Source organism: Saccopteryx leptura, chromosome 1 (assembly GCF_036850995.1).
Source record: "Saccopteryx leptura isolate mSacLep1 chromosome 1, mSacLep1_pri_phased_curated, whole genome shotgun sequence".
Lineage (NCBI taxonomy): Eukaryota > Metazoa > Chordata > Mammalia > Chiroptera > Emballonuridae > Saccopteryx > Saccopteryx leptura.
Genome location: NC_089503.1, coordinates 345,594,704 through 345,655,651, shown reverse-complemented (window position 1 = coordinate 345,655,651; position 60,948 = coordinate 345,594,704). Strand labels below are relative to the sequence as shown.

At 38.5% G+C, this 60,948-nt stretch overlaps 1 pseudogene; it reads left to right on the top strand.

The window, feature by feature from the left end:
- The first annotated feature begins 18,824 nt into the window (after window positions 1–18,824).
- Window positions 18,825–33,890, top strand: LOC136388435 (large ribosomal subunit protein uL24-like; annotated as a pseudogene).
- The last annotated feature ends 27,058 nt before the right edge of the window (window positions 33,891–60,948 follow it).

Genomic DNA, 60,948 nt, shown 5'->3' with positions numbered 1-60,948 from the left:
TACCACACAAGATTCAGTTTTTCAGAAAAAAAGGAAGCCAATAAAACTACATTTTTATATTATTGTCACTTGAAATTATATTCAACAGAAATCAAGTTTAATTTTTTTAAAGATTATATTTATGAAAAAATTATACTAATAATCATTAAGCACTTTGGAGTTGGTTTTTTGGGGTTTGTTTTTTTTTTTTGCATTTTTTCCAAAGCTGGAAACAGGGAGGCAATCAGACAGACTCCTGCATGCACCTGACTGGGATCCACCCAGCATGCCTACCAGAGGGCGATGCTCTGCCCATCTGGGGCGTCGCTCTGTTGCATCCAGAGCCATCCTAGCGCCTGAGGCAGAGGCCACAGATCCATCCTCAGCGCCCGGGCCATCTTTGCTCCAATGCAGCCTCAGCTGCGGGAGGGGAAGAGAAAGACAGAGAAGAAGGAGAGGGGGAGGGGTGGAGAAGCAGATGGGCGCTTCTCCTGTGTGCCCTGGCCGGGAATCAAACCTGGGACTCCTGCACGCCAGGCTGACGCTCTACCACTGAGCCAACCGGCTAGGGCTAAGCACTTTGGAATTTTATTTTCAATATTCCTGGGCTTACATTAATATTTTAATGTCACCAGATTTGTTATATTGCTAACTAAATGTTTATTTTCTACAGAATTTTGATTGCCTCGTTTTATGCTATGTAGCAGATACATATAATATTAAATTTTTCCTAGAAATGGCTTACCAACATAATTATTTCTATTTTACATATGGGGAAACTAAAGAGTTTGAACAATTTGTTAGAAGTTTCATAAAATTAGTAGGCAAAGTAATAAGTAGAATTTCCAATTGTAGACAATCCAGAAATTACAATGATTATAATGTAAAAGGAACATACTATAAATAACCATATATTGAAAAGCACACTAGTATAATTATCCTTAGCTAATATTCGCATGTTCATTTAATACCATTCTTAAAAAAAAGAAAAAGTACTGTCATAATTTTATATATTTATTCTAGATATGTGATAAGTAATACAAAATTCAAAAATTTTAAGTCTAAGTAGTTGGTGTCCATATTGCTAGAAAATTTTAAACTTAACAATAATTTCCAGGTAAGTAGTAGGTTATCAGCATACAATAACTTTTAAACAGTATCTAATATGTGAGGTGTCTAAAAGGGAAAACTTGAGTTGGGTGTAAAGAACAATAAAATTAGAGACACAGAGTGTGGTCTGTTATAACAAGTTTAGTCTAATTGTTATTTGCCTTTGCAATATGGAAAACTGATACCTTTTGATTATTGTTCTACTTTTAAAAGAAAAATGTTTTTTGGTCATTTGATAATTTTTTTTTAAAGATTGATTTTAGAGGGAAGAGAGAGAGAGTAAGAGAGGCAAAGAGAAAAGCATGGGGAGGGATGTAAGAATCGGCTTGCAGCCACGGTCTTGCCTGTGCCTTGACTGGGAAAGCCCAGGCCTGTGAGCCAGCGACCTCAGCGTTCCAGGTCAACGCTTTTACCCACTGCACCACCACAGGTCAGGGTCCTCTGGTGAGATTTACAAGTTATTAATTTTGTTAGTAAAGAAAGAAAATTATTGAGATGTGTACTACTGTAGTATTTTTCTTTCATAATTAGTAATTCATTAACAGTATCTCAATTTCATGGAGTTTATTTGAATTTTCAGGGCTTTTGCTATTGTTTTACACAAGAAGAACTAAACCAAAAGTTGGGTTGAGCAAGTTTTTAATAGGTGTTTTCAGATTATGTTACTTTACAATTACATCTTAAAGGAAATTGACTGACAGATGAAATGCCATCTCAGTAGGGAAGCATTGAAGGAAACCATAACTCTATTTGTATTCATATTGTTAGATTTGAAAGGGAGAATAATTGCCTGTACTCAACTGAAAATAATCCACAGAAGATTCTGTTAAGATTAGTGTCTACATTTTAAATTTACAATAACTATGCTAGATAAAGAAAAAGTGTTGTTACTACTTTGGAGTTCTAGCATAATAAAATAGCCATCTATTTCTCCAGTGAAAACAGGAAAATAGCATAGCAGAATTGCAATGGAAAATTTCTAAGTTAGAAACTTTCGTTCATTCATTAAATCTAGTGGTGGGATTCAATGAGTTCTTTGCCCTAAAAGACCGTTTTAAGTACAAAACGATATACCGAAAGGTAGTTTATTATTTTATGCATTTAATACTTAAATAAGAATAATAAAAGAGGTACACAAAACTAAATTATTGCATAAGAAAGAACTTTAAAATATTAATGAAAAAATATTAACTAATACCGGGCAAAAAATAATAAAATTATTAAGATATTTCCATATTGCTTCTTGAATAGCACCCTCACTAGCAATTTTTTTCACCTCTGGACAGAATGAACATTCCTACAGGCGCTTAGAATACTCTGTTGCACAAATTAACTTTAAAAAAACAATAAGGAGGCCCTGGCCAGCTAGCTCATCAGCATCGGCGGGGCATGTGAAAATCCCGGGTTTGATTCTCAGCCAGGGCACACAGGAGAAGCACCCATTTGCTTCTCCACTCCTTCCCCTTTCCTTTCTTTCTATCTCTCTCTCTCTTCCCCTCCTGCAGCCAAGGCTCCAGTGGAGCAAAGTTGGCCCAAGCACTCAGGATGGCTCCATGGCCTCTGCCTCAGGCACTAGAATGGCTCTGGTTGCAGTGGAACAACACCCCAGATGGGCAGAGCATCGCCCCCTGGTGGGCATGCCGGGTGGATCCCAGTCAGGCACATGCAGGAGTCTCTGTGCCTCCTGGCTTCTCACTTCAGGAAAAAAAAAAAAAAAAAAAAAAAGAGTAAGGAATGTAAACCTGTGATTTCCACTTTGGGCGGCTGCCCAGGGGCCCACCTTAGAGAGAATCCTGATTACAAGTGCCATTTTAACAACTGGTTCACCAAAGTCAACAAAAATTAGATATTGGTTTTACCTAACTGGTGAGAACCAGCTGAATCTCATCACTGATGAAATCCATATTGAGTATTTATTAGGTGCCTTCACGGAATATAGAAATAAAAAATAAAGTTCTTGCTCACTGTCGAATGAACAAGAAAGATGAATTTGTCTGATTGCAGGTACTGTGTAAAAAGGGTGACTATAAAGGTGTGTCAGGGGTGATTAGGGGACTTGGAAGGTGACTCAATTCAGCCTAGTGGCCTAGATATGGTTCCCAGAGGAAGTAACTCTTGACTTAGAGTTCATGTTACATAAAAGGTAACCAGAATTAGGAAGATATACAAGATAGAAACAAATCACTATATACCCAGGCATGAGCTAGGCCGGACAAATGGTTTAGTAAAACATAAGAGAAAGCGTGGTGGGGAAAGGTGGGTGGCACACTAGGAGAGGGAGTTGCCAGAGATATGGCTGGAGAGGAGGCAAAGGCTAGATGTTTAAATACATTTTTAAGAAGCTTATATTTAATCTCCTTACTATAAGTAGTTATTGATGAATTGATCAGCAGAATGATATGATTGATCAGCATTACATGATCCAGTAACATCATGTAGGGTGAGACTACAAGCAGAAAGGTCATCCAAGATCTTTTCAAGAAGAACCAACCAGTAACTTAAGACAGAAATGAGGAAGGTTTGAGTCAACTGACATCAACTGAGCACCTTCTATTCCTGACCCTGACGTTGTAGATTTACATACTCGTTTTAATCCTTGCTATAACCCATTTGCATCCTTACTACAACTCTGTGATATAGTATTATCTTTATTATTATTATTATTATTATTATTATTATTATTATTTTGCCACAAGTGAAATCTGCAGAGGCCCCTAGTGCTTTGCCCAAGGTTACAGTGAGGAATAAGAGAGTGAGGATTTAAACCCTTGCCTTACTCCAGCACATGGGCTTTCAACCCCATTTTTTTTAACAGAGAGAGACAGTCAGAGATGGATAGACAGGGACAGACAGACAGGAACGGAGAGAGATGAGAAGCATCAATCATCAGTTTTTCGTTGTGACACCTTAGTTGTTAATTGATTGCTTTCTCATATGTGCCTTGACTGCGGGCCTTCTGCAGACCGAGTAACACCTTGCTCGAGCCAGCAACCTTGGGTCCAAGCTGGTGAGTTTTGCTCAAACCAGATGAGCCTGCACTCAAGCTGGCAACCTTGGGGTCTCAAACCTGGGTCCTCTGCATCCCAGTCCAACTCTCTGTCCACTGCGCCACCGCCTGGTCAGGCTCAACCCCATTTTTTAAACTGTGATTGTAACTCACTAATGGATCATCCAATCAATTTATGGTTTATGACTACATTTTTTAAAACAGATGTACCTGTAGAGTAGAGCAGAAAGTATCAGAGTACACTGTATACAGAAAGGATAAGTATCATTTTATGAAAATTTTATTTGTTATCTTTATATATATGTAATATGTTTATTTTTTTACTATGGCTCAAAGTAAAAAAAAACATTTAAAAATGACTATATTATGACATACTGCAAACACAGTGAGGAAAGAAATAAAATAAGGAAATGCATTTCCTGGGTTACAAGACTGGGTGGCTGGTTGTATGTAGACTTGTGTTGGAGAGTAATGGAGGACGAGGAGCTTAGGCTGACCCCAAAGTCCTAAGCACCTGGCACCCTTCCCAGAGATAGTACGGAAGTGCCCAGTGTGAGGTAAAGGACAGATACAAGTAGTTTGGGGATTATGTTTGAGACATCTACAGGACATCCAAATGAAAATGCAGGTTGCATTCCTGAGGAAGTTAAACATACATTTCTAACATGACCTTGTAATTTCACACCATGGTATAAATATTAACACAGGAGAAATTCAAGCATATATTTAAAAAATACTCTATTGATACTGTTTATAGCAGTTTCATACATATTAGGCACAGGAAACAACCCAAATATCCATAAACAGGAAAATAAATTTCTAAACATACTATAGTATACTCTCCTCATCTGCAGTTTTGCAGTCTGTAGTCCAAAAATATTATGTGAAAAATTCCAGAAATAAACAATTCATAAGTTTTAAATTGTGTGCCATTCTGGGTAGCATGATAAAATCTCAAGCCATCCTGCCCTGGCCATGAATCATCCATCTGCCCAGCATATTGACACTGTATACTCTACCCATTCATAAGGCCCTTAGTAGCCATCTAGGTGATCAAATCAACTGTTGCAGTATGACAGGGCTTTTGTTTAAGTAACCCTCACAGTAGGGTAATGCTATGATGTCACATGCCTACATCAATCACTTCTCATCTCATCATGCAGGCATGGTATCATCTTATCACAAGAAGAAGGGTGAGTATAATACACTAACATATTTTTATTATTTTTATTACACTATACGGGGGATCCTTAAGTTACGACAGTCTCAACATGTCATTTTGAGTTTACAACGCTCACTCCCAAAAACTCTTTAAAAACATTGAGACGTGAATGTTTTGGCTTATAATGTTAGCATTGTACTTACGGACTATGTGGGCGAACTAGTTTGGTTGTATGCAGTGGAAGAATATGCAGTAATGCTTACCTTAGAGCATATAAAGGGATCAGCCCTGTGACCCAGTATCTCCAGCACCTTCTGCAGGTTCTCCTGCCTCTCCAGCTTCCTCCTCCCAATAGGTCACTCTCTCCCACCTTGCAATGCCCCTTCCAGTGAGCAAGCCAACCACAGGAATAAGGGTAAGAACTTAATTTTTTTCTGTTACTACAGCACAGTGTAGAAGATAGTATATTTATGTCTTTTTCCTTTTTCTGTGGCTTGGTTGTATTTTTATGTTCTAGATTATGATTTTCCAACTGTGTTAGGATAGGTAAGTGACTTAGGCTAGGGTGTGTTTTGACTTACACCAAAATTCAGGTTACGTCACTGTTGTAGAAACTGTGTTGTAACCCTAGAACTCTCTGTAGTGTTATAATTGTCCTATTTTTAAATTATTGTTAATCAACAGTAAGGTAATCTCTTTCTAAGCCTTATTTATAAATTTATTAAATTTTATCATAGCATGTATAGGAAAAAACACAGTATATATAAGGTGTTGTATTATCCATCAGTGGGGGAAAGGTCATGGAATGTATCCCCCCAGGGATAAGAAGGGACCACCGTATAAAATTGTAATGCTGGTAATCAATAGAAAAAACTGTTGGTCAACTCAGATGAATTTCAAAGACATAATATTAAACAAAAGGAAATCAGACATGAAAGAATATATTGTGTATATTTTCATTACTAATCAGTTCAAAAACAGGCAAAAAAATCTATACTGATGAAAATAAGAGCTGTCTACTATGGAGACAGGAAAGGGAATTGACTGGAAGATAAAGAGATTTTTAAAGCAATGTAAATATACTATATATATATATATATACATATATATATATATGTATATATATATATATTGACTGAGCTGGTAGTTAAAACAGTGTTTCCTTTATCAAAACTAATCAAAATTTATAATTAAGATAGGTGTTTTTCTCTGTATATGAACTTTACCTCATTTAAAAAATGGCTTATTTATTTAAAAACACACATGTCGCCTGACCAGGTGGTAGCACAGTGGATACAGAGTTGGACTGGGATGCAAAAGACCCAGGTTCAAAACTCTGAGGTTGCCAGCTTGAATGCAGTTGCTGGCTTGAGCGTGGGATCATAGACATGACCTCATGGTCACTGGCTTGAGCCCAAAGGTTGCTGGCTTGAAGCCCAAGGTCACTGGCTTTGCTGTAACCCTCCTAGTCAAGGCACATATGAGAAAGCAATCAATGAACATCTAAGGTGCCGCAACAAAGAATTGATGCTTCTCATCTCTCTCCCTTCCTGTCTGTCTGTCCCTAACTGTCCTCTTTCTGTCTTTCTCTCTGTCTCTGTCACACACAAAAAAATAAAATAAAATAAATAAAAATAAAAACACACATATGTCTTATTTAATAGAAAAATCTAGAAGTAGACCTGGCTTGAAATATAGTTAGATCCAGGTGCTCAATGTTATTAAAGTTTTGCTTTTCTTTATCTCTTGCATATACTCTCCTGTGTGTTGGTTTTATATCAGGCAAACTTTCCCTGCAAGGTCTGACCACCAAAGCTCCAAACTTGCATTCTATTCATCTAGCAACCCCGTTAGAAAAATAATACATGTTTTCTGATTTGTTCAGCAGAAACAATTAACTATAATTGCTCATACCTGAACATGAACTAATTACTGTGGCCAAGTGGTTGCCTGGGCTGGGGGAGGGAGAAAGACTATGAACAAGTCATCTGAATTTTCATATTCTTCAAGAAGAGCTGAGAGTTGGTTCTCCAAAGGAAAACTGGAATGACGTTACTAAAAGGATGAATACTGGACAAAACCAGTAGAAGATAATGGTAATTTTATTCAAATGGGTTCATAGACCAGTCTGGTACACTTGCTTTTAAAACTCATTTAAGAAAAACACATGTACTTGTAAGTTTCCCAGTCTCTAAATACAGATAGAGTCAACCAAATATTGTTATCTGACCCCCTCTGCTTTATAGTACCTCCACCATCAAAAGATACGCCCTCCCTAATAATTTCTGGAATTTTCCAGAGAATATTTCATATTTATAAACACATCTCCCTCCACTGATAATCCCTTCTGGGAAAGACTGGTCTGTCCATGCAACAGTCTATCCCATTTCTCTCAGCAGTTCCCATCGGTAGCTGTCACTGATCCATTTAGTACCACCACTTATGTCAGTGCCAAAGCTGAACTGGAATAGTGCCAGTTATACGCCTGTTGATTCTCAACTCCTAGCCTGCTTTCTTATATTATGTGATACTGGGGCTAGTACTTGGCAAATTATATTTTCCAAACCCTCTTGAAGGTTGGCTCACTGGCATTATTATGGGAAGATTGAAAGGTGGGAGTTGGGGAAAAAGGAGTTCCTTCTCGGTGTCCCTGGTCCCTATCAGTATTACTCCAGCAGCAGCAGTGGGCTCTAGTCCAACATGACTTTCGCTGCTCCTAGGACTGTATTCCTATACCTGTCCCCTAAGTGTGCAGACATCAGCCCCGGGGGCCTTTTCTCTGAGTTCCTAGGTTCCTGTGCCCTCACCTCTATTCTTTTGTTCTCTTAACGGTGCAGGAACTGCTTGCTGCCTGTATGAATATGCAGCTCATCTCAGTGCTCCCTTTGTGATCTCTCAGCCTTTCAACACTTCTGTACCAATTCTCTGTGTTAAATACCCTCTTCTTAAACCTACTGTTGTTTTTGCTTTCCCAACAGTATCCTGACTGAACTAATACCTTAGAGCCAAATATTGGAAGTGAAGGTGAAATACCCTCTTCCCTATACAGGGTGGGACATAAGTAAGTCTACAGTTGTTCATATTGAAAATAATACAATAGGCCCTGACCGGTTGGCTCAGGGGTAGAACGTCAGTCTGGCGTCTGAATGTCCCAGGTTTGATTCCTGGTCAGAGCACACAGAAGAAGTGCCCATCTGCTTCTCTACCCCACCCCCTCTCGCTTCTTTTTTTTTTCTCTCTCTCCCCCCCCCTCCCGCAGCCATGGCTTGATTGGAGCAAGTTGACCTCAGGAACTGAGGATGGCTGCATGGCCTCCACCTCAGGCACTAAGAAGAGCTTGGTTACTAAACAACAGAGCAATGCCTGAGATGGGCAGAGCATCACCCCCTAGTACAGTGGCCGGCAAACTGCAGCTCGTGAGCCATATGCAGCTCTTTGGCTCTTTGGCCCCTTGAGTGTGGCCAGCTTAGGAGTACCCTAATTAAGTTAATAACAATGTACCTACCTATATAGTTTAAGTTTAAAACATTTGGCTCTCAAAAGAAATTTCTATCGTTGTACTGTTGATATTTGGCTCTGTTGACTAATGAGTTTGCCGACCACTGCCCAAGTGGACTTGACAGTGGGGATCCTAGTGGATCCCAGTCAGGATGTCTGTCTCTCTGCCTCCTCTCCTCTCACTGAATAAGAAATAATAATAATAATAATAATAATAATAATAATACAATAATTAAGAAATCATAACACAAGAATAAATTCAGTTTTTGCTTACAACTGTAAACCTACTTTTGTCACATCCTGTATATTACTTTTGTTAGATGGGTCCCAGTGAATTGTTACTTGCTGCTATAGACTAAATGTTTGTGTCCCCCAACATTTATATGCTGAAATCTAATCCCCAATGTGATGGTATTAGGAAGGGGGGCCTTAGGGGCCTCCTTAGGTCAATAAGAGAGCCATCTGCAGATCTGAAGTGGGTCCTCTTACCAGACATCAGATCTTCCAGCATTTTGATCTTGGATTTGCCAACCTCTAGAACTCTGAGAAATAAATTTTCTGTTGTTAAGCTATTCAGTCTATATAGTATTTTTGTTATAGCAACCTGAAATGACAGAGACTCTTGTTATGACAAAGACACTGCTTTATATAATTTAGTAAAATAGTGCCCTCAGTTCTCTTGCCTTATGACACAAATTCAGTACGGAGCTGGCCTGGGATGGATTCGAATAATGGTCACCTTGCTATAGTCAGACACTCTCTTCTGTGACAGCTCTTGATTGAGATAGCTGTACTTGACTCTTTTCCCCTTGGAAAAGTTCTTTCCCAAGGATTCTGAAGTCTATGACTCAAGCTGAGATCCTCACTGTATGTAAGTAGAATCTGCAATCTGTATGGCTCAGTACGGAGGCTAATGAGTTGATGGACTCGGCGCACACGCAGAATATAAATGAGAAGATTGAGTAAGTGTGCTTATTATTAGGTTTGTAGTCTCAATTATTACTTTACCCCTTTCCTCCACACACAAAACACATATAAATACCAGCAAAAGAAAATTTCCACAACAGTTTTAGCACCTTCCAGGGAGCAAGTAGCATAATAGGTGACCGAACAAGTATTAAAATGCCTTGAAATATCATCTTATGTGTAGCACTTTCACAAAGATTACCTCACTTGATTTTAAAATATCCCTGAGAAATAGAAAGGGCAGATATTTTCCACTTTTAATAAGAGAGGAAACTGATCCTGAGGTTAAATCAGATTTGTCTAATGGGACTATAATATCAATCATATTTAATTTTAAATTCTCTAGTAGTTACAGAAAAAGACTGTAATTTTTACACTATATTTTATTTAATATTATCTGAAGCAATATCATTTCAACATGTAATCAATAATTAAAAATTGTCAATGAGATATTTCACATTTTTTGTACTAAGACTTTGAGTTTGGTGTATATTTTACAGTTACAACGCATCTTAATTCAGACCACACATTTCAAGTACTCAATAGTCACATGTGAGTTGTGGCTATTCTTTTTGACAATATGGAGTTAGATTATTTACCCAGAGGCATATAATAGGAACAAATAGTGGTCCCAGACAGGTAGCCAAATTTCTAAAAAGGGAAATAATGATCTGGAAACCTAGAGACCTGAATTCCAGATAGGACTCTGCCTCTGTCTTACTCTGTGGGACAAAGCATTCTACCTGGTTAAAGCTTGGGTTTTGGTTTGTTAAAGCAAATGCCACTAATCAAGTATCTTGGCTTACTTCCCCAGCCTGCCTCATGAAGCCTTTCCACAAGTGAAAGCCACCTGACCTCTGGTGGCACAGTGGATAAAGCATTGACCTGGGACGCTGAGGTCACAGGTTCAACACCCAGGGCTTTTCGGGTCAAGGCACATACCGGAAGCAACTAATACAAGTTGATGCTTCCTGCTTCTCCCCCCTCTTTATCTCTCTATCTCTCCTCTCTCTAAAAATCAATAAAAAAAAAAACCGTATAAGGAAGCTCAATGTTTAAAACACAGGAACTATATTTAAAACAGAAGAGCTGCTTCTCTGTTGAAGGGGGCGTGGCAGTGGGGAGTGGAAGGGACGCAAGTAGGTTACAGCCTGTCCAGTGTATACATGTGTTTATGTGTACACACACACAGGCATATTCTGAGGGGCCTCCGATGAACCCTTGGGGCATATGTGAAAACCCTTGAAGGAAACGGTCTCTCAGGTGCTTCTCATTTTAAAAATGTCTTTGAGTCTGTGGATAAAATTCCACTTAGGCATGGCTGACTCTGTCAGCCAGTTCTTAGTTTAAATTTTAACCAAGAAAGAGAAAGTACCATTGTAAGTCCTGTACTGTTTGTTCACAGACATCAGTGTATTGGTGTTTGACTCACATTTTTTTATTTCAGATATCACCAATTTTTCTAAATGAAAGGGGTCTTTAAGATCAGTTATTCAAGTGCTTTTCTGATTTTCCCCGTCGTCCCAGAAGCTTCTCTCCATACAGCGCCTTACTTAGAAATCTGAAATTCTTTGAAAGAGTCCGGATGGTCCCACAAAGTTGAAGTGCATGTGAGGCAGAACCCGAAGAGCTGAGAATCTCCCAAATGCCCCCTTCCAGATCAGCTCCCCCAAGGATCCTCTCTCAAACCACCAAAACCGACCAAGGCACAATTTTTTAAAAATTTAATTTATTAGGGCGACACTCGTTAACATACTGATACAGGCTGCAGGTTCCCAACTCCATAATTTTAACAACCAAAGTTTAAGCCCAGCTCCAACCTTTCCGTCAGATGAGGAAACTGAGGCCCAATGAGGTGTTCAAGGTCCCACCACTAGTAGCTGATGTCAGAGCTGTCAGAGAGCTCAATCCCTGCTATTCAAGAGCTTGCTGGCACTGGCTCACAAGGGCCAATTGTTACACTTTCAAAATTGTGCCAGCCAATTAACATCATGCTGGTAGCTGGAAATCGGGCATGGTAGAAATATTTATACGATAGAATCAGCAAATGCTACAAATCTCTAGGGCTTTCCCTAGAGAGCCAGTGGTTAATCCGTTACCAGGCCACCTCTGAACCAGGAGATCCTGAGTCCGGGTCTCGGGTTTCTACTCACTACGCTGCAGCCTGAGAATGAATGCACTCCTCTTTGATAGAAACAAAATTTTAAGTTAATACAAAATTCAAAATAAAGTAAAAATTGTGCCTGTTTATGAGGAACTTAATACCTAAAATAGCAATTCTTCTCAATATTTACCACATTCTATTGTCCTGTGGGTACTGGTTCCCTGATTCTTTCAAACTGTTACTTGGAGACTTTAGCTACCTTGGGGATTGATTTTTTAGTGATGGGTGAGCCAGGCTGGTCCAAGCTTAAGGATATTAGTTAAAATTAAAACCTAAACATAAAATAAGGAGAACATAAAAGAAACTATCGAAACTGCCATTTGAGAGGCGAATGATCTGATGATATACCTTCTCTCTCTGTCTCCCTCTGGTGCTATTTCTGTCCAGGAAGGTATTAAAAGGTCGGTGTAAACAACTGCAGGTCTCCAAGCCGCTCAAGGCTGGCCTCGTGCCTCCTCCCAGTTAATCCTCTCGACTGAGTCTGTGATTCACAGTCTTAACAATGCTCTTTGTGGCGCTGCCCGGCCCTCCTCCGGGGCCTGCTTGGGCATGCTGGTGATGTCAGATGCCTGCACTTCAGCTGTCCTTTTGTATCCATGGTGATGGATGAAAAATAAGCTGCTTTGCAGTGATTTGAACTTTAATCCATTCAAATGACGCATACTTTATTACTCAGGTGACTTTTCTTCCCAATACTTCCAGTTCAGTGAAATCTTGAATTATTCAAACTGAAGTAAAATGCTTTTATTTTCTTTTCTTTCCTGTTCTTTTTTTTTTAAAAAACTTCAATGCCTTGGTAAATTTAAATAATCTTTGATTTCAGCACCTTAAAATTTCTTCTTGATAGTTAAATGCATAGGAAGTTAATTTCAGAAATATGACTCCAAAGGAAAAGAAATTACAAAATATATTTGAATGTCTTTCTCACTATAGCTACATAGGTAACTTGTATGAGGCTAAGTAAAGCCTGGAGGACCCACATAACACAAGGGAGAACATACAAAAATTATGACATTAGTGTTGCCACTTAACACCAGAAGTACTTGACACCATTTTAGTGGTCTATAGACATAGTATTAAATAACTGATTTCCAATCTTTCTAAATTCAGGAAAAAGAAAAGAAAATCTCAGCCTGGTGGTAGTCTTTAGCAACTTGCTAATACTTACTAGTCTTTGTGTTTATTTATTTACTTTTTAAATAATTCATGCATACTTATTTATTTATATTCATTTTTAGAGACAGAGAGAGAGAGAGAATGGGGGAAGAGCAGGAAGCATCAACTCCCATATGTGCCGTGACCAGGCAAGCCTGGGGTTTCGAACCAGTCATCTCAGCATTCCAGGTAGGTGCTTTTATCCACTGTGCCACCACAGGTAAGGCTGATCTTTTTTTTTCTTTTTAAAGAGCAGACTTTTTGTATAAAAATTTTGCATGTGATAATGTCTAGCCAAAACATGCTCACTACTACTATCAACTTACATAGTTTCTTTCCATTTATAAATAACACTGACTCTCCAGTGATGCAAAGTTTCCTTATATTAAAAAGTGATGTAATTAACACTATAAATGACACAAACAAATAGCAGATACCACTAAGGTGGGGGTGGTGTGAGGGACATATATTTACACACTTTTCTTAACTATTATCTGTATTTTCCTGCTTCAAAACTCTCGACAATCAATAATTAGCGATTAGTATACCTTAGGAAAAAAATTAATATTATATGAAATATTTAGAATAGGGGAACTCATAGAGACAAAAAGGAGGATAAAGGTGACTAGGAATGAAGATGGGGAATACGGAGTTGTCTAATGGATACTGAATTTTTGTTTGGGATGGTAAAATATTCAGGAAATGGACAGTGGTAATGGTTATACAATATTTTGAATATACTTAATGCCACTGAATTTTACACTTAAAGAAATATAGGTACTAAACTTATGGACTTTGGCCATAGAGAACATTTTATGAATTTGACCTGAAAGGCAAGGGAAGTAAAGGCAACAATAAATTAATGAGATTAATAACAATAAATTAATAAATTAATCAAATTAAAAAGCTTCCACACAGAAAAATAAACTGACAACAAAACAAAAAGACAGCCAACCAAATGGGAGATGATATTTCTAAACAACAGCTCCAATAAGGGGTTAATATCCAAAATATAGAAACAACTCTCAAAGCTCGGCAACAAACAAGCAAACAATCCAATAAAAATGAGAGAGAATCTGAACAGACACTTTTTCCAAGAGGACATACAAATGGCCAACAGATATATGAGAACATGCTCATCTTTGCTAGTAAAGAAATGCAAGTCAAAACTACAATGAGATACCACCTCACCCCTGTTAGATTAGCTATTATCAACAAGACAGGTAATAACAAGTGTTGGAGAGGCTGTGAAGAAAAAGGAACCCTCATTCACTGCTGGTGAGAATATAAACTTGTACAACCACTATGAAAGAAAGTATGGTGGGTCCTCAAAAATTAAGAATAGAACTACCATTATGACTTAGCAATCCCTACTGGCTATATACCCAAAAACTTAAAAACATTTGGTATGCAAAGATACATGCACCCCATGTTCATCTCAGCATTATTCACAGTGGCCAAGACACAGAAACAACCAAAGTGTCCTTCTATAGAGGACTGGATAAAGATAATGTGGTACAAATATACAATGGAATACTACTCAGCCATAAGAAATGATGACATAGTGCCATTTAAGACAATAAGGATGGACCCTGAGAACATTAAACTGAGTAAAATAAGTAATCCAGAAAAATCTAAGAACTATATTATTTCACCCATAGGTGGGATATAAAAATGAGACTCATGGACATAGATAAAAGTAGTTAGTAAGGGTAGAAGGTTGTGGGGGTGGGGCGTGGAGGGGAAGGGGGATAAAGAGGGACAAATATATGATGACAGAAAATGAATTGACTTTGGGTGATGGGCACACAACACAATCAACAGTTCAAATACTATAGAAATATTTACCTGAAACCTATGTAGTTGCATTGATCAATGTCATCCCATTAAATTTAAATTTTTAAATTAAAAAAAAAGGTTAAAACGGCACACACCATACACACACATCCCACACACATGGTTCATTAGTAAACTATAGAGATCCCTCTATGTCTAGATCAAAGATTTTAGAATTGAAAGTGTAGTAATTAAAGAGGAAGGTAAACGTATAAATGGGGGGAAGGGGCTGAACACAAGTAATAAAAAGGGTTTTAGTCTTTTAAACCAGGGACGAAAGGGTTATAGTTCTCTGACATCTCAGGAAGTGCCTCATGCTTGACTAGGGACTGAAGCTGTTCTAACAGGTAGAAGGGGTGTGGGAATGGAGAGGGTGTGCTGAAGAGAACAAGGGTCTCAGCTAGAATTTTTCAACCAGTCAGGCAAGTTAGGCTTGGGCTTCTGGCCTAGGATGGAAGAATCCAAACTATATTATCTCAGTTGCCTTTTTCCTCTAAACTAGATAAATGGGATTTTCCCTTCTTTTCTAGAGGCATGTACTTGGTAATCTGTATGTGTTTGTTCTCAGTCTATATATGTTGGTCACCGGTGATAAAATAGGTTGGTTATACACAGGTCATGTCTGGATGTCTACTGTTAGCAAAAAGGCTTTTTAAAAATAACATGTATATCCTTGACCAGTGGTGGTGCAGTGGACAAAGCATCAACCTGGGGCGCTAATGTCCCAGGTTTGAAACCCCGAGGTCACTGGCTTGAGCACCAGCTCACCAGCTTAAGTGTGCAGTCTCTGGCTTGAGTGTGGGATCATAGACATGATCCCATGCTTGCGCCCAAAGGTTGCTGGCTTGAAGCCCAAGGTCGCTGTCTTGAGCAAGGGGTCACTGCCTCAGCTGGAGCCCCCTGATCTAAGCATGTATGACAAGCAATCAGTGAACAAAGTGACGCAACTACAAGCTGATATTTCTCAACTCTCTCCCTATCTGTCTCAATCTCTTTCTCTCTCTCTCGCTATATAAAAATGATATTAATAATAACAACACATATATTATTGTGGTCAAACATACATAACAAAAATTGCCATTTTAATCATTTTCTATGTACAATTCAGTAGCATTAAATACATTCAAAATATTGTGCAACAATCACCACTATGTCTAAGACTTTTTAAAACCATCCCAAAGAGCAACTCTGTACCCATTAAACAAAATCACCCCATTTTCTCCTCACCCAAACCCTGGTAACCTTTATCTACTTGTTTCTGAATTTTCCTAGTCGTAGATATAGGTGAAATCATACCAAAAAATGGTTAAAATGGTAAATTGTATGTATACTTATGTATATTTTACCACCATTTTTAAAAATACTGCTACTTATGGCAGTTGTCAGCCTTGGTAAAATAAGTTGTTGTGAACTGACATAGGCAGAGCTAGTGAGGCTCTGAATCTGACCACAGAGTCTAGTGAAGCTGACATGCACAGGATGTTCTTTCTGAAAACTCAGAGGCAAAGCAGGACCTGTAGCAAGTCCAAGCTCTAGCTTAGTGTCAGGAACCATACAATTCACCGTTGGATCCTAAGACAAGGAGGGGGCTGGCTGTGTAGGCTTTGGAAATAAAACCAACTGCAGGAAGCATGAGTAACCTGTCTCGTTTGGCCTCACTGAACTGTCTTTTTATCAGAGGCATCGTGGCCAATTGACCACTCTTAATGACAGAACAAGAGTGAGCCTGGCCCTGGCCGGTTGGCTCAGTGGTAGAGCGTCAGCCTGGCTTGCAGAGGTCCCGGTCCAATTCCCGGCCAGGGCACACAGGAGAAGCGCCCATCTGCTTCTCCACCCCTCCCCCTCTCCTTCCTCTCTGTCTTTCTCTTCCCCTCCGGCAGCCGGCAGCCGAGGCTCCATTGGAGCAAGAGATGGCCCGGACGCTGGGGATGGCTCCTTGGCCTCTGCCCCAGGAGCTAGAGTGGCTCTGGTTGCAACAGAGCGACGCCCCGGAGGGGCAGAGCATCGCCCCCTGGTGGGCAGAGCGTCGCCCCCTGGTGGGCGTGCCGGGTGGATCCCAGTCGGGCGCATACGGGAGTCTGTCTGACTGTCTCTCCCCATTTCTGGCTTCAGAAAAATACAAAAAAAAAAAAAAAAAAAATGAGCCTGAGGTCATGGCACCTGAACCAGGTAGCAGGGTAGGGAGAACAGATATTTCATGTATCTTGGTCCAGATATAACAGCAAAATTATATTGGGTAGGTTTTAACACTATGACATTATGCAAGACATTTAGAAAAATCATAATAGATGGTTTCAGAAGATGTTTTTTCCCATAGAATACAAAATAAACAATACAAATTGTGGGGTAAAAATTGATAAACTTGAAAATGTCTCTAGCCTTTTCCTTTTCCACTTTTTGCTAAATGAAATGTGATGTGGGATTGTTCATATTGCCCCAGAATTGTGCCACTGCCCATAGTTGAGATACTCTTTAAAAAGTCATAAATAATTAGTTCTCAAAACCTTCTACCAGGGCTTATTAAAAAGTGTACAACAGCCTGACCAGGCAGTGGGCCAGTGGATAGAGCATTGGACTGGAATGCGGACAACCCAGGTTCGAGACCCTGAGGTTGCCAGCTTGAGCACAGGCTCATCAGGTTTGAGCAAAGCTCACCAGCTTGGACCCAAGATCGCTGGCTCGAGCAAGGGGTTACTCGGTCTGCTGAAGGCCCGCGGTCAAGGCACATATGAGAAAGCAATCAATGAACAACTAAGGTGTCGCAATGAAAAACTGATGATTGATGCTTCTCATCTCTCTCCGTCCCTGTCTGTCCCTATCTATCCCTCTCTCTGTCTCTGTAAAAAAAAAAAAAAGTGTACAACCAACCTCACCTCCATCAACCACACCACAGGAAACTCTTCTCTCAGCCTTCACCTAACCAAAGAAGAGGCCTAGTGCGGGGGAGCGAGGGGAGGAAATCCCAGAGGGTAATTCATAGAGCTCTCACTCCCTGACTGACGCCTGCTAAGTTGTAGCCCCTTTGCAACTTTGTACTGCTACTGGAATAAAGCATTTGAGGCAGTTCTTTGGGGAGTTTTCACTGTTCATGGGGCATCTGTAGAGACCAATGTCCATGTCAATTCTAAAAATTTCTGAAGGTGGGAATAGAAAAACCACTTCCAATAAGGCTTAAAGATATAATACAGGGGGTCCTTGGGTTACGACACAGTTCCGTTCCTATGACAGTGATGTAACCCAAATTTTGGTGTAAGTCAAAACACACCCTAACCTAAGTCACTTACCTATCCTTACAGGCGTCCCCAAACTACGGCCCACGGGCTGCATGCAGCCCTCTAAGGCCATTTTTCCAGCCCCCTGCCGCACTTCCGGAAGGGGCACCTCTTTCATTGGTGGTCAGTGAGAGGAGCACTGTATGTGGCGGCCCTCCAGCAGTCTGAGGGACAGTGAACTGGCCCCCTGTGTAAAAAGTTTGGGGACCCCTGATCTAGAACATAAAAACAGAACTAAGCCACAGAAAAAGGAAAAGGACATAAATATACTGTACTATAGTAACAGAAGAAATGACAAAAATGGGTGTAAAAAAAAATTCCTTATCTTTATTCCTGTGGTTGGCTTGCACACTGGAAGGGGCATTGCAAGGTGGGAGAGAGTGACCTATTGGGAGGAGGAAGCTGGAGAGGCAGGAGAACCTCAGAAGGTGCTGGAGATACTGGGTCATCAGGGCTGATCCCTTTACATGCTCCAGTATACATGTTACTGCGTATTCCACTGCACGCAACCAAACTAGTTCACCCATGTAGTCCGTAAGGACAACGCTAATGGCATCAGCCGAAACACTCACGTCTCAATTTCTTAAAGATTTTATGGGAGTGATTGTCATAAACTCGAAACATCACGTGTCAAGACTGTCATAACCCAAGGAACTCCTGTATATCTATAAGAAAATGAAAGCTGCCCGAACCTGGTTCGCCATAATAGTAAAAGAATATGGCAAGGACATCTGCGGTTGTTTGATCCATGCGAGGGCATGGGGAGTTGGAGGAGCAGCAGAAGGGCACAGGCCTGTCCGGGAGGCTGTTGGGTGGTAGGTGCACAATATAAACAAGAAGCTGGGAGGGTCAACTGCTGATTGACTTGTGGGACATCTATTCTTTTCCTCACAGCAACGGAGAGGCTGGTAAGTCTGAGCAGTGTCCCAAGGGAACCGCACTCCACCTGCTTGGAGACCATCTTCTCTTCTGAGGCGTGAACATGTTGAACCAGAGTGAGGCCAGTGAGGCCTCCTGACCTCTGACCTCTCCACCTCGGCCAACTGCACTGCCTCCCCTACTTCTACTGCATGGGGGAAGGAAGAGCAAGGGGATAAAAAAGGAGACTAAAGTTTTAAAACTGGACTGTACTTCAAAACCTGAAAGTAACCAGAATGTTATGGAACCTGTCCAAGATGTTAATCGGGAATTCAATAGATTCAGTAAAGAACAGCTGAAAATAACAATTGGCAATATATATATGTGTGTGTGTATATATATATATATATATACACATACATATATATGTATATATATATGTACACTATTTTTATTAATATTTTGCTAAGCTGAAATAGGTGAATTATCACACAAACTATAGTATATACATAACTTTATATTGTGAATTGAACACACATGTCTAAACCTCTGCCTCCCAAAGTCCCAGGAAAATAAGAGAAAAGCCATAAAATAAATTTTAAAAAAAAAAAAACGCTTAAAGATTAAAAGCAGCATTAAGGAATGGGGGTGTGAAATGGAGATAGTTGAGGAAATTGCTGAGAAAATTCTGGAAGATAAAAACTAAATAGGATTAGACTGAAGGAGCAAATTGGGGAATAAAAAAAAACTACAACCTAAACCTTCATAGGTAAGAGGGTTCCTTTCCAAAGGATGCCCAGAGATATTCCAGGTTTAGAGACAACATTGGAAAAAATCAGTTTGGGATCGGGATATCATCGGTGTAACTAAAGAAGTACTGAGGGAATCTGGTCGCCTCCACTTCCTTTTCCCTCTCTTTCCCCTGGGTTTGCATTTCCAAAATCATTCTATAATCACAGCACACACAGCTACTTCAAGCCATGAGGCAATGTCAACATTATAAGCTAAAACAATTAAGAAAATATAACAAAAATCGGGAAGGAGGAAAGTGGAAGAATATCTGTCCTAATTTCTTCATCTTTCATAACAAGTTGATGGATACTGTCTATAATAATGAATAAATAGTAGTAAAACATATGATTGGAGGCTAGAGAATAACCACCACAAACAAATAAACAAAAATCCCTTTAAAATATTCAGTGGCTACTGATGAAAATTTGTATCTCCTGGGAGCGAGACTTGTCATAAAGCGTGGGGAAGGGCAAGAAATCTTTGATATATTTGTATAATTTAAAAGGTTTTCTGAATTTTGATATTGCTTTAATAAAAATAAATAATTTTTGGTGCTTAGTAAGAATAAAATGTAAAGAAATACACTAAAGTGTTAACAGTGGTTGTTTTTTAATAAGAACTATGGGTAATTTTTGTTTTGGTTTTCTGCAAGTCTATATTTTCCAAGTTTCCTATTTTTATTATTATTTCCACAGTAGAAAAAAATCATTATTAATCAAATGTCATGACCATGGGTTTTCTGTAAAGTATTTCACATATAATATTTAGCTGAAGAGAGGAGAATCAAAGATGGGCCAGTAGTCTTTGTAGCTACTAGTAACAGGAAGAGGCAGAAGTTGGAACTGAACAGAGGAAGTTGGCACCAATTTCAGAAAGGAATAAATTTTGAATGTACTCGGGAATGGAAAGTTTCACCATCCATGAAGTTTACTGAGCCACACTTGGATTTTTCCTCACTGTGATTTTCTCCTTATCTAGATTTTTCTGTCTGATAAGGCTTGCATATCCATCTCCCTCCCACCCTTATTTATCACAACGTGATAAAAATCTGACCACCGCAGAGATCACAAATGAGACCTTCCCCATTAGGACATATTGTATCTGGAGCTGCTTTCTTCCTGGTTTGGCACTCACGAGGTCATGTCCACCACAGGTCAGACATGATCTTACAGAGTTGGCTTCATGATCTCCTGACTGCTGACCCTCCTTGGTCAAGGAGTCATGGCCAAGCAGACTGTTGAGTTCTTCTACAGGATGGTCACTGCATATGGTGTGGTTAGTGCAGAATAGTATGATAAAGTAACTGGTTCCTGTAAGAGGTAACTCCTCTGCACAGCAGCCTCAACTATTTAGTGCCTCCAGCAAAACTGTCTTACTTGTATTCAAGGTCATGACCACGGCATCTGTCCCTGTGCATTTATTTTAATACTTTTTTGGCCAGTGTCCCAGAAGAGCATATTCTTTCATGCAATATTCAGCAAAGATTTTCTATGAAAGTCAGTGATCATGGTTGCAGTGTTAATTGAACATAAAAGGGTAGCATGCCAGCCTACTGCAGGCAAAGAGCCCCTTTAGAAATATCCACCAAGGAGCCTGATGAAAGGCATTTGGAATTTTTGTACAATGTTTCCAAAATTTGAAGAACTATTTCTTTTTGAAGGACCTTTTTGATCCCTTTGGTAGATTTTTATCACTGCAGACTATAAGGACATCTTAAACTATGTACAAGTTCTTTGGCATTACATACAAAGTTTCATCCCCAAATTCTTTAACATATAATGGAGCAGTAGAAGCTATTGAAATATTAAAGGAGTTGTGGCTGCCTTCACAGTGGGCCCACTAAACATCAGCGAGGGTCTTTTTTGGGTAAAGAACTTGCTTCTCAAAGTGGGTTCTACAAATAGTGTCAGCATTGAATTATCAGAACCACATGAGATCTACAGAATAAGAATCTTCATCCCAGGTGATTTCCCTGCACAGTAAAGTCTGAAAGGGACTCGCTTAGGAGACTACCAGGTTGCCTTAGGAAAGTTCTCAGCTGTCAAACAAGAGTGTTACATCTTACGAATTTCACAACTAACTTCTGAGCATGCTATACTGGTTATTTTATATTCAATGTAAATTAGATGCTTCTCAGAATGATAGCAGTATTTCAGTTTGCTGTTATTCTAAGCATGAGACCCTATGCCTTAGGGTTTGGAATCAACCCTTTCATTGTCTTGGTGATGCAGATCCTTTTAATTGTGATTGCAGATCAAAGAGGATCTCATCTCTCAAAGATTACTGAGTTTTTGATTTATAAGCTGATTTTCAGTCATTGCTGGAATTTTTTTTAGAAGTACTTACATAATTTACACAGCCAAATAAAGAAAAGACAAGGAGTTCACAGCTGTCTTTTTTTTTCCATCTTTTTGCCACCGCCTCTGAGCTTGTACCTGCTCAGAGTAATGTTACACTGATCATAAATATAGCCTAACCAGGTGGTGGTGCAGTGGATAGAGCGTTGACTTGCAACACTGAGGATCCAGGTTCCGAAACCCTGAGGTCACTAACTTGAGCATGGAGTCGCTGACTTAAGTGTGGGATCATAGACATGACCCCAAGGTCACTGGCTTGAGCAAGGGGTCACTGGCTCAGTTAGAGCCCCCCAGTTAAGGCACATATGAGAAAACAATCAATGAACCATGAAGGTGCGGCAACTATAAGATGGTGCTTCCCATCTCTCTCCCTTTTGGTCTGTGTTTCTCTCTCTCTCTCTCTTATGCTAAAAAAACAAAACAACAGAAACATTAGGAAGATGGTGTTTGTATGTTTTTTTACCCATGGAAATACTGGATTCGGATGAGCTTCTTTAAAAACACAACAAAACTTCAGTTTTAGATGAGATGCACACATGTTCAGAGGAACTTAGTGTGGAAGGAGGAGTTCATCATCTAGATCAGAGGTCTCACACTCATGGCCCGCGGGCTGCATGCGGCCCGCCGAACAATTTTTTTGCACCCGCAGACTAATCCACGAACTACAATTTCTGGTCGTTTTGTGACACTGAAAAGTGTTGCATAACAGTTGCCTTTTGTAGACCTAGTGCGGCCCGCCAAACGGCTGTGATCTTGCTCTGCGGCCCACATGCTAGATGAAAATATTCTGTGCTTGTGGTCCTAGTGAAGAGACCGGAAAATTCAGTGTGTGTTTTAAACTGGGTTTGTTTCTTTGATTTTTTTTATCACTTGAATGGACATGAAAATATAATGTATTAAAACAAGAAGGTTGACTCTTACAGCCATGATAGACCATCATGAACACCAGTGATCTTGAATGACTTAATTTTGTACAACTGAACCATTTTCCTTCCTCTTCCATTAGGTTTCTTCCATAATGTACAATTTTTCTAGAAAATTATATGGTCTGGTCCCATTTTATAAAGACTCGTCTTCAATGCTGAAGAAATGTTGCAGCTGTTGTTCATAAGCTATTATTTTATACGTCATCATCTATTTCTTTGTGGTCATTTTAAAATTCTGTGGTCAGTTGAGCTGTGTTGAGACACTGTAGTTCATGAATACAATTGTCAAAAGCCTTTGTAGCTATTATGCCATTATGGTGGTTGTTTAATGTATAAAAAAATTAAGTAGGAATTTCTTAAGTGTCTAGAAGGTTTTTTTGTAAGAAATTCTGTGGTGGAAGAGGAACATGCTTTTTAAATCACTAAGTTTGTGTTAAGAACAAAATGTATGCGTAAATATTAATAGAGCCTTTCTAATCTTCTTTTGACAAATTCTACTGACAGTCATTTGAGAGTTCTTGTTTTTGGAGTATTCTTTGAAATTCAATAGAGGATTTATTGAGGAGTCTGCAACAAGGAATAAAGAATGTTGATTTGAAATTTGTAATTCAAATATACTTTTCTCTAAATCCTAAAATCCAGTCAATAGAAATGTAAGTTAAAAATATAAAATTTAATAGCTTTCATATTGCAGAGTAGTGCAATTAAGAGCACAGACACTTTGAAATCAAAGGTCAGACAGACTTGAGTCCATCACTCAGAAGTTACAAATAGAACAAGTTACTCAAACTCTTAAGTTTTAGGTTTTTATCTGTAAAATGGAAACCATTATGTCTACTTCCTCAGGCTATTTTGAAAATTAAATAAGATAATTGCTTAGTAAACCCCAAGGCTAATGAGTGTAGGTATTATTATATTATTATACAGAGTGGTGAAAAAGTAGATTTACAGTTATATGGACAATTATACAATAAATAATAAATAATAATACAGGAATAAACTCTGTGTTTCATGACTCACAACTGTAAACTTATTTTTGCCCCACTCTGTATATAATATTCCTGTGTATGTGTGTGTATGTGTATCCAGTAAAAATCCAGGCAAAACAATAGAAAATTGGACAAAAAGCATGAATACCCATTTCAATGTCTATCTAGACAATGAAATACAAATATATATTTTTATTACAGAAATTGTCATTATAAATGTAATGATAATGTAAATATCAATGTCATGATAATGTAAAGAAATTTCACTCATAATAGTCATATTTTGTGACCTACATAAAGAAAGAACTAAAAATATACCATGTCTCTGGAAAGAAAAACTGAATAATTTAATAATGTCAAATCATTCCAAAATTGATTTATAGGATCACTGACATCCAAAAACCATTTCTTTAAAATTTTCAAAATGCTAAAAAAAATTTAGATAAACACTAAAAGTTGAAAAATAATAATTTTGAGAATTATATAACATGTTGAAATAGTAAAATATTAGTGTTACAAAAATTAAAATATATGATAAAGTTCTCAAGTCAAAAAAGATTATTCATTAAATGATTCTAAGAGAAGTCGTGAGTGTAGGGATCTTTGTTTATAACCTTTACTCATAGCATTCTATCAACTACACATCAAATGAATTTAAGAGTTAATTGTATAAATTGAAAATATAAAAAGCAAGCATAAAATTAATTATCTAATTTCTGCAAATAGAAAACTTCCTAAAATCACCAATGATGAAAAAAGTCTTCACTAAACACATGAACAAAGGATACGAACAGACAATTGGCCAAAATAAATTAATACATATCACCAATGTGGAAAAGTCTAATATCATTAGAAATCCTTTTTAAAATTAAAAAATAAAATTATTAGATCTAAGTAGATTTTTGCTTTTATCTCTCTGCTAATTTTCTATTTCAAGAATAAAACACTGAATGCTGGTAAGGAGGTAATAGAAACAGTCATTCTCATACTATTGGGGTGTATAAAACTGGTTTAAATCTTTTTGTTAGTAATATGTGAAAAGTCTTAAAGCAACAGTATCCCTTAACCAAATAATTTTACTTTTAGAATTATCCTTGAAGGAATTCCTAAATGCAAAATTGTAAAGTTCAAACTTGTACTTACATTATAACAAAATTATTTTTGAAAGAAAGTTGGAGATACCATAAGGAGTAATGTGGTTAAATATATTATGGTTTATGGTTAAATTTTTAAAAACATTAAATATGTGCATAAAATTTATAATAAGAGGAAATTTATATAATAATGTTTTTTTAAAAAAAGAAAAAATTGAATATAAAAGTATGATAAATATGCAAAAATATTAACTTTGTGTTTGGATGGTAGAACTAAGGGAATTTTTGTATTTATTTCCTAAATATATGATCTGATTTTTCTATCATAAATATATTTAACTTTTTTTAGTGAGACTCCTGCATGTGCCCCAACAGAGATTCACCTGGCAACCCCCATCTGGGGCTGATGCTTGAATCAACCAAGCTATCTTCAGTACCTGAGGCCGATAATCAGATCAGCTGAGCTATCCTCAGTGCCTGGTGCTCACACTAGAACTAATTGAGCCACTTTTTGTGAGAGGGGAAGAGAAAGAGAAGGGGGAAAAGGAGGGGGAGAGACACAGATAGTCACTTATCCTGTGTTCCCTGACTGGGAATTGAACCCAGGACATCCTCATGCCAAGCCAACGCTCTATACACTAAGCCAACCGGCCAAGACCATATTTAACTTTTATGATTAGAAAAAAGATAAAATACTTTTGAAAACTTCAAAGTAACATTTACTTTTACAACAATGCTTTTCTAGTTATGTAAGAAATATATAAAATAACATTTGTCAATTTATATTTCTTTGCTGACCACATATATAATTATAGATTCCTAGTGTCCACATAGAATGATATTATATACATATTAACAAACTTCGATAAAAATTATGAACATTTTTTAGTTTTAATCTGCAGACATAAGGAGTATCTGCAATTTGTATTTTTTATAATATTTTATCGATCATTTCAAAACTAATGATAAGTAAGGTGTTTGGGAAAAGAAGAGAAGATACAGAATTCTAAAACTCATCAAATTTTAATTTTTATTAAAATAATACTTATCTATATATCTTTTCTTTTTGCCTTTTTAAGTTATGATCATTTTAGTGGTCCATGAAAAAAATTAAAATTTATGATGATGGAGATATTGAATTTTCCAAATTATTATTAAAATATAAAAGATTTAAATTCTTATTGAGCAACAAAAAGCATCCAGCATATGTTTTCAGAACATCTGCAACATGAAAAAAGAAATGTAAGGAACTATTAATAGAAAAATGGAGGACTGGAGCATTCCACTGGGAATGTTCCCGGATCACAGCAACCATTACCATGCAGGAGCCTTCCAAGGGTAATTATGATTGGAATATTTACATTTGGACTAAATGCACACTGGAGGGAAGTGCTTTGTAATTAGTAGTGGATAAGCTTACTAAGACACAACCTTGCTTCAGTCAGCAAACACTGGATAACCAGAGAATGTCTTTTTTCTAAGTAAACTTTAATATTTTATGAGACAATTATTCATTTATATGTCTCATTTGTCATACAAAACTTTTTCCAGAGTGCTTCCAGGAGAAAAGTTACCCTGATTGCAGGAAGTGTGGAAATAATCAGTCTAGAATGGACAGACTATTATGTATATTACAGTTTATTATTTTGAATCTCATTGATTTAGGATTGTTCACATCTGACTGGCCTCTTGTTTTCCTTGGAATCACCAAGGAAGAAAATGTTTACAATGCAAATTAATATCTTAAATGAGATATCCTAAAAGTGAAAATCAATTTAAACATGTCAGCACTGTGTGTTATGAAGTTCAGATGAGTTTCACTTGCAGGAGCAGTACATGCAAAGCCAGGCGGAGTAAACAACAGGGAAGGATGTGTGCAGCCTGCTGCTATAATTCTTCTAAATGGCTCAGCTCTGGAGATGGACGGACTGTAGAATCAGCAGTCTGGGCACAGGTCTTCCATACACAGAGGGTCAACCACTGTCAAAAAACTAGGCAGTGGCTTAGGGTGTGGCGTACATTACGACAGCACTAGATCCTGGCCTCATAATCAGCTTTTCATGGTTTCATACATACATAATAGAAATGTAATTTTTAGAATCCTTTTTGAAAGGATTTTATTTAAGGATATTTAAAGCACAAAATCCATTCATCAGATAGAGTCAGCTATTTACTTTAAAAAATGAAAACTCTAAATAAGGTCTCCATAAAAAAAAGACACATCCCTAATCGATCTTCTCACCAATAGTGAAACAGCTGTTGCTCAGAAAAGATTTCTGATAACAAAGTGAGGTGAATCTATAAAATGCATTGTTTACACTTCAAGTGTTTTTTTTGTTCTTTTTAATTTTTTTTTATTTTTAAATTATTTTTATTTATTCATTTTAGAGAAGAGAGACAGAGAGAGAGAGAGAGAGAGAGAGAGAGAGAAGGGGGGGAGGAGCAGGAAGCATCAACTCCCATATGTGCCTTGACCAGACAAGCCCAGGGTTTTGAACTAGTGACTTCAGCGTTCCAGGTCAACGCTTTATCCACTGCGCCACCACAGGTCAGGCTGTTTTCTTAATTTAACTTTTTATTATGAAAATGCTCAAACGTATTCAGAAACAGAGCCACTAATATAATGAATCTCCATGTATCTATCTCCAAATGAAAACAATTATCAATGCCGTGTGGGCAAAAGTAGGCTTACAGCTGTGAGTGGCATTCTTTTGAGTTAATAAAGCTATTGTAACAATCATAACCTGCATGTCTTTTTCCATTCCAACAACTGTAAACCTACTTTTGCCCACTCCTGTATTTTGGTGGCATAGACTTTGATTAGAATTACTACTGAGGGGTATAATACAGTAGGGTGTGTCTACCTTTTTCACCTTATCTGAGTACTAATCATAGTCATGACGCATATATGAATGAATCATGAACAAATTTCAAATTAAAAGAAAATAAAAGGATTTAGTCCAAAAAATTTGTAACAGGAGAAAAGGGCACTCCAACTGGTAGACAAATTTGATGTAAAAACTGGTAAAATGAAATAGAACAAATCATATTCCTATCATACAGTCACCAAAACAAAACAAAACAAAAAGTCAATATTGTATCAACTTTCCAAAGAATCACAAAGAAGCTATTTTGGAGCTGTAAAAAAGAAGGGTAAATCAGGAATGAGGGTTGATTAATTATAGTAACAGCATATTGCAGATGCAAAGCTGAAGTAAACAGGATGAGAGAATCAGAAGCAGGTAGGGACGATTGTGGGAAATGAGAGAAGACAGGCACGCTTAAGGAGAAGAAGCAGAAGGAGCTCTGTCCAGCGAAAGGGCCCTCGAAACAGAAACATAACAGTAACAAGTATACCAAGTGCCCATATCTTGGTCTCTAATGTTATTCCATGCAGAAAGGAACCAGGCCTTCTAGGAGGACTGGTTGATTCCAGGACTGGCATGTGACTGTCATATTGGATAGCACAGGTTGAGTCTATTCTTCTTGTTTTAAATACCAGTACCAGGGAAGTTATGTATGTTTCCTAAGTCATTCACGTGTTCAAAGGCAAAAGCCAAATTTAAAATCCACATCTCCTGATAACTAGCAAATTGTTATTGCACTATGCCATATTACTTATGTGTGAATATATATATTAAATTTTATTTTGTTTTATGTTTATATTTATTTCTAAAGAAAAAATAAATACATTTTAAAAAATGAATACTAGAAGCTCCGTGGGAGCAGGAATAATTTTCCTCATTCACTGACACTTTCTCAGTGCCTAGTAAATTGATGACATATAGTGGTTGCTTACAAAATATTTGTTGAGCCTGACTGTTGGTAACACGGTGGTTAGAGCATCAACCTGGGACACTGAGGTCCCAGGTTCACAGCCCGAGATCATTGGCTTGAGTGTGTGGGCTCATCTGGGTTGAGCACAGGCTCACCAGCTCTAGTGTGGGGGTCTCTGGCTTGAGCATGGGATCATAGACGTAACCCCATGGTTGCCGACTTGAGCCCAAAGGTTGCTGGTTTGAAGCCCAAGTTTGCTGGTTTGAGCCCAAGGTCGCTGGCTTGAGCAAGGGGTCACTGGCTCAGCTGGAGCCCCTTGGTAAAGGAACGTTTGAGAAGCAATCAATGAACAACTAAAGTACTGCAACTATAAATTGATGCTTCTCATCTCTTTCCCTTCCTGTCTGTCTTTCTGTCTTTTTCTCTCTCTCATGCCCATATAATGTGTGCGTAAAAAAATCAAAATTGTTGAATGAATAAATGCAGGGATAAACAGTTACAAGATGTCAAAATCATCTGCTATGTGATTATTTTAACTAGGCTATCATCTACGTGAAAGTTGATACTATATTTTATTCACTGTCTTATCTTTTTATTTTAAATTCTTCCATTGATTTGAGAGAGAGAGAAAGGAATGGGGAGATAGAAGCAGCGTCTCATTGTTCCACTTAGTTGTGAACTCATTGATTGGTTCTTGTAGCTGCCCTGATCAGGGATTGAAGCTGTGACCTCAGAGCACGGGAAAAATGCTCTATCCTCTGAGCCACCTGGCCAGGGCCTATTCTTAAGCACCTACAACTTGGGCTTATGTCAAATACTTACAGGGCCTGACCTGTGGTGGTGCAGTGGATAAAGCGTCGACCTGGAAATGCTGAGGTCGCCGGTTCAAAACCCTAGGCTTGCCTGGTCAAGGCACATATGGGAGTTGATGCTTCCAGCTCCTCCCCCCTTCTCTCTCTCTGTCTCTCTCTCCTCTCTCTCCCTCTCTCCTCTCTAAAAATGAATAAATAAAAATTTTTAAAAAAAAGGTCTTCTCATCTATTAAAAAAATACTTACAGAACTTTTTGAAATAGTTATGAAATGGTGATTTATTGATACCACAAATATTATTTGGATCTGAGGCAGCACAATGTGGTAGAAAGAACACTCAGCCAAGATAGGTGGTCTGAGTTAGGGTCTCAACTCTGCAATGAACTGGTTTTGTAACTTTGGATAAGTTCCTTCAGCATTCTGGGCAATGTTAATATAAAATATTGAATCATATTTCCAATCTCCAATTCAATTTTAATTCTAAGATCAATCTCTCCATACCCTTGCCATAATAATAATAATTTTGCAACACTCCAGATGTAATAGCTTAGTAATTCAGTTATTTTTAAATGTACGGCATTTTTCTTCTGAAACTGTCATATCAGATAGGTCATGAGAGAGTCAAGATACAAAGTTGGGTTACAAGTGTTCTGAACATCGATTTTCGTCATCTTGATTACAGAGGTAAAATGCTGAAGACGCCTTGACAGAGGCATAAAATAGATCTGGTAGCAAATTCTTCTAGCCCCGACTTGTTAAATGTGAAAATGTGTCTAAATGTGTATGCTCCTTTCAATTTAAGAACATTAAAATATGGAGAGTTGTGTAATATCACTTAAGCATAGAGTAGGGTGTGTAACATAACAGGTCAACTACTATCATTGACTAAACTATTTTCTACATAAAATTGACCATCACCAACAAAATTTATTTAGTCATTGGTTCTCCTTCTACCCAGCTACACAAAAACCCATCATAGCCAACAAAGTCCATTTTTTCAAAAAATTCCACTGGTATACTTATTGTTTCATCATGTACTGCCCACCACTACCACCACTCCTATCTGAACTGTCTTGAATGGCAATAATATTAATGATTCATTTTATTATTTGCTGATGGTGCATTAACTCTTGAAATGTTGTCATATTTAGTAAATTAAAAGCACAATGAGGTATCACCTCATACCTGCCAGAATGGCTATCATCAATAAATCAACAAGGAAGTGTTGGGGAGGATGTGGAGAAAAGGGAACTGCTCTGTTGCTGGGAATGCAGATTGTTGCAGCCACTGGGGAAAGCAGTAAGGAGTTACCTTTAAAAATTAAAATGAAACTGCCTTATGACCCAGAGATTTCACTTTTTGGAATTATCCAAAGAAACCCAAAACACTGATTTGAAAAAATATATGCTCCCCTATGTTCATTATAGCATTATTTACAATAGCCAATATTTAGAAGCAGCCCAAGTGTCCATCAGTAGATGAGGGGATAAAGAAGCTGTGGTACATTTACACAATGGCATGCTACTCAGCTGTTAAAAAAAGAAGGAAATCTTACCCTTTGCAAGAGCATGGATGGACCTGGAAAGCATTATTCTCAATGAGATAAGCCAGTCAGAGAAAAACAAGTACCGTAGGATTTCACTCATATGTGAAATCTAATGAACAAAATAAACTAATAAGCAAAAGTAGAGACAGATTCAGATAGAGAGCAGGCTGACGGCTGTTGGGGGCGGGGGAAGTGTGAGGGGGAGTGGTGGGATTGAGCAAAGAAAAAACTCATGGACACAGACAATGGTGTGGTGATTGCCAGTGGGTGGGGGGAGTTGTACAGGAAGGCAGAGGAGGGTAAAGGGGGGATAAATGGTGATGGAGGCTTGACTTGAGGTGGTGAAAACACAGTATAGTATACAAATGATGTGTTGTGGAATTGTGCACCTGAAACCTGTTTAATTTTATTAACCAGTGTTACCCCAATACATTCAATTTTAAAAAGATTTTTTATCATATTTAGAAAGCAATGGCCCTGGCCAGTTGGCTCAGTGGTAGAGCGTCAGCCCAGCATGTGGAAGTCCTAGGTTTGATTCCCGGTCAAGGCACACGGGAGAAGCACCCATCTGCTTCTCCAACCTTCCCCCTCTCCTTTCTCTCTGTCTCTCTCTTCCTCTCCCGCAGCCAAGGCTCCAATGGAGCAAAGTTGGCCCGGGTGCTGAGGATGACTCCATGGCCTCTATCTCAGGTGCTAGAATAGCTCCAGCTGTAACAGAGTAACACCCCAGATGGGCAGAGCATTGCCCTCTAGTGGGCATGCATGGTGGATCCCTGTTGGGTGCATATGGGTGTCTGTCTGACTACCTCCCCACTTCTAACTTCAGAAAAATACAAATAATAATAATAATACAGTGTGTCCATAAAGTCATGGTGCACTTTTGACTGGTCACAGGAAAGCAACAAAAGACGATAGAAATGTGAAATCTGCACCAAATAAAAGGAAAACCCTCCCAGTTTCTGTAGGATGATGTGGCAGCATGTGCGCATGCACAGACAATGACGTAACACCGTGTATACAGCGAAGCAGCCCATGGCCATGCCAGTCGAGATGTGGATGGTACAGAGGAAAGTTCAGTGTGTTCTGTGGTTCGCTAAATTCAAATCCGTGACCAAAGTGCAACGTGAATATCGGTGCATTTATAATGAAGCACCACCACATAGGAATAACATTACTCGGTGGGATAAGCAGTTGAAGGAAACTGGCAGTTTGATGGAGAAACCCCGTTCTGGTAGGCCATCAGTCAGTGATAAGTCTGTAGAGGCTATACGGGATAGCTACCTAAGGAGCCCTAAAAAATCTGTGCGTGAGCCCACATCGAACTGCACTGAATAGGTATGAAACTGGGAGAGTTTTCCTTTTATTTGGTGCAGATTTCACATTTCTATCGTCTTGTTGCTTTCCTGTGACCGGTCAAAAGTGCACCATGACTTTACGGACACACTGTAATAATAATAGAAAGCAATGACAGTTTGAAGTCTGAAAGGGAAGTTGGGTTAACTATATGAATTATGGATTTTTTTTACTGTTCTTTTCATGATTTTTTAAAGATATCTTCTTTAGGGTTAAACAAATTGGTTGGCATTTAAATTTGACATGAAAATATCATCTAAATTCTCACTTTTGCAGCCATTGCTGAAGTACCAGCAGTCAAAATAAATTCAATACCTTTGTGACTTCTGACCAGAGCAAGAACCATAAAAGGCATTTCAATGCACCTTCCCACATTCTCCTCTTTCCAGAGTTGAGACAGAAGTCTAGTACAAAGCTTGATGAATGCCCATACAGAAGGATGATGAAGTTCAGGTTGTGTGAGGAGACTACAAAGGGCAGCAAATTGGAAATGTAGTCCAGATTTACAGAAAAAAAAATGTGTCATCTACAATAAATAAGTGCAGTGGGAGAAAGCTAATGGTAAAACTGTTTATGTGGGCACTCACCTAGCAAGGTGTTTATCAATAAACTAAAGCTGGACAAAGACCACAAGAAGGTCCTTGAATGTACAGGTTCACATCTTCGTGTTCACTTTAAAAACAGTCATGAAACTACCCAGACCATCAGGGGTATGTATACTTGAAAAGCCATCAATTATCTGGAGGCAGTCACTTTACAGAAGCAACGTGTGCCATTCCATCACAATAATGGAGTTGGAAGGTGTGCCCAGGTCCAACAGTGGGGCTGGACGCAGGGTCAGTGCCCCAAAAAGAGTACTGAATTTTTGCTGCACATGCTTAAAAATGCTGAACTTTGGGGTTTAGATGTAGATTCCCTGGTCCTTAGGCACATCCAGGCAAACAAATCTCCCAAGATGCAGCGCAGAACTTGCAGAGCTCAAGGGCGGATGAACCCTTACATGAGCTCTCCCTGGAGGACTGAGATGATCTTTACTGAAAGAGAGCAGATTGTTCCTAAGCCAGAAGAGGAGGTTGCATAGAAGAAAAAGGTATCGCAGAAGAAACTGAAGAAGCAAAATAAATACTAATAAAAGTAAACACACAAACAAAAAACATAAACCTGAACATAAAGCCAAATCTCAGTAAGTAGGAAAGAAAAAGGGCAAATACAAGGAAGAAACAATTGAGAAGATGTAGGAATAAAGTAATCTTAGATACAACCTTCATTAAAAACTGTTAAAATGAAATATATAAATAATCGAAACTCTTAAATGGAAGTTTGAAATATGCGAGGTTGAATGGTAGCAATACGAAGAAAAAGCAAAAACATGTTTTCAGAACAGGTTATCATGTTTATTCCTTCATGGCTCTCAATATAATATTATGTTCCCTCTTCTTGCAATGAAATTTCCCTCCCATTTGTCTATCTGTAAAATCCCATGTGTCCTTTAAAACCAAGCTCAGGCATAACCACCTGTTACAGATTGTTTTCAAAATTTCCCCTCTCACACCCATTCCAGGACTGTGGCTAGTCATCCCTCAAAATGACCTTCGACACGGCCAACTGACTTGCCTGGCCAATGAGAAAGTAGCAAATGTGACAAAGGCAAAGACTTGAAAAGTGATTACACATCGAAACTTATTTTTTCTTGCCCTGGCAGGGTGGCTCAGTGGATGAGGTGTTGTCCTGGCCAGCCAAGGTTGTGGGCTCAATTCCTGGTCAAGGCATGTATGGGAAACAATCAGTGAATACACAACTAGATGGAACAACGGGGTGGAATGACAGGTTGATGCTTCTCACTCTCTCCAATCGATGAAAAAAATAGACAAACTTTCTCTTGCTGGTTTTGGAACTCAGCAATAAGAAGCCTATGCTAGCCTGCTACATGATGGAGACATGTGACTCCACTGCCCCTGTCACTCCAGACACCCACCATGTATGTGAGTGAGGCCGTTCATAAACAATCAGACTTCAGGACACCACCTAAATGTGGCCACACAAGAGCCCTGGTGAGACCAATTAGGCATGTCCAGCCAAAACTGTGAAATAGCAAAATTGAGCTAATAAATGATTATGTTTCTAAGGACTATGTTTTGGAGTGGCTTATTATAAGCAGAAATTGTTATGAAATTTTGTTTTTAGAGGGGAGTTGATATAACAAATATCTAAAATGTACGACAGTGGCTTTAGGACTAGGCAGCGAGCGGAAGCTGGAAAGGCTGTGGGCTAAGGCTGTTAGTGAAGTCTGGAATAGTAGTAAGAAAACTGTTTTAAAACTTGTTGTTGCTTCACTTTAACTGTTCATTGATTGCTTCTCATATGTGTCTTAGTGAAGGGGGGAGGGTTCAAGCAGAGCCAGTGATCCCTTGCTCATGCCAGTGACCTTGGGCTCAAGCCAGCGACCTTGGGATCATATCAGTGATCCTGTGCTCAAGCCAGATGAGCCTGCCCTCAAACCTATTACCTCAGGGTTTCGAACCTGGGACCTCAGCGTCCCAGGTTGACATTCTAGCCACTGCGCCACCTCCAGTCCAGTTAGTAGTGAAACAATTTATAAAACTGTCACATTGCTACTTTGGAATATAGAAAGTATACCTAATAAGCTAAAGAGATAATCCAGTGTCAACTGATTTCTGCCAGTTATATAGTAGAAAGTACTGTGAGACAGAGATGAATTAAAGAGGGAACTGTTCAGTTTGTAGATAGAATTTAGAAGACAATGGCCTTTATGCCTAGCTCAGGAAACTATAAGAACATAAAACTTGCCCCTGGCTGGTTGGCTCAGAGGTAGAGCATCGGCTTGGCATGTGGAAGTCCAGGTTCAGTTCCTGGTCAGGGCACACAGGAGAAGTGACCATCTGCTTCTCTACTCCTCCCCTTTCCCTTCCCCCATCCCTTCCCCTTTCACAGCCATGGCTTGATTGGTTACAGCAAGTTTGCCCCAGGTGCTGAGGATGGCTCTATGGCCTCACCTCAAAGGCTAAAATAGCTCAGTTGCCAAGCAACAGAGCAACAGCCTCAGATGGGCAGAGCATCACCCTGTAGGGGGCTTGACAGGTGGATCCTGGTCAAAGCACATGTGGGAGTCTGTCTGTCTGTCTGTCTGTCTGTCTGACTCCCTGCCTCTCACTTAATAATTAAAAAAAAAGAATATAAAATTATACTATATTTTATTTGAGTTTTAGGTTTTCTATTCAACATTAATTTGTACTTTCCCTAAATTTGCACTTTTTTTGTATTTTACTAATTCTGCCATGTAATTTTCTTAGAAAATGCTAATCTCTGAGGCTACAGGTGAGGCAGCCAAAGCTAAGATATTTGTCCAATTACGTAGTAAATAGCAAAGTCAGGATTTGATTGTGAGCTATCTGAATTCAAAATTAGTACTCATTCCTTTTTCCTTGTTTCCCAAATTCTTGCAAAAAGGAGAGCCTTCCAGGTTATGAGCTACTTTACTTAAAATAAAATATATACTATATTTTCATTTATAACTGATCCTCAATAAATACACAAGAGTTTTACAGACCTGAATCCTTTTAATATTCAAGTTGGGTGCCAGAATGATACATTATGTATGAAGGGCTAGAATTTGCTTTCCCACTTTTGTAATTATAATGGAGAGGAAATGATTGTGCCCCAGCAGTTTGTGCTGTTGATGGTGAACTCCCTTTGATATCTGACCCGTAATGCTCTCCTGGTATGTCTCCTGCTGCTTCTGATTTAGTATCTTCCATTTTTCCTAGGTAAGCTTTCTCTCTCTTTTTTTTTTTTTATTCAAAAAATTCCCATTTAGATTAATTCCCTGGCAGGAGAACAAGGAACAAATGGATTTTCAACAACAGGAGGATATAATATTTAAACCTGCTTAGGAAGGGAGGAATACATTCAGCTAAGATAATTGCTCTTTTCTTTCCCCCACCACAAAGAAAAGAAAACTCTATCCTTAAAATGATTTATATGTTATTTTTCCTGAAATCACAGAATACAGATGATGAATTTCTTTAAGTCCTTTGTTCTCTGAATTTTCTCATAATCTCCATTCTTTTGGGATTTGGAAAAGAAATTTCTCTACCTCTTTAAAACATGAATACAATAATAATCAGGCTTCCTATAATGATTTTTCTTTGTGGCAGTTGAAATTTTAGAGATACAAAACTGCACTGTATTTTTTGCAATGTTTAGTTTTTTAAAATTCAACGATGTTGTTTGTACTTTCCTTGAGTTTGTTTGTATTTTACTACTTCTACCATGATATTTGATGGAAAAATTAATTCTCATTAATTATAGTTGTTTTGTTATTTATCAAATATCTTAATGTAGAAGAGAAATAGTGCACTCCTCACAGTTTATCATATTATTTGGCATCATTTATAATGTACAATTTCTCAATAGAGGAACTATTTATTAGCATTTTGGGCAGAAAAAGAATTCCTTATGTGAGACTGTCCTGGGCATTGCATTAGCTTACCATCCTTTGTCCCCACCATTTGGAAAAGAAATTTCTCTACCTCTTTAAAACATGAATATAATAATGTTTTATTCAGAATCCAAATGTTTACTGTCTATATGACCCCTGAGTCATTATGTGTATGGCCAGTAGCTGCGGCCACCATCAAAGCCGCCTGGCCAGTGTTGGTTCGCATTTAATTCGGATCGGTTGTAGAGAAACAATTGAGCTGAAAACTGGTGGTCCATTTTCCTTTATTCTAGACTTGCACTTGGCAAGTGAGTAAAAACACACAATGGGAAACACTTCCCTTTCCAGTCAGGGCTCCCAAAGCAACTGACTCATCTGAGTTTTCCTAGAATCAAAGGCTTCCACCTCACCAGTCTTATTCATCTCTGTTCCCCATCTCATTCTCCTCCACGAACTGGCTTCTCCTTCACCATTCCACCATTTTGGCTGCCCCCTCCACGTGGCCTCCCTACCCTACTACCACACAGGCTCTTCCTCTCTACAAGAATTTGGTCACTCTCTCCCAAAATGGCCTCCTAGCTCCTCCTTTTAAAACTTTTTGTCGCGAAAGCCCTCCTCAACACACATTAGCGTAACCAAGCCCCTTCCCAAGCATGAAGGCAATTAATATTATCACCTACGTGATGGCCATCCACGTGGGCAGCACCATCTTTAACAAAGTGAGCATAAAATTACAGTTTACAAACTTATCTGCCCAACATTGTGATAAGTGAAAATGTCTATTCACATTTACAGTTACCCTTTTGGGATATGGTATTGTCTGTAATTCAATGAGATTCATTGGTATAATGCAAATTTGGGAAATCCACAACTCTCTCATCCTCCCTCTGAATTTCTGCAAACAATTATGAGATTCTCTATGCAGTATCTTACGCGTGCTCATGAAATAGTCCTCTCCTCTCCCATGTGGCAGCAGCAAATCTCCTTCCTGCTGCTTCAATTTTCTGCAATGATATCTAGGTCATCATTGCTGGTGCTTTTTCCTATTACAGCTCTTTTCAGTTATACACTGATATAACTTATTTCTCAGAACTTAAGTGTTTCCTCTACATCATTATGGTTATGTGGTAGGCAGTTAGCCAGACGTGAGTAGAGCAAGGACTATAGGCCAGGAACAGAAGGCCACCAGCGCAGAAAGCCCCAGGTGCCTAGTGTTGGTCAAATAAGTTTGTAAATACGATGTATATGTTTGCTCGCTTATAATTTTCATTGGGTGTGGGGGACAGGCTGTAAGCAGGCAGGGTCATTATAACCTAAAGCTTAGTTTTAAGACAAAGCTTTTCCCCACACCCTTGACTGTTGCATGATGTAGGGTGATGCACTCTCATGAGGAATCCCATTATGCTTCAGATAAGTGACTTGTATCAGAGACTTCCTTGTTTGTATGATATATTGGATTAAAGGTTTTGATTTCTACACTATAAAATGGGGCACAGAAGCCCATGCTGGAGGGGAGCAGAGAAAGGCCACGTGGAGGAGAGGAGAAGCAGCCAAGATGGCAGAATGCTGAAGGAGAAGCCAGTTTGTGCAGAGTTTGTGCAGAGAGAAGGATATGGGGAACAGAAGTGAACAAGGCTGGTGAGGTAGAAACCTTTGATTCTAGGAATACTCGGATAAGTATGTGGCTTTGGGAGCCCTGAATGGGAAGGGAAGTGTTTTCCCACTGTGTGTATTTCTTGCCTGCTGGGTGCAAGCTAGGATTAAATGTAATGGCCCACCAGTTCTTGGATCCATTGTTTCATTACCATCTGTCTGAATCAAATGAGAACCTGCACAGGTCAGGAGGCTGTGATGGTGGCCGTGGTTACTGGCTTTACAGTGATGAAAAACAGCTTTCTCTGCCCATCTCAGAACCTGTGCAACCCTCTCCTCCCTGAGAGTGAGTTACTTCCCGTGAGCATCTCAGTGACTACCAGATTCTGGATTCCATGGGTACAGGGACAACTGAGGAATAATACCTGGTGTATTGCTGGTCTTAAATATTTGAAGTTGGAATTACATTGAATTCATACATTAAATCTGCTGACTAAAGCAACAGCCTAGACCTCTAGATATGCTCAAAAGTGTTCCATCCAAACATAGCCCTGTTTAAATCCCCAGGCTGAGAGATACCACTATAATTTTAGCTTTTAAAAACATGGTAGGCATTTCAACTACGTTCTAATCTTATGCTTCCAATTGCTTATATTTTTCTATTGACCCAAACTCATGTCCTGAACAAAAGTATTTTCTTTTCTGTCAAATCTGTTAAAAGTACTTCCAAGTTCTTAGTGGAGGAGGGAAAGGAGTCAGTAATATAATCAAATTTGAGATAATCTTGACTCTTCTCATTCTTATTTCTTATTAGGCACTAATTATTAATTCTTAATTAGTGACCCAATGCATCACTAATTTCATTTATCCTTTTATAAATATCTTCTTTCTTTTTTATTTTTTTTCCTGAAGTGAGAACCGGGGAGGCAGAGAGACAGACTCCCGCATGCACCTGACTGGATCCACCCAGCATGCCCACCAGGGGGGCATGCTCTGCCCATTTGGGGTATTGCTCCATTGCAGCTGGAGCCATTCTAGCACCTGAGGTGGAAGCCATGGAGCTGTCCTCAGCGCCTGGGCCAACTTTGCTTTAATGGAGCCTTGGCTGCAGGAGGTGAAGAGAGAAACAGAAAGAAAGGAGAAGGGGAAGGGTAGAGAAATATATAGGCTCTTCTCCTGTGTGCCCTGGCCAGAAATTGAACCTGAACTTCCACATGCGGGGCTAATGCTCTACCACTGTGCCAACCAGCCAGGGCCTATAACTATTTTCTTAATTCACCAAATTACATTCTTTTCAAATTGCCATGACACTGTTTTCAGATATTTATTACCTTAAAACTGGATTAATCAACTATCAGTAGCTCAATTTCTCCTTGATTCATTCTGCCCTCTAACCTGTAAAACGAATTTTTTACTGGATCACCATCTATATGTTCTGTACCTATTTGATCAAATATTCCTTGGTCACCAATTTTACAAATATTTATTGGATGTCTAGTATGTACCAGATCTTGTCCTTTACTTTTTTAAAAAAAAAATCCTACTTTTTAAAAATGAAATGTATCTGATGATTTCAATCCACACCCTTCTCTCTTTTCTCTGAACTCTTATTCCATAGTAAGTATTGGTCAGAAAAAAAATTGGAATTGTATTGAAAATCAATTGTTTCCACAATAAATGGTAAACAATTAGAAAACCTAAATCACATTTTACACCATTTATATATCTTCTATATTATTTAGAACAGGGCTGGGCACATTATAATTGCTTATGAATAAACACTTGTTCACTGATTTTATTGAAAGCTTAGATTCTTCGAAGATAGACCTGATTCAAAAATGAGTTAGCTGGGATAGAATATTAAGATCTCTTTTCACTGATCTTGGTTGATTTCCTATAGGCTATGATGTTTCATCTTGTAAACAAAATTAAATTTCACTAATTAAATTTTTAGGATTGATGTTATTAAATAACTCTTTCTTTAATCACTCAGCACTCCTTTAAAATGAGTTAACACTTATTTGCACAGACTTAGTTATATTATAAAAAATTATAATTAAAGAAATTAAATGCATGACACAATTATTAAATTTTTGTGGAATCTGATAAGCTATTTGTAAAATTTATACAACAGCAAAAATAGCTAAAGAAGAAAAATGAATGGCCAATAACTACTGAAAAAAGTGTGCATATGAAGATGAAAAAAATCTGCCCATATATTTCTAGGATCATTTTAAGTTTCACCAGTATGTTACAGGTACAGAGATAGATAAACATACCAATGAAACAAAAATAGAAACCTCAGATACAGACCCTCACATACACGAAAGAAGTCAGAGCTAAAATATTAGAACAGTATGGCAGAAATGTGCAACTTAATAAATAATTCCTGGACAACTTGTTTTCTACATGGACCACATCATAACCACCCAACCAACCAAACAAACAAACAAACAAAACCCTGAATGGATTAAATACATATAAATTTCTAAACTGTCTAAAGAAAATATAGAAAATTATCTTTGCAACTTTGTTACAAAAAAAATTTCTTAAGACAAAAAAGACTACAATCTAAAAGTAAAAAAGATAAATACAAGTCTATTAACCTAAGAACCTGTTTACTAAAATACCTCATTTTAAAAATATGAAAAGATAAGTAATAAGCTGGTGTGGGGTAGGGTATGAAGCTTACGTGTTCCAATCTTTGAGATATATTAGAACAAAGTATAGTTATATATATATATATATATATATATATATATATATATATATATATATACACACACACACACACACACACACACACACACACATAAAATAAATCAGTATTATATGTATATAATACTCCTGTGTGTGTGTATGTGTGTGTGTGTATCAAGTAATAAACATACAAACCAACAGAAAAATGGACAAAAAGCACAGATACCTATTTCACAGAAGAAAAACCAATGACTAGTAAACACATATGAATATGTCTAACTTCACTTGTAATCAGGAAAAGGCTGAATACCATTTACATCCAAAATATTGGCAAAAAACATAAAGCCTGACAAATCAGCTGGGCTTGACAACAGGAACTCTTACATACTGTGAATGAGAGGGTAAATGTGTCTGACGCCCCTTTGGGAAAAACTTGACATTATTCAGTAAAGTTAAGATGCACCAACCTACCAGTCAGTAATTCCAGTTCTAGATAAATACCCCGGACTAGGGAAACTCCCGCATATGTGCAACAGAACACAGGTACTAAAATATTCATTGCAGCACTGTTTTTAATAGTAAAAAAGAAAACTGGAACCAGCCCATAGGATCATTGCAGGAAACTAGATAAATAACTTGTGGTAGATACATATAATGGATACTTAAGATATAGCCGTGTAAACAAATGCACTATAGTTTTATGCATCTATATACACGAAACATTTTGCTGATGAAAAAGAAAGTGACAAAGAATACAGTTTGCAGTTCCAATTGTATAAAACTCAAACATACAAAACCCAACACACATTATTTAAAGATACATAAGTTTTTTTAAAACTACAAAAAAAAATGATAACTCATAATTCGAGATAATGGTTACTTAGGAAGCAAAATGTGAAGTTGAGAGGGTGGCGATGCTTGTTGAGGTACACAGAAGGGACTTCAAAATGGTAATTTTCATTCTGAAGCTGAGTGGTGAATAAGTGTTTATTTTTCTTATTTATACTGTACTTATATATTATATTCTTTACATATATGAAACCATTAAAAAGTTTCTGTTAGCATATGCAATAGATATTTAGCTAAATAACTGTCCTCGTGGTCTCTCACCTGATTCTAAAGTGAGTGCGTTTGTCCCAGTTGTCTGGATATGCGCCTACAGCGCTCACTTGGAGCACAATCTCTGCTTTGCTTGCATGGTTTCAATGACTGTAGAAACAATTCCTCCTTTACAGCTCTGTTTCCTTCACAGAGAATTTACTCTCAAGCTCTACAGAGTAAGGTTATCAATGGAAACATATAGAAAGTCAGAGTAGTTGGTTGAAACTGAGGGCTGGGTTTATTTATATTTACCCTGTATATAAATAATTTGAGATTTGAACTTTGTGCTGAGTGGTAATGGCCTATGTCTACAATTTTAAAATAGCATTTTCAAAAATGAGCCCCTTCCCCTCCTTTTTTTTTTTACCACTCTCCCCTCACTAAATATCTTTGGGAACATATGGCCGTTCCCAGAAAAAACCAATTGAATATCTGAAACATTCATGCACCATGCTGCTATCATCACAAGAATAAAGAAAAACTGGGAATTCAACAATCTCCTAACACAACCGCTGTTGCCTGCCAGTTCTCACATCAAACAAAAATTATCAGTTAGGGGAAAGAGGGTTGCACAGTGACTAAGCAGACAGATGGCAGGTGTGAGTCAAAACACTCTGGGGTGCTAGCTCAAATCTTTCTGCATTACTCACTGCTGGAGAGAGACCTAATCAAAAAACAGATCGCCCAATGGACCAGGAGTAAAACGCTGAATTTCCAAGTAATAGAAATATACAAGGTAGAAGAGACAACCTAGGTTTTAATAGTTGTATTGCAACTTCTAAACCAAATTGTTGAGCCCTGCCCTTTGATCTTTCTCAGCCTGCATCTGACTTCAGCCTCTCCCACCTTTTCTAGCTGGCCTTCCCTGTGATCAACAAAGAGGTTATTGTTTCTCCACTTCATCTCCCTGTCTGGGCTGGGACCACCTGCGATAAAGGTTAGCCAGTTGCGTTCCTGGAGGTCAGTGTTCCAAAGCTAGAGATAAGAGGTTAACCACATCCTTGCCTGGCCAGCCGCCTGTGGTGGTTCACTGCCTTAGTGTTTTGTTCCTGAGAATGACCAAATCTAATCTGTATGTGTTAGACACAGGCTTGGAGCAAAACAAAGACTCAACCACTCTCTTATTTGCATAACTGTTTTCCACATTGCTGTCAAAAAAAAAAAAAGAGCTTTAATGAAATCAAATGTAATTACAGAAAAGGGCCCTAGGTGGAGCTTCAGTACTGGTGGCGACAAATGGAAGAATGCGTGAAAATAAAATCCAGGTCCTCTAAAAATTCCATAAGGAAGTATAACATTTTTGTTGAATACCTTGTTTTGCTATTGTTGTTCTTCCTGCATAGGAAACAGATGAACATAAAAATATGTCTTTTATTGAAGAATAAGTCTCAAAAGAGCATGGTTCTGTAATAAAGAGTGAAAGCACATTAAAGCTGGTATTCTGTCTCTGATGGCATTTCTACAAGGCAGCTTATGGGCGAGAAGAGTCCCTCACCCATTATCATGCGCTCCTGAACATTTTTTCTTGCTCCTTATAAGGAAGAACACCACTACTAACATTTATTTCTATAGGGGGAAAAAAAATCTCATAAGGGAAATAGTCAGTATCATACTTGCCTTTAGTAGGTTACAAACACAAAAACTGTAATATGTCAAAATTATTTTTTCCATTTGTTTTTTAAATCTTTGTTAACAATGCCAAAAACTGAGACAGAATTACTGGATTTTGAGACTTCATTTTATTATAAGGAATTTATATAGCACACAAACAGAGAAAGTGAGGAAGGAGGGGCAGGCCCCCTCTTCCCTGAGAAGGAAGAAACGGAAAGAATACAAGGGAAAGGAGCCAGCAGGGGTAACTGAGTCAGCCAGTGATAAATTAACTATATCCCATAGTTACTATACAAAGCAAGAATAGCAGGATCTGTATGTAACTATGGCCAGTTATCTAGAAACTCCTTCCCCTTGCTGACCCCACTGAAACTCCCCCCCACCCCCACCCTCCTTGAGTCCTGGGAAACCTTAAACAAAGAAATCACATGCTCATTGCTTAGATACTGTACAGGTATATGACCTGTAAGAAAATCAACTTCAGAGAGCCCGCCTTTTGGAGCTACAAATGTCATGTGCTCCACTGGCTTTAATAAGTCCTACTTCCTTCATCAAGTTGTCTGGGCATTTTTGTCCTCCTTTAACTACTACAATAAAACCTATTTGTGTTTCTCTCACAAATAAATGTTTTTGCCCCGGCTGGTTAGCTCAGTGGTAGAGTGTTGGCCTGGCGTGTAAATGTCCCAGGTTTGTTTGCCATTGCCATTTGGGGCACTCAGGAGAAGCACCCATCTGCTTCTCCATCCCTGCCCCCTTCTCTCTCTCTCTCTCTCTCTCTCTCTCTTTCTCTCTGTCTCTTCCCCTTGCACAGCCATGGCTCGATTGGCTCAGGCAAGTTGGCCCTGCATGCTGAGGATCACTCCAGGGCCTCCACCTCAGGTGCTAAAAAATGGCTCAGTTGCTGAGCAATGAAGCAACAAACAAACCCAAATGGACAGAGCATTGCCCCCTAGCGGACTTGCCAGGTGGATCCTGGTCTGGGCATGCAGGATTCTGTCTCTCTGCCTCCCCTCCTCTCACCAAAATAAAAGTTATAAATAAATAAATACCAAATATTATTGATGTAAAAATGAGATTTGGAAGATTTTGATGGTTCTGCCCAAACAACGCCAAACAAGTGGTGGAAAAGTGATAAAAGCAAGATAACCTACCTATTATGCAGAAATGCTTAAGCTGGGGAGGGAGTTCATGAGTAGAATTCTAATGCTAATAGAATGTTTAAATTATTTCCAGTTTTCCTTTAATATACCAGATGATATCTTTGTGTACACATATGGTATCATTGTGCACACATATGTAACACATATTCTTCAAAGTACTCATACCAACATATACTCTCACAAATAAATGAACATCCTTACTGCTCCAAATTATTCCAACTTTGTTATCATCAGACTACATTTTAGCCAGATTTGTGTATGAAATAGCATCCATTTTTATTTTAACTTATATTTCCTTATTATTAGTGAGAGTAAGCCTTCTTCATGTGTTTCCTATTTTGTGAAATGAGTGTTCATGTCCATTATGTTTGATTTTTTTATACTGATTTGTAGATGTATTGTATACTCTATATTAAATTTTAGTTGACAATATGTTCTCTAGTTAGTGGCTTGTCTTCTCTCACTTTTATTATTATTATTATGATGATGATGATTTTAATTTTCCCATTGACTTGAGAGAGAGAAGCATCAACTTGTTGTTCCACTTAGTTGTTCCATTCAGTTGTGCACTCATTCATTGCTTCTCCCACATTCCCTGACCAGGGGTGGAACTGCCAACTCCATGTGCCAGGCGGACACTCTATACACTGAGCAACCCGGCCAAGGCTTCTCTCGCTCTTTTGTTGTTGTTGTTGTTATGTGAGAGGAGGGGGATATAGTGAGACAAACTCCCGCATGTGCCCCAACCAGGATCCACCAGGCAACACCGTCTAGGGTTGATGCTTGAATCAACTGAGCTATCATCAACTCTTGAAGTTGATGCTCAGACCAGTTGAGCTATCCTCAGCACCTGCCATGTTCAGTTGAGACACTGGCTGCTGGAGGGGAAGAAGAAGACAGAGGGGAGAGAAGCAGATGGTCACTTCTCCCATGTGCCCTGAATGGGAATTCAACCTAGGATGTCCGCACACCAGGCCGACACTCTATCCTCTGAGTCACTGACCAAGGTCTTCTCTTCTCTTACTTTTTTAAACAGTCTCTTCAGATGCAGAGACATTTTAAAATATTATTGTGGTCTAAGTGATTCATAGTCTTTTTCTTAAAGGGTTGTTTTTTGTGTGTGTGTGTTTTTTGGATAATACAATATTTCTCAACCCTGAAGGCACAAAAAGGTTCTTTTATATTTTACTTTAAAAAATGGAAAGTTTTCTTTTTACTCCACTTAATATAGATTTTTGTGTATAGTGTGAGGTAGGTGTCCTGTATCACTTTCCTCCATGTAGATATCTATTATCCTAGTAGCATTTATTGATCCTTTCTGATCCACGATGACACTGATATTAAAGACCAAGTTTCTATAATATATGAATGTGGCTCTGTTTCTGGGCTTTTCTTTCTTTCCATTTCTCCCTCTCTTTTTTTATTCTGTTGTTAATGTCACATGATCTTAAATATCCTATCTTTGTAAGTCTTTTATGTGGAAGAGGCTCCACTTAGTAGAATCTTTCATTTTAGGATCAGCTTGTCAAGATCCATAAAACAAAATAAAACAAAACCAAAATGCCTGGTAGAATTTGGAGTTGTGTTGGATTTGAAGTAAAATTGATATCTTTAGCCTGACCTGTGGTGGTGCAGTGGATAAAGCGTCGACCTGGAAATGCTGAGGTCGCTGGTTCGAAACCCTGGGCTTGCCTGGTCAAGGCACATATGGGAGTTGATGCTTCTAGCTCCTCCCCCTTCTCTCTCTCTCTCTCTCTCCTCTCTAAAAATGAATAAATAAAATAAAATAAAATAAATTGATATCTTTATATTTGAGTCTTTGTATTCCATACATGCTATATTGTCAGTAGTTTCTTTTAAAGTGTATCAATAAAGATTTATAAATTTGAAAGTTAAATTGGATAATGTCATACCAGGAAAATACTAATCAAATAAAGATTGCCTTGCTATAGCAATAGCAGACAAGATATACTTTAAGGCAAAAAATATCATTAGAGGTAAGAAGATTCATTACATGAAGATAAGAATTTAAATTTTCTAGGATAATATAACTATTCTAAACTTATAAACATAGTAAGCAAGCCAAAAAAAAGTAAGGATATGTAATATATAAACAACACAATTTGCAGTGTTGAGCTGAAGAACATAAGGAGAATATTGTAATTGCTGGTTGCAATATTCTCTATTATGTTCATTGGCTCAAGGTTGTACAGCCTTTTCAAACACACATAGAATATTTATGAAAATAAGCCATGTTTTAAGCCATTAAACTAACCTTAATGAGTTTCAAAAGCTTGGAGTCATACAAACTCATTCTTTGATGCCATTAGATATCAATAAAAATAAATAAATACACCTCTAAAGAAGCACTGCTCCACCAAATGGTTAATGAAAATTATAAAATATTTGGACTTGAATAATAAAGAAAATGTTATCAAAAGTATAAGATGCAGCAAAGGCATTACTTAGAAGGAAACTTACAGCCTTAACTGCTTACAAATAGAAAACAGGAAAAGCTTCAAACTTAGTGAGCTAAGAATCCAACTTAAGAGGTTTAAAAGTGCCTGACCTGTGGTGGCACAGTAGATAAAGTGTTGACCTGGAATACTGAGGTCACCAGTTCAAAACTCTTGTCTTACCCAGTCAAGGCACATACGGGAGTTGTTGCTTCCTGTTCTTCCCCCTCCTCTCTCTCTCTAAAATGAATAACTTTTAAAAAATTTTTTAAAAGATGTTTAAAAAAATGAACAGCAGAATAAACTAAAAAAGTAGAAACAAGGAAATAATTATGACATATTAATGAACTAGAAAAATATACCACAAATGGGGGTGAAATGTCAAAAATTGATTCTTTGTAAATGCTAATAAAATTGACAAAATTCTAGCAAGTTTAATCAAGAAAAAGGAGAAAATTCAAAGTAAGCACAATTAAGAATGAAAAAGGAAACAATATCAAATTCTACAGATATTGAATAGAAAATTTTAAAAAATTATGAACTTTATGTCAGTGAACTTGAAGAATAGAGCTTATCAATACTGAAAAAATAATTTAAAAAGTGACTCAAGTATAACTGTAAAAGAAATAAGCTCTATTAAAGAAACTAAAATAGTAATTTAAAAATCCACCCCCCCAACAAATGCCAACCTCATAAGGTAGGTGAATTCTATCAAACATCTAAGAAACATGTTATTCCAACTTCACACAAACTCTTCTGCTCATTGATGAACTAAACCAGGTGAGTATTAAATGTATAATATATTATTACATCAAATCATCTGAAGATGACTAATATTGGGCAAATATATAACAAAATTTTAATAATAGAGAGTGGGTGGTATTGGCAAAGCTATAAAAATACATCAATGGAAAAAAAATACACACTTTTGAAACAGATACATTTAGGGAAACCTGTTTTTGCAATATAATAGGTATTTCAGGTAAGTGAGTAAAGGAAAGACTAAGATTACTATTTCAACCTTGGTTTCTGAGAAACCAGAATCTGAGGCGAAACTTAAGGGCTATTACTTTATTGAGAGATCTAAGCCCAGGGCAGCAAAATTTGAGAAGGTAAGTAGGATGGGAAGGAGGGGTAAACAAATACTTTCTGAGCTAGCCACAGCTTCACAAAGAGACACAGTTGGTTGCTCATTGCTCAGTCATGCTGGACATTGTCAGACAGGCTACTTGAATCATCATGTATCACAACAGTCTATGAGAGGGAGGATGGGAAGAGAATCAATCTGCTGGTTCTCTCTTTTCCTCTATTTCTCACGGGTCAAAGTTTGACTCAGAAAGCATTCACTCCACCCCAATTCCAGGCTGTATCACTTGATCCTTTTGAGCCACACTTAGGGTACTCATGCCATGATCTGATACCTGTAGTGTTGGATTTTATCTAGAGTGGCAGAGGCAGGAGGAGCCAGAGCCTGTATGGGTTCATTTGGGTTGGACCTAGTGCTCCCATAGCAACTGACATAATGGGGGCAATGTTGGAGCTGGCACTCTCTGTGGGGAAGGTCAAGAGAGCCAGCAGATGAGGCAAAGCTGCAGCAGCCATGGGCCATCAGCAGCTCCCCAAGAGCAATTAGATGAGGACCCTGGGCAAGTTGAGCCTGATTGAATCTGCATTAACTGTGTCCAAAACAATTGAATATCCACATGGCAAAATATATCTGCTCCTATATCATATCTTAAAAAACGCAATGCGAGTAGAATAAAGATTTGTGACAGACAAGACAATTTAGGAGAATGGACCTCCCACCTTCAAAATAGAGGATTTTTAAAACAGGTCTTCAAAAGAACAAGCCATAGAGTAAAAAATTTTAAATATTATAACATTAATTTTAACAATCCACTATTCGCCTGACCAGGCGGTGGCACAGTGGATAGAGCGTTGGACTGGGATGCAGAAGACCCAGTTTCGAGACCCCGATGTCGCCAGCTTGACCGCAGGCTCATCTGGCTTGAGCAAAAAGCTCACCAGCTTGGATCCAAGGTCGCTGGCTCGAGCAAGGGGTTATTCGGTCTGCTGAAGGCCTGCAGTCAAGGCACATATGAGAAAGCAATCAATGAACAACTAAGGTATCACAACGAAAAACTGATGATTGATGCTTCTCATCTCTCTCCATTCCTGTCTGTCTGTCCCTATCTATCCCTCTCTCTGACTCTCTCTCTCTGTCCCTGTAAAAAAAAAAAAAAAAAGAATCCACCATTCATCAAATGACCTCATAAAGAGACAGAAAAGACAAACCAGAAATTTTCAGAAAATATCTGCTACAGACACAACTATATATATGATATTTAGGCTACATAAAAAATTACTACAGATCATTAAGAAAAAGGCAAGCAACTCAGTTGAAAAGGACAAACACTATGAATAGTATTTCATAGAAAAATACAAATGGCCTGTGAACATTTTTAAATCTCAAACATTTTAAATCAATATAATACATCATACAATAGGATAAATGACAAAAACTATATGATCATCTCAATAGAAAAAGTATTTGACAAAATTCAACACTCTTCATAATAAAAGCACTTGACATACTAGAAATGGAAGGCAAACTCTTCAATCTGATTAAGAATATTGAAGGGGTTCAGCCTGACCTGTGGTGGCGCAGTGGATAAAGCGTTGACCTGGAACACTGAGGTCACCGGTTCAAAACCCTGGGCTTGCCTGGTCAAGGCATATATGGGAGTTGGTGCTTCCTGCTCCTCCCCCCTTTCTCTCTCTCTCTCTCTCTCTCTCTCTCATTCTAACTCTCCTTTCTAAAATGAATAAATAAAATTTTAAAAAAAGAATATTGAAGGGGTTCAAAACAGCTCTCCCCAAGATGTGGCACTATGGCATGTAAATTATTTTGAGCTGAAGGCTATCGAGTCTCTACAGGCTCAAGGAAAATCTTTTATCTGTTTCTTAAAGAATTTAAATTAGGAGTCTTTTTCATAATAAGAGTTTCACCAGAAATAACTTTTTAATGCCCATCTATAAAGCAGGGCAAACTTCTAATTACAGAGCATTTGTTCTCTTTATTGTCCTGTGAATGCCCTTTCCTCCCCCTTGGAAGTCCCGAGTTATCTCATTGTTATCTTAGAATGACATATATATGTATCTCATTTTAATTTTTTTGTCTCTGATTCTCTTATGTATATATCCAATTAAATTTGGTTATTTTCTCTTGTTAATCTGTCTCAGGTCAATTTAATCATTTATTTATTTATTTATTTTTGTGACAGAGAGTCAGAAGGACAGATAGGGACAGACAGGAAGGGAGAGAGATGAGAAGCATCAGTTTTTCGTTGTGGGTGGCACCTTAGTTGTTCATTGATTGCTTTCTCATATGTACCTTGATGGGGGGCCACAGGAGAGCGCGTGGCCCTGTGCTCAAGCCAGCAACCTTCGGCTCAAGCCAGCAACCTTCGGCTCAAGCCAGCGACCTTGGGCTTTAAGCCAGCAATCTTTGGGCTCAAGCCAGTGACCATGGGTCATGTCTATGATCCCACGCTCAAACCAGCAATCCTGTGCTCAAGCTGGTGAGCCCACACTCAAGCCAGATGAGCCCGTGCTCAAGCCAGCAACCTTGGGGTCTCGAACCTGATGCTCTGTCCACTGTACCACCACCTGGTCAAGCCAATTTAATTATTACCCCAAAGGAACCTAGAAGGGCAGGGAAAATTTTCTTCTCCAACAGTTGGTGCTGTGAGCAGGATATCTCACTTTCAGGGTTCTGCTCAACCCAAAGCTGCTGTAGTAGAAACAGTGGTGAGATTCAAATAATTTAACAACCAGTTCTCTGCCCCAATGACCATTTTAAGTGTAAAAACTGAAAGGTAGTTTATCATCTCATGCATTTAATACTTAAATAAGAACAATAAAAGAGGTACACAAAACTAGATTGTTACAAAAAAGAATTTTAAAATATTAATGAAAAATATTAAATAATACCTGACAAAAACCATAAAACTGTTATTTAAGATATTTCCATATTGCTTCTTGATTGGCATCCTCACTTGCAATCTTTTTCACCTATGGACGGAATGACATTACTATGGGCACTTAGAATACACTGTTGCGCAGATGAATATTAAAAAGAGTAAGGAATGTAAAGCTGTAATTTCCACATTGGGTGGTTGCCCAGGCCCCCACCTTAGAGAGAACCCTGATTACAAGCACCATTTTAACAACCGGTTCGCCGAACTCAACAAAAAATTAGGTATCGGTTCTGCTGCACTGGTGCGAACTGGAGGAATCCCACCACTGAGTAGAAAGCCCCTGGAACCTCAAACATGAGGTGGCAAATGTTAGAATTCTTGCCAAGACAGACTTCTGGATCTGTACCTGCACATCTGGGTGGAAGCAGAGTGGCGAGATTCTTTTTTTCTTCTCGAAACTTAGATTTCCAGGATAAAATATTTGTGTAACTTGTTTCTTGGTCTTAGCAATTCTTGGTTATGTGACTATAAAAGGAGCTACATAGCAAACCTAACAAGCCTAGTGACCAAAAGTAACCATACAGGATGATCTGATCATAGATTCCTAACTGGGCAGGTCAGGGCAGGTAGTGAAGTCCCAGGTTTATAGCTTCCTTTGTAAAGGTTAATCTTTATCTTTTATAAACGGTTAATCCAGCCCTGTCCATTGTTTTTAAGAATCTAGGATACCATACTTTTGAACCGGCAGATTAGTTTTCTTTTCCAGACCCCTTGAAGGCGTAACTGCAGGCACCAGACCACAAGGACCACACAACTCACTGTCACTTTGTTGCCTACATACTACCTCTCTGTACTATAAATGTTAACTATCCGGTACCTACTAATGTAAAAGAACTATGTAGCTCTCAATTTTACTTTTTATCCAATCCTAAATATTAATACATCCCTTTGGTTGTTTTCTCCCCTCTCCTTAATATACCACCAACGGATTTCATGTAACCTTCCCTTTGTTTTTCTCCTTTAATCCTAAATGTATAAAAAGAACTGCTGTGGATTCAAGCTTCAGGGATCTAACCCCCTTATTCTGTTCAAAAGTGGGGGAACCGTGATTCCTGGTGTTCTGGAACGGCTGTTTCAAACTCTGGGAGTGAAATTCATCTTGTGAGGGTTACATGTTTTTTTCACCATACATGGGGATGCCTCTTGAGGCCATAGTTAAGTTAGAAAGGCTTATTGCTTTGAGTCACTATGAAGATCCTACTTGTCAAGGCCAGATGATGAATCCTTTGAATTGGAAAACCTTCCAAATTGAAAAGAAACAAAAAATATATTTTTTTTAGCGTTCTCATGTTTTTATAATGGCTAGTCACTAAGATTTCCTAAATAAGATGGAAGGGCAGAAATTAGAACAAATATTAAAATCCTCTCAGACCCTTCCTATTTGCCTTCAGACGTCTGCAGATACTGTTAAAAAAAAAAACAACACATTACAATTGTCCTGCATTTAAGAAAAAAAAAAAAAAGGCTAAATCTCACTAAGGACAACCTAAAAATTTTAAGTCCTAAGAACTCACGTGGCTTGGTAACTGTCAGGTTGGAAGCTCCAAAATATGACTACACAGAAACACAGGATGTATATTCTCCGTCTATGGCTGATATCCTAATAAACTGCTGCCAGCACTCCAGGAAATCATAACCCCAAACTACAGCAGCAGTTATGAGGAACGTTCCAATTAGATCAGAACGTCTAAAAGTGCACTTAAAGGCAAGGGCTTCCACATCAAATAGAATGAGATTCCTATTTTAAAATAGTGATGGGCCTGATCAGTTAAAGGCAGAAACTGTGGGAGCCGAACGGAAACCGGGAGGCCAGTGTGTTTCAAAAGGAAAGTTTATTTTAAAAGCACCTGGATCCTGGATACAAGCGGGCTGAAACCAGCAAAAGGGTGTCAGCACTGAGCTGCGGGAGAGAGAGTTAGGTATAGGGATTACTGCACTTGGACATACTTAGATTAGCATATTGGAGTTGGTTGCCTTGGTTACAGACCTTCTCCTTTTCCCAAGCTTCAGGCCCTGCATGATGGCCTTGTCTCAAGGATATTTTTCAGAACCTTTCCAGGGCAGGGGGAGGTTAGGTGAAGGAAATGTTTACTGAAGAAGTTGCTTTAGTGGAAATTGGGTGAGGGGACTTTGAGATTTAAAGGAGCCAAGTTAACCCTAACAGATAGAGCATCGGCCTCAGATGCTGAGGACTCAGCTTTGAAACCCCGAGGTCTCCAGCTTGAGCACAAACTCACCAGCTTGAGCATGGGATCATAGACATGACCCCAGGTTGCCTTGAGCCCAAAGATCGCTGGCTTGAAGCCCAAAGATCGCTGGCTTGAGCCCAAGGTTGCTGGCTTGAGCAAGGGGTCACTGGCTCAGTTGGAGGCTCACCCCCTACCCCTCACCCCCCCACATCAAGGAACATATGAAAAAGCTATCAATGAACAGCTAAAGTGCTGCAACTACAAATTGATGCTTCTCATCTCTCTCCTTTCCTATCTCTCTGTTGCTGTCTGTCCTTGTCCTTCTTTCTCTCTCTCTCTCTCTCGTACACATATGTGTGTATGTTAAAAAAATAAAAATAAACAAATAATAAAATAAAATATTGATGGGATGAAACAAAGAGAAAACAACTAAGAAGCCGCAACAAAGAATTGATGCTTATCATCTCTCTCCCTTCTTGTCTGTCTGTCCCTGTCTGTCCCTATCGGTCCCTCTCTCTGACTCTCTCTGTCTCTGTCAAAAATTTAAAAAAAAAAAATGGAAAAGTTGGAATTAAGGTAAAAGTTTATAGGGGAATTAATATATTTTGAATAGACTTTATGTGAAGAGATTGAATCTCTTTTACCTCCTTGCATTGTGGAAATAAACGTGTCTCCCTGGGGAACATTCCCATGCCTAATATTGTAAAAACAAAAGGCATATAAATCCATCTTTCAAGCAATATTAATTAGACATGCTAAAGAAAAAAACATTTTATATAACAGAGTCACAGGACCCATCCCAGTAAGACAAAGTCTTTAGATGATTATTTAAAAAGAGGGATAAATAAAATGGACATTTATGGGTTAAAACAAGATCTTTAATGTAGTACAACCAAAGGCTGGACAGGCCAAAACAACCTACTTTTGGTTCTCCAACATTAAAGAGATCCAAACAAGTCTGATCAACTTACTTCTGATTGAGAAATGTAACAAGCTGGAAGTCAGATATTACAATGAGAAGCCTCACTCGCAATCTCTTGGGCCAGCAGTTAGGGTGGTTAATCAAGATAATGATTGGCCAAAGGGCCAGGGTCCCCTCGGTGTGACCCCTAGTTGGGAACTCAAAGCCTTTTTACACAAAAATGGGTAAAATGGTCCAGGGATAGGAAAGAGAAATTTCCAGGGCCCCTTAATATGGGAATTACATGAACTGTGGTACATTGGTTAAGCCCTGACTCAGGCTACAATTAGATTAAAAGAATATAGAAATATAAGGATTGATAAGATTATGAAAATTGAAATGTTTAAACAGGTTTTATGTAAAGAAGTTATGTCAACTTTCTCCTTGAGGATGTTCCATGGGAATGGATATTAAGTCTGGCTGGGAACACTTCTCCTACTCAGTACTATAAAACCAAAACCCATTGATAAGTTCCTAATGGAGGCCATAGTTAAAAATGAAAGAGTTGGACCTGTCCAGGTGGTGGTGCAATGGATAGAGCATCGGACTGGGATGCAGAGGACCCAGGTTCGTAACCCAGAGGTTGCCGGTTTGAGCACAGGCTCATTGCCAAATGAGTGTGGGGTAGATGGCTTGAGTGTGGGATCATAGACATGACACCATGGTTGCTGGCTTGAGTCCAAAGGTCTCTGGCGTGAAGCCAAAGGTCGCTGTTCTGAGCCCAAGGTCACTGACTTGAGCAAGGGGTCACTTGCTCTGCTGTAGCCCACCCTCCAAACCCCCCCCCACCCACCATCAAGGCACATATGAGAAAGCAATCAATGAACAACTAAGGAGCTGTAACAAAGAACTGATGCTTATCATCTCTCTCCCTTCTTGTCTGTCTGTCCCTGTCTGTCCCTATCTGTCCCTCTTTCTGACTCTGTCTCTGTCAAAAATTTAAAAAAACATGGAAAAGTTGGAATTAAAGTAAAAGTTTATAGAAGAATTAATATATTTTGAATAGACTTTATGTGAAGAGATCAAATCTCTTTCACCTGCTTGCATTGTGGAAATAAACGTGTCTCCCTGGGGAACATTCCCATGCCTAATATTGTAAAAACAAAAGACATATAAATCCATCTTTCAAGCAATATTAATTAGACATGCTAAAGAAAAAAACATTTTATATAACTTCATTGAAAGGTTTGTTATGACCCTGACCTGTTGGCTCAGTGGTAGAGTGTTGGCCTGGTATGTAGATGTCCCAGGTTCGATTCCCAGTCTGGGCACACAGGAGAAGCAACCCTTCCCCCTTATCTCTCTCTCTCTCTCTCTCTCTCTCTCTCTTCCCCTCCTGAAGCCATAGCTCAATTGGTTCGAGCGTATCAGCCCTAGGTGCTGAAGATGGCTCCATGGATCCTCCGCCTCAGGCACTAAAAATAGCTCAGTTGTGAGCATGACCCCAGATGAGCAGAGCATCAGCACTAGGTGGAGGTTGCCAGGTGGATCTCAGTTGGGGTGCCTGCAGGAATCTGACTCTCCATCTTCCCTCCTTGCACTAAGAAAAGAAGAATAAAAAGATTTGTTATAATAGGCTAATAAAAAGTTAAGATATAAGAGATAGCTAAAAGATTATAAGACTGATATTACCCCTTACAGATGATCTTTTCAAATGGCTTTCATTCCTGGGTCTAAGACCAATCTTAGGGCCATAATTACAGAATTTCTTAAACCCAGGGAAGATGCTCAAAAGTTTTGTAAATGGATTATTTCCTGGGTCCAGTGCGAGAGTGAAATAAAATTTTCTTTTCCATCTCAAACCCATACCAACTGGCTATTGATCCTTTTTCTCTCAGGGAGAGCTACTGCCTGTGTCCCAAGGGACTATCTTGGCTGTTTGCCTGCCTGGGACTTGCAAGCTGTCACCCCTTTCCTTTGACTATCAGAGGGATGACTCTGGAAGGTACAACCTTCTCACTCGCCTGAGTCTACAGAATTGTTTAATACTGCCAGTATTTACTCTTTGTCCCAGCTGACACATGACAAGAAGACTTACTTAGAAGGATTTAATAACTAGGATCAGAAATTTAGCAACATTGGAAACTCAGAGTCTCAGCTTGACAGGAGTTTTTTAAAGGCCTCTACCCTTAAACTAAAATAAAACTATTAGGGATGATGTAGTTGGACAGGTAGATCAACCTCTGATGTCAGGTAAGTTACAAGCCAATTATTTGGGGAATTGAGAGCAGTTGTTGTTATCTTTCAAATCTTTGCAAAACCAGAAATACAGTTCTAGAAGCAGTTCAAAGCCCACCTATTTTTACCACCCCCAATTCCTAAAACAGAAGAAAAGAAAAACAGAGAAAAACAGGAAACAATTTTTTGAAAGCACAACTGCGGCTCTGGCTCCAAGGTACCCATGTCAGGGACAATACAAACCTGAAGTGTCTTTTATACAACTATTATTAAGAAAAAAAGATTTTAACCAGCTGAGTGGATAAATTTAACTTATTCCCCATCTTATGGTAGTAATTTTTTTTTTTTTTTTAGTGAGAGGGACAGACAGACAGGAAGGGAGAGAGATGAGAAGTATCAATTTGTAGTTGTGGCGCTTTAATTGTTCATTGGGTGCTTTCTCATATGTGCCTTGACAGATGTGGGGAAGGGCCTCCAGCAGAGCCCATGACCCCTTGCTCAATCTAGCGACCTTTGGGTTCAAGCCAGCAATCATGGGCTCATGTCTATGATCCTATGCTCAGGCCAGTGACCTTGTGCTCAAGTTGGTGAGCCCTTACTTAAGCCTGCAACCTCCAGGTTTCGAACCTGGGTCCTCAGCATCCCAGGTTGATGCTCTATCTACTGCATCACTGCCTCATCAGGCTCATGGTAGTAATTTTTATTTTTATTTATTTATTTATTTATTTATTTATTTATATTTTTCTGAAGCTATAAATGGGGAGAGACAGTCAGACAGACTCCCGCATGCGCCGGACCAGGATCCACCCGGCACGCCCACCAGGGGCAACGCTCTGCCCACCAGGGGGTGATGCTCTGCCCCTCCGGGGCATGCTCTGCTGCGACCAGAGCCACTCTAGTGCCTGGGGTGGAGGCCAAGGAGCCATCCCCAGCGCCCGGGCCATCTTTGCTCCAATGGAGCCTTGGCTGCGGGAGGGGAAGAGAGAGACAGAGAGGCAGGAGGGGGTGGGGGTGGAGAAGCAAATGGGCGCTTCTCCTATGTGCCCTGGCCGGGAATCGAACCTGAGTCCCCCGCATGCCAGGCCGACGCTCTACCGCTGAGCCAACCGGCCAGGGCCGGTAGTAATTTTTAAATAAAGGCTCGGAGGTTTCTGTTTACATCTGTCTGTATTTTCATGTGTGTTTATGGTATTTTCTACTTCCATATGGTATTGCTAATTTATAAAAGCTCTAATTGGCCTAAATAAGCTCTTATATTTTAAAACTCTCAAAAATATAATAGAAACGAACCCAAATGATTTTCAGGATCATGTGATCTAGAAAAGCATTTCATTTTAAAGCTGCTTTGGGTTTGGGCTGGTTAAACAGGCATGTCTTAGAGTTATTAGCATTAAGTATAATACAGAGGGTGCTCAGGTTATGACAGTCTCAACATACGACATTGCGAGTTAAGACGCTCACTCCCATAAAAACTTAAAAAAATTGAGACATGACTGTTTTAGCTTATGCCGTTAGCGTCATTCCTATGTGCTATGTGGGTAAACTAGTTTGATTGCGCTCAGTAGTAACGCAGCACATGAGTGAGGGAGTTGGCATCCCCCAGTATGTTTACCTACGCCATTTTGGACTGTTACTACAGTACAGTGTACAGTATATTTATGTCTTTTTCTTTTTTCTGTGGCTTAGTTGTGTTTTTATGTTCTAGATTATGATTTGACAACTGTGTTAGGATAGGTAAGTGACTTAAGCTAGGGTGTGTTTTGACTTATACCAAAATACGGGTTACATCACTGTCGTAGGAACAGAACTGTGTTGTAACCTGAGAACCTCCCTTGTCCTTATATTCTACTTGTCTTTATTAGTAATAAGTTCATGTTATCTATGTTGCAAAATTTTTCAGCAAAAAAGTAACTTGGTATAATGACAGTTTCATAAGCAATCTAAACATAATTGTTAAGATTAAGGTAATTAAATAAATGTTAATAGAATAAAAATTTTTAGGTGAATTTTTGAAATAATTACATTTTGTGCATCCTTAGAAATGGTTTCCTAAATCTTTTCGGTAATTTTAAACTTCAACATTTTTTGCTAGGTAAATTAGTTATTCCCAAAGAAAATAAAATACTGAAACATTAATTGCTAACTAAGTCTAAAGTTTGCCTGCTTTTGACTTCTTATTACAGATAAACTAAAAGATAAAACTTTGGTCTGTTAATGAATATGCCTTGTGCCTTGCTGAAAAATTATACTATGAATAAACCTATGTTTCTGGAGGTTATGAAATGTATTTATTAATTTGCCAATCTAAAAATATACTGAAGTAACAGTTCATAGCTACTTAGTTGTTATTAGAAACTCTGATTTTAGTGGTTAAAAATTCCAAGATATGCAATTCAAATTACTAGGAATAATACAAGAAATAACTTTGAATACAAGTAAAGTAGAATATGTGTTTTTGGTAATAATAAATGGAAGAAATGTAAATACATATTTGGAGGGAAAATAAAGTAATTTTGTCTTAAAGATGAAAAAAATTTGAATATTGTAAAATGAAAAAAATGAGAAAAAAATGTAAAAGGCTTATAAAAAGAGATCTTGAGAAAGGAACTTGTATGTGTGGTAAGCTAAATAAGATTAAAATAAATTTAATTAAGTTCATTTAAATATCAAAAGTAACAAAGGTTTTTGTACTATTGGTTTGCTCCTGATAAGATGTCATAAAAAGTTTTCTGCCAAGAAAGTAAAGATTCTGTGTTTTATTAAAATAATTTTACATGTTTTTATGTCATCTTAATCAGGTCCCTGATTACTTAAAAAACCTGAATCTTCTCAATAGTAAGAGTTAACCTTCTGTATTTGAAAGGCCACAGCTGGATCATGCAAAGAAAGCAACATCAAAATCCATAAAGATTGTGGCACGTGAAGTTCATTATGCTCCGGCAAGAAACACTCTTCAGTGTCAGATATTTGCCATATTGATGCCCTTGTAACCTGGCAACAGTCTAGTCCTAAATCAGAGGAAGTAAGATCGGTAAACAGTGCTGTAATTAAACAAACAGCCAATGCTGGGGGAAACACAAGATGGCCACCTGGTTCCTTCCAGGGCCCTGGCAAACCGCGTTTTTCAGTGTTCCATTCCTCACTCAGCATAGTACATTTAAGCTGGACTTACTTCAACTGCCACTCAGTATGGGTTATCAATATGTACTTGTTTTTGTATGTATGTTTTCCAGATGGTTAAAGCCCTTTTCTGCACAAAGGTGATACTTGTACTATGGCAAAAAAAAAAAGTTTTAAAAAATGTGTTTCCTTCCACAATCTAATAATGCTGGAGACACCCACTCCACTAAGCAAGTCATCCAAGCTGTAACGAAAGCCTTGCAAACTTCTTGGAATTATCACTCTCCCTATCACCCTTAATCGTCAGGCAAGGTCAAGAGAGCTAAGAGGAAAACTAGATTTAAGCAGAACAAGTCTTAGCACAGAGGACTGAGTGAACTGGTGAGGATGATTAAAATTTTTATGATTTTTTTTGTTTAAAATATTGTGGTTCTTTAATCTTTTATTTTCTAGATATAAGAAAAACCTTTCTCTTAAACTACCTATGACTTAGAACAATTTGATAAATTATATCTTTGTAAGCAGAATTGAAACGTTTATCTTTTCCTTTTTACTCAATTCCTCCAGAATTTGGAAACATGTAGAGAGTATTCTCATTTTCATGGCAATATTGTTATTTGCATAAGTTAAATAGGAATCTGTTTTCCTTGTAACAGGACACAATTGGAAATTGGTTATCTTACCAAGGCTTTGACTGGAATGTCATATCTGAGACAGATATGCATGGA